This window comes from Schistocerca nitens, chromosome 8, assembly GCF_023898315.1.
Source record: "Schistocerca nitens isolate TAMUIC-IGC-003100 chromosome 8, iqSchNite1.1, whole genome shotgun sequence".
In the NCBI taxonomy this organism is placed as follows: domain Eukaryota; kingdom Metazoa; phylum Arthropoda; class Insecta; order Orthoptera; family Acrididae; genus Schistocerca; species Schistocerca nitens.
Window position 1 is genome coordinate 217,948,325 of NC_064621.1, and position 60,948 is coordinate 218,009,272.

The 60,948-nt window shown below is 40.7% G+C and overlaps 1 protein-coding gene across 1 annotated transcript; it reads right to left on the bottom strand.

The window, feature by feature from the left end:
* Nucleotides 1–24,628: 24,628 nt before the first annotated feature.
* On the bottom strand, nucleotides 24,629–48,978 carry LOC126198622 (splicing factor 3A subunit 2). The gene is made up of 5 exons (XM_049935077.1): nucleotides 48,825–48,978; nucleotides 48,369–48,529; nucleotides 41,924–42,057; nucleotides 30,765–31,022; nucleotides 24,629–25,204 (listed from the first exon to the last, which is right to left on the bottom strand). Exons 2-5 carry the CDS (start codon nucleotides 48,520–48,522, stop codon nucleotides 24,830–24,832), a joined length of 921 nt encoding a protein of 306 aa, XP_049791034.1. The 5' UTR covers nucleotides 48,523–48,529; nucleotides 48,825–48,978; the 3' UTR covers nucleotides 24,629–24,829.
* Between the last annotated feature and the right edge of the window lie 11,970 nt (nucleotides 48,979–60,948).

The following is a 60,948-nucleotide window of genomic DNA, read 5'->3' on the forward strand; positions in this document are numbered from 1 at the left end:
AGAGCAAGAAATTTAGTACATGTAGGTCATTCTGTTCATATTGATGCCTCACTGATTCAGTTAATCTTTCGTCATTTATTATAAAATTATAAATTTCAACACAAGAAATAGTGAAGCAAAACAATTTATAACAAATAACAAAAATAACAGACAACTGATATCAATCATGACGAAATGAAATATGGAGATCTGCACTTGACCGTATATCGGGAAAAAATGAGCTTGGTGATACAGTGATCAACAACGGACAGCCATCAAAACTTTGTTCCGGAGAAATATTGACAGTGCCGTTTCGTCGGCCTTGGGTGCCGTGATGGAGTGAATCTTCTAGCGCATTGTACTCTGTTCATCATAAGCATAAACGCGATGTAAACACTACGCCATTGATTCTTCCGCGTTTGCTTGAATTTCATTGGATTTCGTTTCACGTGGAGCGAAAGCCAAGCTGTGACCAGTACAGTCACGTACGACCATAAGGATACATTGTATGCTGTGTTACACGGACATAGACTGAAAAACAATGAGGGATAACAGCTGTACCGGCGCATTAAACTTGGACAGCACTGGCCAGCCAGCGGTCCAACTAACCCGCAATGATGTTAGCAGTCGCAGTTACGACGTAAAAAGATACGAGCAAAGAAACAGTATAGCTTTGAATGTCATTTATTTTTTAAAGAGAATGAAAATAATATTCGGCAAAACTCCAGCACTGCCTAGGTGACCAGACGGATTGCGTAAAATGCTCTCGTTCCCACCTGACATAGTATTCTAATTACATTCCCACCTGACATAGTATTCTAATTACAAAACAAGAGTGATGAAAATTCCTGACTTCAACACAGGATAATTTTTCTGAATGAGCTATGTGTGATGCAAAAGCATACTGCAGGGATTTGATCGTACTGTTAAATACTGAAGCCACTGGCGGTATTAATTACAGTCAGTCGTCTGGTAATCTCTTAGCTCCATCCTTATCAGAAACCGAGAAATACGTTTCAATTCTGGAACTGTGTCTGCTACGTAACGAGCCGACCAACAACAAAATCCACGAAGCCAACCAGGTGCCGCATTTTCTCCTTTTCTTTTTGATGTGCGGTTCTATATCCCGCCCGCCTTCGACAGTTTTGTAAAAAAGCTGGGTGCGTTAGTTCCAGTACGTCTGGCAACTTTAAAAGTACCGTTATTTCTCGAGCCAGATCCCTTAAATTGGCTCCAGTTCAGGTTTGTTGGGTTCCTATTGTAATGGTACATTGGAAAATGTAAAAATGCAGCACTTGTATGGTGTGCTCGATGGTGCGAAAAAGATTGTTTTTCATATTTCTACGATACATACGCACATCTGTGGTATAAAACGATGGACATAGCCCAAATAGAGTTTTTGGTTCTTTATTTTTGCCTTAAAAATTAAATTATGTTTTCTTGATTTAAGCAATCTTTATGGACAGTCTTTCTTAAAATATCGATAGTTAAGATTATATATTTGAAATGAAAACAGGAATTTCGCGTGCAGTATGTAATTACAAACAAGAAGACGTGCAGTATTCATAAAAGTGATGATAAATTTTGCAATTACGGGATGTAGGTATTTCAAATTGACGACAAAAAGTGACTCGTGGAGACTTGAAGCACCGAACCAGGACCTGCAGTAAATTATCAGTCTATTGCACTGCCGATTTCGCTATCCATTCATTGTCTGCTAATATCAAAACTGTACCTAATACGGACCCTAAAGCTTCAAAGCCGATTGTCTCTGCAAATTTATGAAAAACATTAAGGACTACCTACATCTCGGCACTTTTTAACCGTGTTTCACTACGGCGCAGGAAACAAGCCTCAGCCATTTTCACACTGCGTATTAACAGCGCGACAGAGCACAACTGTGCGGAGGCTGCGACTGTACACGATTTTTGAAATAAAAACTACTTATCTAAAGTGTGATTAAGAAAAACGTTGCTGGCTGCTAACAGATTTGAATATCTTAAAGTTTCATTCAACGTAACTTAGTAATAACATATCTAATACATAAATAGGACCTACGTCCATGAGCTAAAATATATTAGGACCTACTTCCATGAGGTAACACCACCAATGTATGTGTGCTACGGCTTCTGACCAATCATCGCATTTGTGTTTGTTCATATCAGGTTTATTCATATGATGAAGGGAATTATAGATAAGTCACGCATGACGTCATTACGTAGTGTAAACACTGTTTCGTAGCGTTCGCCGCGCGGTTAGAAAAGCCATCTCAGAGATTGCGCGGCTCCTCCCGCCGGAGGTTCGAGTCCTCCCTCGGGCATGTGTGTGTGTGTGTGTGTGTGTGTGTGTGTGTGTGTGTTGTTCTTCGCGTGTTTGTTTAAGTTAGTTTAAGTAGTGTGTAAGTCTGGGACCGATGACCTCAGCAGTTTGGTTCCTTAGAATGCAAACACATTAGAACAAATTTTTCGCTGTTTCGAAGACGTCAGAAGCTGTGTATCGATTTTTGTGATCGTTTGAGACGCGAAACTGCGTTGGCCATTTTTGCAGTCGAATTAAAGGAGCAGTCATTATATCCTCAACTAGTATATTCATTGCAATTTTGGAACCTACTGATGTCTTTATTTTCTTCGAAAATGTGAATCTGCAAACTTTGGGGGAAAAAAGGGAGCTCACAATGAGCTTTAAAATAACAAATTTGGAAACAGCAGAATCAATGTCACAGTGGCTCAGTCAGTTAAACACTGCTACGTGCTGACAGGAGTCCTGTGTTTGAAACTTCCAATAGTTCTTTTTTTTTTTTAAGGGGAAAACTGCCGCCAAGTAGCAGCATGATACGGAGTCCAGGTTAAAATTGAAGTACAGGGTGATTATAATCAAAGCCAAACTTTCAAAACACTGTAGAAATAACACCACTGGTCAGAATGGCGTCAAATTGCAATAGAATATTGTTGGAGAAGGGGAAAAACTTATGGCAGAAGAAAAAAAAGTATGAAAACAGATCAATATATGGCGCTGTATGTGTCAGAATACGTAAATGAAAACACCTGTCATGCGCACGACCCATTGAAGTTGGTATAAACACGCCGGGTAAACGGCTTTTCCTGCTGTCGCATATGCGACGTTCTCCATGACTGTCTCAATGCAGTATCACGCTCTGCTTGTAAAACTGTATTACAAGAATGATGACTGACTGTGCACACGTCGCTCTGCAGAAGTTCTGGACAATGAAGGGTTTGGTCTGATGGCTGCCATGGGCCTGGATAAAATGATTCAGAAATTCAAAAAGATGGGTTGTTTTGGTGTGCAGCATGGTAGAGGGAGAAAATTAATTGATTCAACGTCAGTGGAAGCAGTGGCTACAGCAACGCAGGAGGAGACGAGTGGTGGTGTGTGAACGTGTAGCGCATGGAGAATTGCCTGAACATTGGACATACCCTTGAGCACAGTGCGTAAAATCTTACGAAACATCCTTCTTTGCTACCCATTCAAAATTATCCATGCGCGTGTGCTGCTTCCTGTTGACCTTGCGTGAAAGTGGGCAATGATTGGCCATGGAAGATTTTGTGGACAGACGAAGCCCACTTCCATCTGATAGGCTATGTCAATACACAGAATTGCGGAAATTGGGCGATGGAAAATCCAAAAGCAAATCAGCCAGTACCATTTCATCCTGAAAAGGTGATTGGGTGGTGCGGGTTAATGATATCATTTATCATAGGGCCACATTTTTTCGAAGAGATAGGTGCTTCCGGTCATGTTACCTGTACTGTTACTGGTAAGCACTATGAGTGTCTTTTGTGCAACCACGTCATTCCAGCTCTCCAACAACGTGGATGGGACCATTTTTATGCAAGATGGCGCATCTCCACACACTGAAAATCCAGTTAAGCAGCTGCTGAAGCACCATTTTGGAAATGCTAGAATTATCAACCGACATTTCCCTACAGCCTGGCCGTCCCGATCACTTGATCTTAATCTGTGTGACTTCTGGCTGTGGGGCTATCTGAAAGATGTTGTGTTCAGTGTTCCAACTGCAAACTTTGTTGCATTGAAGGCACGCATTGTGCAACACATTCTGAACGTGACCCCAGAAACATTTGTTGTAGAACATGCTGTTTCTCGATTTCAACTTGTTGCAGAAAATGGTGGACAGCATGTTGAACATGTTGCGCCAGTCACATAGAAATTAATAATCCAATTTGATTTTGATTAATACTTTTTATGCGGTTTTTGGTCTCAGGACAATTAAAAACCGATTTTTCCCTTCCAGTGTGCCATGGTGGATGGGCTTATGTACCTAACTGTATCACACCTGTACACCCATGCACACTGAGTAGTACAGTTTGTTTAACATCAAATGTACACCTTAGGCTTTGTTGTATGATTCATTTGTCATTTTTAGTCGACCACTATTAAATTATGATGCTTACAGCGCCATGTATTGCTACGTTTTGTAGCTATTTATTTTTCTTCTGTCATACATTTTCCCCCTTCTCTGATAACATTTTGTTGCAATTTGTTGTAAATCTGACCAGAGGTGCTATTTCTACAGATGTTTGAAAGTTAAACTTTGATTACAATCACTCTGTATGTAGGGCATTATCTTCAGAAATGGTTCGGTTATTAAAATAAAAGATTGAAATGTCTAACCCCAAAGCATGTCCTCCAAATTGTCAACCAATTACTAATATCGTTCGCTGATAACCGCGCAGTTGAGCGCCCAACAAACCAAACTAACATCGTTGAAGGACTGCATGAGTGTTTTTGAAGTTGTCCCAGTACCGTTAGTTTATTAGTAAGGATTATTGTATCTGATCTCCAAACAAACTTTCGAGAATTTCGGTCTCACCAAGGTGAGCGACCGGTAGCAATCTCACTTTTTTGGCGTGAGACATCTACGGTAACGTTAAATTTAACATACCATTTCGACTCTGTGTACATGTTAGGTGAAGCATTTTTGCTGAAAATAGGTGACCAAAGAGCTTGTTTCTCAAATACCAGTTTCAAGTGACTGTACTGAGCTGACAATATTTGCAATTAATTCTTTATATATGTAAAACGCAATTTTTGTTAATAGTACTCATTTGGCACTTACTTTCAAAACATGCTAAATTTGAAGTAGTAGTTTCATTGCACTTTCCAAATCTTGTTGAATACTTGACTGAACAACTCTGTTTTCGAGTAAAATGGGATGAAGAGATTAAACTACCTGGAAAAATAATCTCTGGCGTACTATGCCCTCTACATCTATGTTTCAAGTGTCAGGGCAGACAACTTTCTTACATACATAGTAATTAGACAAGCACTAAGCTTTTATGATTGTGATTAATGATGTTAACAAAACTTTGCATTTTACTGATATGATATGTGTAACTGGTCACCAACATGAAGGATATACTTTCGTTTTGGAAATTTCAGTCTTTAATTTTAATAATTGGGTCATTTGTGAAGGTAATTCCCCACTTGCGTCAAGATTCAAATGGGCTCTGTACCACCCTACTACTCAGTGGCAATTTTCGCATTAAAAAAAATTAGACCTTTGGTAGTTTTGCACACAGGGCCTCTGTCACTGCTGAACTATGTTGAACTGATGAGCCACTATGACACTGATGCCGGAGCTTCCAAATTTATCACTTGAGATAATGAGGTACTCCAATTCGTCTGCAAAAATGGCTACCACAGTTTAGTATCTCGAACAATAACAAAAGCCGATACGCAGCCGCATTAGTCTTCAATACAGCATGTACACCTCGTAATGAAGTCCCGTGTGATTTTATCAGTGTGTAATCAGATTTACTCAACGTGACTTGACTAAATTCCAGGATTTAAATTCACACATAAAAATTCCACCTGATAGATACAAAAAGAAAGTCTGTCAAATTGAACATTCATTGCCGGGAACTACATTTTTCTTATCACCACTCAGAATACATTCGATTTTAACAGACACTTTAAGTATTCCATTGAAGAAACAGACAGATCCCCCATCACAATTTTCCTGAATGATACTCTTGTTCGATAGCAGAACTGTGATCATTGGTTAACGTAAAATTGTCGTCTTTTTAGTTTATTTCTTGATCTATATCACTGACACCTTCCTCCACAAATCGACTAAAAATTTCATCCAACTTGGAAAAGTTAAAAAAGACACATTCGTGCCAATACATTTTAAGTTATACGGTACCTTGCCGCCGCGGTGGTCTCGCGGTTCTAGGCGCGCAGTCCGGAACCGTGCGACTGCTAAGGTCGCAGGTTCGAATCCTGCCTCGGGCATGGATGTGTGTGATGTCCTTAGGTTAGTTAGGTTTAAGTAGTTCTAAGTTCTAGGGGACTGATGACCACAGCAGTTGAGTCCCATAGTGCTCAGAGCCATTTGAACCATCTTTTTTGTACGGTACCTTACTGACGAAAACTGATGCGTAGTTCGCGAAGCGCGGTCTAGGAGACTCCAACACCTATCAATAACACGTGTCAACAATAAACACAGAAGGCGATAACGCAACCGACAGCAAAACATCGTAGGCTTGGCAATTTACGGAAGGTAGGGGGAGTACAGAAGCATTCCACCACAATTGACCTTAGAGAGAGAGTTCGAAACTTTTCGCGCGATCGGAGAGACCACACCTCGTGAGTTAAGAGTTAACAGTTTAAAATAATTTACACGAAAACAAAACACTGTACAGCTTTAAAAGATAGGACAGCATGATCAATGTGCACTCAACATCAAACAAAAAAACAAGTTTTTGAGACCAGTAAATTTAAAAGACAATAGTAACTTAATATTATGTATTACATGTAATATGCAGCGAATGGTTTCTAATATCATTACTCAATCACTTAATTCAGAAGAATTTCAATGAAAGTTTCTCAACATATACTGCAGGAGGCAGTAGTGTGCCTATTCTGAAGAAGTCAAAGAAAATATTTACTTTTGATGTGCCATTTTGATAAATTTCTTGATGTCTAAGTCCATTTGCAACTACTAAGAACAACGTCTCAAAAAATGGGAAATGCAAAGAGAAGGTGGAATGTGATATTTTTCTTTATTGTTATTTCAATTCCCCACAACAGGGATGGGCTGGCAGTGGGTAAAAATCTGCTCTTCAGACAAATTTACGTAAATTATATGTAAAGATGATTAAAGTATATAAATGGTGACAGTAAAATGATTTCGTAAAAACCACATATGTAGAAGATATTTAAGATTTTTACATAAAAACAAATGACAGTAAACAAGGATTTTGTAAAATACACAAAGATTGAAAATATTGATGGTTTTTAAAACTCATTTGACTAGTTTATGTTACAATTAAAATAGCGGTATAGTCACTGATGAACGTGAATGATGACACAGTGTAATGGTGATGCTACATGATACATTAAAAAATCGTCATGATGAAGGTGCGATGGTGCGGATGACTATGGGGCCCTGTAGAACTGCAGTTAGTGACTAGAACTCAGCAAGTTGGATGAAGGAGGTTGGTGTGATTAGGAATTGAAAGAGGTGTATATTTCAGGATGTATTTCATTGTTGGGGAGTGGAAGATGGTTAAAATTCTGGCAGGGGACGATAGATAAAGCATCAGGTGCATGGAAGGTGGAATATCAATGTACTTTTGCATCAGGCTACCTGGGTTGGTTATTAGTGGGAGCGAGATTGGGTGCTGGGACTGAGTTTTGTGGTTATGTATTGGATCAGAAGGTGCTCTAGTAAGACAAGAAAGTGTGGGAGGTGGATGAATTGGTACACGATGTGAGGTGACGAAGGTAGGCGGATGTGGAAGGCGAGATGGAGTGCATGTTTTTCCTGGATGTCAAGGGACTTATAGAATTCAGGTGAGACAGAGATCCGGGCTACAACAGCATAGGTGAGAATGAGGAAGATGAGGGATTTATAAGTGAGGATAATGATAGAGGGATGTAGAGCTCATGTGCGGTTTGTTAGTAGTTTAATTCCGTTTTGGGCTTTCTGTTGCATGGTAAGTAGATCTGTCAAGAGTTAGTCCCAAATACTTTACTGTGGTAAACAGAGGATGAGTTGGTTGTAGTGGAGAGGTGGAAACCTGGACAATGGGAGTGCCGAGTGGCTCAACGAAAGATGGTGGCTTGGCTTTTCTGTGGATTTATTTGAAGCTTCCACATATTACACCATTCGACTAGCAGATTCAGGTGGCGTTGGAGGGAGGCATGGGACAGGTGAAGGACGTTGTGAGTGGCTAGATAGGCGGTGTGATAAGTGGATTACAGTAGATATATTGGGAGTGATGGTTTTGCATTGTCTGTAGCGTACAAGATGTAAAGAAGGGGCGAAAGGAGGGAGCCTTGACGCATTCCTGCAGTGGAGTGAAAGATGTGGGAGCAGGCGTGATTTATTGTGATATATGTAAGACGGTGATGATGGTAGAATGCTGTAAGGTGGACAGAGTTAACAGGGAGTGTATAGATTTGTAACTACTTGAAGAGCAGTCCAGAATGATACACCCAGTGGATGTTAAGAGAGACAAATATGGCGCACTTCTGTTTATTCTGTTGATAGGAGATTCGGTGGGTAAGGTAAAGAGGCTGGTTGTTGATAGAACAAAAGCCACATCGGGTATTGGGAATGGGTAGCTGAGTTGCAAGGTGCTGAAGGATTCATTGGGTAAGAACGATTTCTAAGATTTTGCTGAAGACATGTGAGGTTGATAGGGGGGTCTGATGAGGTCTGTGAGTGTGGTATAGCAGGTTTTTGACATTTTCACTAATTCATATTCAGTATTGAAAAGGATGGATCCTTGAGGTGGTGGTAGGTAATTGCATCATGACTGGGCACAGTGTTTCGTTTTTTAGCAAGTGTTTGTGTAATGTTGTCAGCTGTTATTGATGTGTTGTCTGCCCCGATGGCTGAATGGTCATCGTGACAGACTGCTGTCTAAGGGGCCCGGGTTCGATTCCTGGCTGGGTCGGGGATTTTCTCCGCTCAGGGACTGGGTGTTGTGTTATCATCATCATTTCATCCCCATCCAGTGCGCAGGTCGCCCAATGTGGCGTATAATGTAATAAGACTTGTACCAAGGCGGCCGGACCTGCCCCGTAAGGGGCCTCCCAGCCAATGACGCCAAATGCTCATTTCCATTTCCATTGATGTGTTAGTCCTGTCTGTGGAGTGCTGTGTAAGAAATGGAAGTTTGATGTGAGAGGTAAGACATACGCATAAGGGACCATCATGTAATCGAAGTTAGGATCTTGTAGGATGGTGAATATGTCTTCCAGGTAGGATGTGAAGAGGCTGGCTTTTATGAGGTTGTCTGGAAGTGATCTGTTGTATGTAGGATTAATTTAGTTCATGTTGTGTAGGTCGATGCCATTTGGCTCATAAGCAACAATGAACATGTCGCTGGAGCTGTCGGTGGTGTGTCCCAGTCATGAGTTTGAAGGAATTGTATATAGCATGATGGGATTCTTGGAGGATGGCAAGAGCACATGGAGGAAGAGGAGGACAATCGTAGTAGAGTTCGAAGTGGGATATGGTGGGAAATAGCATCAGAGAGCCTTACTTTGGATGTCTTCAGGCTTCTGGAGGTTGGAATCATGGCTTTCGATTATGATAATGAATTTGACCACAGTAAGCATTTCAGTCTGCATGGGAATAATCCTGGATATGTCAGGATGGATGCTTAGGAGTGGTGCAGGTTGGGTTTGGTACACAGCATAAGATCTGGAGAAGGGCAGGTAAGTGATCACTCCCAGTTGTATGTACAATTTGTACTGTGGTGTGCATCAAAGGGTTGGGAGAGACACTGGGTGGGTAGTATCTGTGTCAGGATGTGTGGATAGGGATTCGGACATCATGGCCATTGAGAATGTTGATAAACTGACGCCACCACTGTTTTTTTGGCAACTGTGAGGAATGAAGGTTAAGGTCGGCTGTAATTATGTATGTGATAAGTTTGTCTACGTGAGTACAGAGATTGTATGGGATGGGATAGTTATAGCAGATGTAGATAGTGGCAAGAGTTAATGTAAGTTTCAGGAGAAAGGTGGTGAGGATGAGGTGCTCAGTTGGACTATTTAGGGGTGGTTGGGGAGTAGAGGGGATATTTCGGGGATGGGCGATGACTAGCCTGCCATAGGCAATAGGATTGCAATTATCAGTGTGATGTAGTATGTGAGGAGACATGCGTATTTCGTTTTGGAGGGTATGGATAAGATGATGTTTATTGGAGTAGATGCAATGGATATTTTGATATAGGGTGTTATATGTGTGCTGCACCACTTTCAGTAAAACAAGTAGTAGTTTGGGGGGTAGGTTAGACTAGTGTTTTGAGACAATCAAAAATGAAATGGGCTCGATTTCAGAAATTTTTGATGTAGGTATTGAGATGGAAGATGATGCAGGTCATGAGGGTTATTTTTTGTAGGGTGTGCGATCTTTCAAAGGTATGTCTGTTTTGCAGGTTTAATGTTATGAAGCGGACTATATCTGCAGTGGTGGGTGGAGGATAGAGGGACTTTTTTGAGTAGAGTGGTCGATCAACTGTGCACATGGGGGTGGTGAATTCAGGCTTTCCGGGATAGGATTTGGATTTGCTTTTGTGGGAGTAGGTATCGTGAGGTTGGTCTCAGGTGCTGCAGGTAGGAGGGGAGTTTACGTTCGGGCGTTGTTTGTGAAGGTGCTTTTGGTTGCAGAGAGGACAGGTGTGTGAGTTCCTGCAGTGTCCTGTCAGGTGGTTATCATATTGGAGGCATCGCAGACATCTATCGTGCTCGTGTAGTGGCTGGAGTTGCTTCTACAGAATGTTTCCTGGAGTAAATCAAGGCCCCATGTTTGGTAAGTATGTCAGTGGTGTTGGATGTTTCTGAGAATTCTCATACTAAGAAGCGAGGTCCGTTATCACTTTGAATGTGGAGTGCTTTGCGCACATCTGTTCCCCATTGCGAGTTGAGTTCACTTTTGATCTCTTTGTCTGTGTACTCTTAGTTAACCTTTCTGATCACTGCTGTAAATGTGAGAGGTTTGGGGTTGTCTAGGCGGAGGGTGCATAATGGCAGAATGGTATAATTTGGGGAGGAATGAATGGGAATGAGGGTCACTGGTTTTAATGATGATGATGGAATCTCTCCTAGGGGCGAATTGCTGGACCTGCATTGCCGGTATGTAGCATTGAACGTAAGTTAAGAATGTCTTCGGTTTTAGAAATTTGGGTCACACCTGCTGAGCAAAAAGGAAGAGGAATATACTTGGTGTTGCTGTTCTGGGAGGATTTCGACCTGCACGTCATCAGTATCTGGAAGAGTTAGCTGGGTACTTTTAGTTTCACCCTGATGATCACTTGTATTTGGCCTTTTGTTGGTTTTAGAGATAGTTTTTGGTTGGATGTGGAAGGAAGTTTGTGGGATGACTGTGGGTAGGGAATGTTCCCCTGCTGGTATCAGTGTACACATTGCAGCTAGTGTTGTGGCTGCTGGTGATGGTGTGGCAGCTGCTGTGGCTGATGGCATGTTGTGGTTGGCGCTGGGAGAGCTTGCAGTAATGGTAAGGGTGCTGTGTCCCGGGCGGTTGGCGGCACTGTTGGTGGTGCTGGACTGTTGTTAAAATAACCTGCAGGCATTCTACAGATAATTGTTGCCCACATTGTTGTCCAGGTAGCAGGTGGTGGTGTGTAGATTGTAGCTGTATTTGTTGTGGCAGCAGTTCCAGGCGATGTCCTCATTCTGAAGCCTCGGTCACCGTGTAGCGATCCGGAGATGGAGGTAGAGTCCGTCCGTAACAGAAGAATCTGACTTCTCTGTGATGACTTTGTGAACACTGCTGGCAATGGATATCGGTCTGATGTGATAACAGAGTGCTTTTATCTAAGAGATTCAAAGTCTAGAAGAGTAGCTTCTACCAATTTAATCCTCTGAGTGAAGGGACTCCAACTCTTGCTGTGTGTGCGATAGAAATGCAGCTTCCCTTTAAGTAACTACCTTGGAAACATCATGGCAGGTTTCACATGATGTGTCTTGACACTGCTGTAAACCTTATACTTTTCTTACTACAATACCAAATTTCCTTAAATAAGGAAAACCAAAAGGTAAAAACCAGAACAAGATATACAAGAACAAACTATGAAATTATTTGTATACAGGTTTGCAGTATAACTATAATCAAACTGATAAATAATTAAACTTTTTATTTCCTTGAAATACATTAAACTTTCTCTTACTTTTTTTTGACTGTATGCTACTTTTTTATATATCTAATTAGTCAGCAGAATATTTGAAATTGTATTTGATACATAGTTAAACGTCACTTAGTGCAACACTACACCATTTCAGATCCTGAACACATTATTATTGCCAAAACATACTTGAGAACACTTGCAACTATCAGTCTTTACACTAACTTGAATTTTCGGACTGCATTACCCTGATAACTAATAGAAATATATTGAAGCATTAATTACACTATTGTGCCACATGTCACTTTGCAAAATTCTACCAACATCTTCGCTCAAGTCTGCAAAGTTCTTAATCACATGTTCTGCAAGTCACTTTTCATTTCTCTTAGGAGGATCTTTAGATGGTTTGATTAAATAATGAGTTAGATTGGTGAAAATTCTTGGTGTCTCTTAATTTTAGTTGAGCTCTTGGGAATTTATGCTTGTTTCTATTTCTTTGCAATTGCTTACAACCATTCACTGTGTGTGTCTGTATCTGTTGGAAAATGGAACACAATGATGTAGCTTTAATTGCCACTGGAACAATAATTGCGTGAATGTTGTGGGACACAACACTTGTCGGCATCTCAAGAATATCATTGAATTTCCTGTAGATAACAACCTACACTTTACTAACATGTTTACTACATGGCATCACTTTCTTACATTGCATTTAAACTTTGATTCTGTGAGTATAAATCAGTCAGAAAACTCACCTATATAGACTTACCAGTGATTTTTGGAGATCTAGAGAAAAAGTTGAACAAACACAGAAAATCTCACAGTAAAAGAAGATGAAACGTTCACAATATACGAATCTCAAAATACAGAAATACATCAGTTTGGTAGACCATCTTCACAGTGATGCCACTTCTCTTTACTCTGGTTTGTGTAGAGTAGGCTATAGTAGTGAACACACTGAACTAGTTTTCAGGAGGATGGTGGTTGAAATCCATGTCCAGCCATGTAGGTACAGGTTTTCCACAGGTTCCCTAAATTGCTTAAAGCACAGTTAGGATGGTTCCATTGATGATTTCGTCTTCCTCCATTTCCTGTCGGAATTTGAACTCTGTCCATTTTTGATGGAGAAAAATTCTTATCTTTATTTCTTCCTTTTTTGGATGCAGCATCCACTGCACGTGAAATTGTCACTTGTCAGAAATGTAGGTGTAGGTAGCACAGGGACACCTGCACCGGTAGAGGTGATGGGGCTGTTTCTTCAGTGTGATCGACGGACATGAGGATGTTACTCTAGAAGTGGACAAGAGGATATTACTCTAGAAGGTAAAGTCTGGTGGCTCCAGAGATGGTCCCATCGTGATGTGTGACATTGTATGCTTCACACTGCCTTGCAGGACTCCACCAATGCAGACAACGAACCACAGTGATGGCCTTACATTCTTGTACACACTGCAGTTGCCCCGGGAGAAACTTTGTGCATGGTGTGGCAAGCCAATCAGTTTGTGGAAATGAAGAGTGATGTCAAGGATCTGGGCTATCATCCACATAAGTGTACAACCCAGTGGCAGTTTATCCTGTGGTGCAATGGAGAAATCAACCCTCATAGAAATTTTCATGCCTGAGGAAGTTTCAAAGCAAACAAGATTTTCAAACTTAAACTCATACATCTTATTTATTTAAATGAATGGACAAAATATCTACTCACCAAGCAGGGGAGCACACACACAAAAGGGTTTAACTTTTACAAGCTTTCGGAGCCAGTGGCTCCTTCTGGCAGAAGAGTTGAAGGGGAAGGAAGAGGGGCGGAGGAAAGGGACTGGAGAGGTTTAGGGAAAGGGGTGCAGTTCAGAAAAGTCGCTTACCAGATGGGAAGAGCTCAAATTCCTTCTCATCCTGCCCGGTAAGTCTCCCCTGACCCCAGCTTCTGGGTGAATTTTCCAAACTGTACCCCTCTCCTTAAATCTCTCCAGTCTTTTTCCTTCACCCATCTGCCTTTCCTTCAACTCTTCTGCCAGAAGGAGAGGCCACTGGCTCCAAAAGCTTGTAAAAGTTAAACCCTTTTGTGTGTGTGTTCCCCTTCCATCGCTTGGCGAGTAGATTTTTTATCTATTCATTTAGATTATACAGTCAATACTTGATTATTTCCATTGTTATATTAGCATATGTGACCATCATTCCTTCTTATGTAACCCTGTTGTCAGTCTTTGTTGTCATCTGTTTTGTTCAAACTATTGTCTGTTTCCTACCTCTTGTGCTAATAGTCCAATCGTTTATTTATCTGTACCTCCAAGATTAATCAACACTTTGTCCCTACATATTTTCTAGTACCAGTTTTTGTGCGTGTACACAAGCCCATTGTTATTTGCGAATTTGCATATAAGAATTCCACTGTTATTTACGAATTTGCCTATAGTTCACTACACTGCAGGGCCTTCTCCCTATTGTCTTTTGCCAGTTTATTTTCAAATTTGACAGCTGTTTTATTTCCTACCCTCCACTTACCCTACTTATATGCAATTCTTTCATGTTTTTGTGCGTTTGTTTTTCACCATACTGCTCTGATCAACTTTTATTGCCATCTCCTACATTACTTTATTTGCCAAGCAAAGTAGTTTTCATTATCTGTGACTTTCTCTTTCTGTCTCGCCAGTTTTTTAAATTTTGTCTCCTTTCACAACTTTCCCTATCTTTTTTTTATTTTCCAATCATATTTTTGGATGATATAGACAACTCTTCTGGCGAGAAGTTCTTGCCCACTCATTGCCTCTTGTTAACCGTTGGCTGTTGGGTTGTGTGAAAGATCTTTTGACAGTATTCTCCTGTGGTAGTTACTGAAGGCTTCACACATTGCTCTCTTGAGTTCCAAACACATTTGATTCCATATCTCTGTATCTAAAGCCCTATACTTTCTTTTATACCTATTATGTGGTAGTCTCCCTTTCTTTAGAAGTTTCTTTATAGTATCTGAATACCACGAAAGACCTATTCCATTATGAACTGTTCTATTGAGTACATACCCTTTCTCTGTTGCTTGAACACATAGGCTGGTCCACATGCAACAGTTTGCTAGCTAAGATACCTGCACAAACATGCATGCATGCAATAAATCACCATAAATCTCATGTGTCTACATGGCACACTTTCAGTCTACTACTGGACCACTATCTGCAGGTTTTAAAAAACAAATATCAATCATCACTGTAGAAATCACTGGCACTATGCTCCAGCAAACATACTCCACTTCAGGGCATTTATTCAGACCTGAGAAAATTCTCCTGTGGCATGTCTTAACTTAAAAAAAAGTGCAAACAAAGTGTCAGAGGCAGAAGGAATGACCTAAATGGTTTAATACAATGCTCCCTAAAGTGAGGACAGCTTTCACATATTATTGTACTTCACAAGTTACTAAGGGAACACAGTAACTGACAAAATTTGCGAATGGACACGGTGACGTACAAATATCAATTTGTGCTCGTAATTCGTCACACAATATGGCCAAATATTTATTTGAGGAAAACAAATTCATCCCTCGAGTCGCTAACAGCAACATTACGATTCCTGGCAATAGGGTGAAGATTTAGAGGTTCACAATTTCCGGCTGCAATGTCCATCAATGATTGACACAAAGGGTCCACCATACAGCGGGAAGACATATGCCCAAAACGCAAGCCCTGAAAGCACCGCATAGGTTGAGGGACGTATGGCTTTACGTCACATCTGTAGCACATAACCTTGACCTTCTCTGGGAGGGTATCCCCCTCGAAAGCCAGAATGAAGGCACCAGTATAGGTGCGGTTGTCTTTGTGACCCTTTGTACACTTCTAACAAAATTAATGCCACACCACTCTGGATTAGTCTGGAGCTCCTCATGTTTGCAGGATGAGGTCCCTATGAAAAATTACTCCCTGGACCATATTCAAAGCTTGGCGATGAGTGATAGACACTGGGACATTGCCAAGATGATCACAAGCATGAAGAGCTGCAGATTGGGCGGTAGAAGAAGCTTTGATCAACAGGGAGCACGACCGCATCTTCACCAGACTCCACTTCACTAAAACTGTTCTCGATTTTTCTACAAAAAACAATGGCTTTGTGGCAGTGAATGTGTCCCCATCCATCCTAGTACAGACGAGGTAATGGGGAAAGGGTTTCCTCCCAAGATGGTGAGCCTGGCGCTCCTCCCATGGTGTAGCCGGGCAAGGAAAGGTTGCTGGGTCATACGAAACAGAATTCAATGATCCTTCACCATTCAAAGAGTCGGCCATTTGAGAACAGACAGATTTTTGCAGCTTGATACATTTCATGCGCCAAGCATCCGCCTTAATACCACCCATTCCGACCAGGGGCTCTGCCCATTGGTGCCACCCAGCCGTAACAAGGGTCTTCTGGCACGGCGGCCGTTGCCGGGAGTTCCCATGCTCTAAGAAGATAAGCAACCACTCCTTGGCATACATGGGGAGGGAACAGCTCAGGTATCAGTAGTGTGATCCCTGCGTTGTCAGGGGGCTCAGCCACACAGGTACATAACAGCCCCAACACACGGACTGGCTACATGTGCTGGTGACATAACAGCGCAGAAGGGAGCTACAGTGGGGAAAGGAGAGGGGAAGGAAGGGAGAAGAGGAATCCACACTGTAGATGCTAGGAAGGGACTTCTTCCCCATATGGCGCACACTTAAAACAGGAAATTTTGAAGTGGAGGTCAAACTTCAAGTGGGGACCTAAATGCCAAAAAGGATGAAAGAACAGGCAAAAGGAACAAAATTGCAACCAATACAGGAAACCAGGTGGATAGCCAGGTTGACATAAATCAGAACACTGAGAGAGGAAGAGGAGGTGGCAATGGGGAAGGAGCGAGGATAGGGAGGGAGGGCAGGATGAGGAAATGCAGCCAGGGAAGGAAGAATTGGCTGCACTAACTCGGTGCCCCATGTGAGTCACGCGCAAACTAATGAAAGAACTGTGAGCCCCCTGGGAGGATCCTTCACTCCTGGAATCCTCCTAGCCTCAATCTCTGCCTAACCCCTGCACCTACATCCTCTACCCATGCCCTGCATCCCCTCCCAAACCACTTCTTCATGTCATTGTCATCTTGTGCTGCACAAACTCACTGGCTTCAGTGCCTGTGTGTAGCATCTCTATCTTGTACACCTGGGTCATTCCACATGAAGTGTCCTAGGGCTCCCAGCTCAACCATCTTCAATTTTGATCAATTTTGTACAGTATGTACCTGAGGGCCCTACATGAACATATGCAAAGTCTCAGGCTCACCTGTTACTTGGTTGAGGTGCTAGAGCCACTTTTGTGAAGACCACTCTTACCGAGACCGAAAAGTCGCAAAGAAATCTTCAAGTTTGGCATTCCACTATTCCTAATGTAAAAGAGACAGACTCTTGCCTCTGCGTATAGTGGTACAACTTTCTGTGCTCTACACACAAATGATGGCAGTAGAGTTCAGAAAGCAATGCATTGGTATAATCTCAGTTCAAAGTGGGCAACAAATCATGTCGCGAGAAATTTGTCCCATATTTTAACGAGGCATTAGTAGTGCAGAAAGTGTGCTATGGAACTGGTCTTTTGCCAATCTACTGTTTGGGTGTTTAGTACATCACAAATTTGGGCCTGGATTGTGTGTTTAATTCCTGTGCTACCATGCTGTAAATCTGCTAAAAAACATGAATGTATCAAAATATACCTGTGTTCAAAGTCATGTGTCTCAAAATGGACACCTACCACATTATGTTAATTAACACCATTCAACAGAGCACATTTCATTCTATTAGAAAAACTTGTTTTCACTTTGGTGTCTCTTTGGCTAAGGTGCAGAAATTGCACCTGAACTACTGAAATTTTTCGTAATTCGAGAAAAATCCTTGTGTTGGTCCATGGTCGCTATGCAACTACCAATCTCAGTGGCTAGTAGCCCCATCGCCAAGGGGCCACACCTGATAGCCATGCAAGGTCAGCCATGCATGTGTTTCCTTACTGCATGTTCCCAAGCCTGAAAGTGGGTATCTAGCAGATTCCCAAGCTTGAATGTGAGTAACCAACAGGTTCCCAAGCCTTGTTTGAGTCTCTTTGTGGTTCCCAAGCCATAATGCAGAATCCTTCAGTTGTTAAATGCTTTAAATTTGATGTCCAAAACTATTGCTTCAGGAAACTGTCATTTCTCTGATTTCAAGTGTATTTCTGTCCGTGTGAGTCCATTGTTTGAACTGAATTTTACTCTCAGGATCAATATCTGCAAAAGCACTTCCCAAATGTTCCTTTAGAGCTTTTGTTCCTGGACATACTTCATAGCAATCCCTTGTTTCCAAATTACAGACAATTTTGCTCTGTAATATTTTGTAATCTTCTTTTATTGGGCTTTGTGCCAACATTAGTTTCACATTTTCGTGTATTGTGCCATCACATACTGAATGTGAACCAGCTGGGCCTACTGCCACAGACCATTTTGGCCTTAATTCACAAAATTTGGTAAATCAAATTTTCTGGTCCATTTTTTATTGCAGTACACAACAAACATTTCTTTTAAGTTGCTCAGTAATAAGTATTTTTGTTTTTGGACCTTTTCTCCATCAGTCCAAACAGTAATACAGTCCTCTTTTCCTGGACAAATCTGACTAAACTCTTCACCATAAAAATGTTCATTGACTATTGCCTTCACAGCCTCAGAAAGGTTTTTTCCACATTTATCTTTGGGTTTTGCCAATATTCCCTAATAATCTTTTAACTTTGTAGCCTTCCTTACCATTCTTTCTGAAACACTACATTCTTCCATAGTCTTTTTGATAGACCAGCTTTGGGGAACTAAGGTCAAAATTTGAATTTTCTCATTATGATTTGATGTATGTAATTTATCTTTCAATTCTTGGATCAGCTGACTGTAATCTGATCAAGTCAAGCATTGCTTGCTTGTGGATGGTTGCTTCAGTTCACTGGGATCAAGTTCTCCCACTTCTGCAATTTTCTTAATAGCTGAACCTTCAACTTGATGTATTTTGGGCTTTGCATGTCCTTTTATATCCCTTGCACCAATTTGTTGAAATTTTAATGGTGATATTCCAATAGCTGTTAAGCTCGTATTCAAATGGTGAACATCATTAGTCTCATCACCTTCATTTGACTGAGATGTAACTTCAGTTTTCTACAGGAAGGGCACATTTTTTTGGCCTGGTTTAATATCAGACACAGTTATTGTTTTTAGTAGGTCAGCTCTTTCTATGTTTACTGAATGCAAACCTTTTCATGGAGTATGGTTTCTCTTACCAAATGGATTGCAGCATGATCTTTTCAAAAATTCAAATCTTTGTAGGATTAAAGCCTCATGGTGGAAGCATAGTTGAGCATTTTCAGTAGAGTGTAAACCACTGCATCTAGTAAGTAAATCTTGTTCTTCTAAGGAAAGTTCCTTTGCAGCTTTTAGTCCTTTTAAGGCACCGTACGTCGTTAAATGGCATGGGGAACCAGTTTTTCCAAAACTGCACCATTAACTTGATCTTATTTTTCCATTTTAGCAACAACTTGATATGCTTCGGGCACTAAAATCAAATTGTCGAGTCCTAAATAAAGAAAAGAAAAAAAATTAATAAGCATTCAGTTTCACAAAATATATGTATCAGTCTCTAGTGCAGTTAAATTTAGCAATGAACCTGTCACAAATAGGTTTAAAATCACCAAATATACAAAATGAACATTTAAACACTGCTGACATAATCAACAAAATTTCAAATTTAAGGCGCAATTTTTGCACCTTACACAAAGAGACACCAAAATGAAAATATGTTTTTGTAGTAGAATGAAATGTGCTCTGTTGAATGGTGTTAATGAATGTAATGTGGTAGGTGTCCATTTTGAGATACATGACTTTGAACATGGTTATACTTTGATATGGTACATTCATGCTTTTTAGGAAATTCACAGGATGGCAGCACAGTAATTAAACACATAAGCCAAGCCCAAATTTGTGATATACCACCACATTTGCTCAAATCTAAGCTGCACCTGAAAAATGAGACTCGAAATCAAGGAAAATATTTTTCCCCAATCTAAGCCACACCTGAAATTTGAGACTCAAAATTCAAGGGGAGAGATTTTAGTACATTACATTCTGCACAGAAATTACTGACATCTTAGGTTTAAAAATCTAGTCAGTTGCCATGCTTCATTTCTGACTGTATCACTATTCGGCATAAGAATAATACGAATATAAACATGATATGCATATTCTTCCGTGTTTGCTGTTGTCTCACTCTAGTGTTGTAGTTTATTAGGCAGACAGGATTTAAATGAGATAGCAGCAAACACGAAATAATACATGGCACAATGTTTACATTCGTATTATTCTTATGGTGAAAAGAATACTGCATGTGATTCACGATTCGTAAAAGTTTCTATTAGCAACCATCTCTTGTCACAAGTAGGTAAACATTCAGAACGTAGAGTTGACCATATTGACATACATCCCAAACAGTCCTGCCAGTTGGATTTTCGTAGTAGATTTTTAGTGATGACTTCAAATGCAGAGTGTGTTGTCGTTGTCTTCAGTCCGTACACAGGGTTGATACAGCTCTCCACACTTCTCTATCCTGTGCAATGCAGAGTAGCAACATTTATAAAATAAGAATAAAAATAGCTTATAAATTAAACGCTGAAATTTAAAACAAAATTTTATTAGGTTTGTAATACATCTTATACGAAATGTTTAAAATATCAGTCATGATTCTGAATCACTATCACTCGATTCTTTGTTGCTCATTTCTTCATACAGAGCATCGTCCTCCATACCATCTAGTGCATTGGATATCGAACATTATTTAAATGCTTGTTGCACAGTCTGATTTGGAACACACTTCCATGCATCATAAACCCATTGGCACACTTGCGTCTACACGTCCTGTTGGTGTCAGTTGTCTGTCGCTTTTCAAAAGCCAGTCTGTGCACAAGCATTTAAGCATGTCCTTAAATTGTTTATTCAGACAGACGTCAAGTGGCTGCAAAATTGACGTCATCCCACCTGAAATTACTGTCAAGTCTGTTTTGCTTTCCTCTACTTTTCGTTTTACTGCAGGTGTTGTATGGCCTGCATACGCATCTAATACCAACAGACTGTGTAAACCAAGATTGCGCCAGGACGACGATTCCACACACACCTAATACATTCCAGCACCAAGTCCTCCGAAAACCACCCAGTTTCGTTTGCTCGTACAATTACAGTTTTTGGAAACACTTCCGATTTGGGTCAAGTCTTTCGCTTCAAAATTATGAATGGGGGTAATTTATGTCCATCTGCTGTGCAAGCAAGCATGACAGACATCCGCTGTTTTTCACCCCCTGATGTAAGAACACTTCTGTCTTTCTTTCCTTTGGTGCCAACCGTATAATTTGACGGGATGTCAAAATCTACGGGGAGTTTGGTCAGCATTTCCTATCTGACCAAGAAGGTACTGCTTTTCTGTGTGCCGCCTAATTACGAAGCGCTGAAATTCCACAAGTTTTTCTTCATACTTTTTCTTCTGCGGAACTGAAGTTCGCCTCCGAAGTGAAAAAACCCCATGTGCTTCATGAACAGATCAATCCAGCTGCGACTAGCCTTAAAATTTTCAATTTTTTTCTGTCTAGCAATTTCATGTGCCTTAATTTTTAAAATTTTGGCATTCACAGGCAGGAATTTCTGGTGCTGTTCCTTAACAAATTCATTTAAAATCACTTCTAGAGCATGATATTGGCCACACTTTGGCCCACTAAATGCTTTCCTGCCAGTTGAACATTCAGATAATTTGTCTCTCTGCAGTTGCCATTGCCTGACGTTGCTCTCATGAATCCTGTATCACAGACCTGCAGCACGATTACAATTTTGTTCCGCAAAAGAAATAACTCCCCTCTTGAATCTGGCACTATAATGAAAGCTCTTCATTATGGTTCACTAACAGCAACAAGCACTTCACAAAATTCCACGAAGCAATAGATGCCACTACATAAAATCTTAATGAGCTCCAGCGTATCAACTTGTGCAACAATCCTAAAGCCTTGTGCATTGTTGATATTTTTGTGTAAAGAAATTTATTTTTGTTGCTACGAATATTTGAAAGGCTGCTACAGTCGAAGATGAACAATAAGGAATTTTTATTTGCTTCGTTGGATAATGTATGAAAATGCAGTGGTCGAAACTCGAGGCGGAGAAAAAAAACTCATCTTTTCCCCTTTCTTTAAAATTTTTTTTTTACTGACGCAGAGGTTTCGGTGTCAGTATTTATCTTTGTGCCTGCAAAGCATGCCTGTGTAGCACTACATATATTCAATGGCATAACAAAAACTGGAAAAAAAGTGCGGCTTAGATTCGAGTAAATACGGTAAACACTCAGACAGACAATAGTTTGACAAAAGACCAGGTCCTTTAGCACACTTTCTCCACTACTTATGCTTCATTAAAGTATGTGACAAATTTCTCGTGACATTTATTGCCCACTTGGAACTGAGATTATGCCAAATGCATTGCTTTCTGAACTCTACTTCCATCATTTGTGTGTATAGCATAAAAAGTTGTACCACTATATCCAGAATCAAGAGTCTAGTTCTTTTACATTAGGAACAGTGGAAGGCCAAACTTGAAGATTTCTTCGCGACTTTTCGGTTTCAATAAAAATTGTCTTCACGAAAGTGGCTCTAGCACCTCAACCAAGTCACAGGTGAGCCTGAAACTTTGCATAAGTTCGTGTAGGGCCCTCAGGTACATACTGTACAAGTTTGATCAAAATTGATGAAGGCTGAGCTGGATGCATCTTCTTAACTTGGACACTTGACATGGAATGACTCACCTGTTGCCTCTTCCTCTCGCATTCCTATCCTGCACATCTGCTGCCTCTCTCCAAGCCTTAAGTCTCCCCTCCCCAACCATTCCTCCCACCACTTCTTTCCCCTCAACCCACCCCAGCAGAAACAAGCTGTCGAACTTTAGTTGATTGTTCAAGCCATAATGATGGAACACCACAGAGGTGTGTGTGTGTGTGTGTGTGTGTGTGTGTGTGTGTGTGTACATACTCTACATCATTAAAGGATTCATTCAAAACCCAGCACAGTTTTCATTCATTTTTTGGTACCTGTCACTGACTCAATGCTTCTTCTATCAGGTGAGTTGTCTAGCCAGCTTCTAAATTACGAGCGTGTGCTGAAAAGTAAAGCACACACGCTTGTAAAACATGAAAAAAGCAATTAGAAAGATCAGGCAGAAAGATTATTCAAGTATAATTTTTAAGCTTCAAAATGATATATTAATTTTTCAACATAGAAATATGTTTTCTCCCAACATGTATTAAGTTTTTTCATTCCGTCACTGAATAATTCTTCACACTTTTCTCAAATCCAAGACTTGACAGCTGCCTTCATCTCATCGTCTGAGATGTAACGACTACCCTTGTTGAGAACTCTCTTGGACAGAGGGGAAAATAATAAAAATCACAAGATGCATGATTTGGGGAGAGGGGGGTGGGGGGTAGGAGTGTGTGGAATCGGTTCAAACTTCAGGTTTCACAGAGCCTCATCAGTAGCATGTGAGGTGTGTGGATGAGAATTATCATGTTGCAAGATTATTGGTGCCAGGCTATCTCTAGCAAGACAAACTAGACTTCGGAGGTGTTTTAGAGTCTCTATGTATGGAGAACAATTGCCTCTCATACCAGACAATCAGTTACATAAACTCTGTGAGTCTGTCTTTTCTCTTCTTAGTCATAATGACTCCTCCCGTATCACAATACTTGACAGGAGGCCATCTCCTTCGTCACAGTTTTCCAATCAATGTTGTTTGTTCCCGTGTGAGAGACAGCGTGGTACCCATTGTGCACAAATTTTACGATATCCTAATTGTTCAACAATGAAACTGACACAGTCCTTGGATATTCCAATTTGGTTTTCACTACACTTTTGAGTGATTTGATATGTCATTTTGAATCAAATCGTTGACGAGTTTACAATAATTATCATCTGTAGCAGTGACGGACATCCATTGCATGTTTTGTAAACATTTATGGTTTTCCCAGGCCAGCAATACAGAAATTTTACTACCCACCGATTTACAGTAGACCTATCAACAGTATTGTCACCATAAACAGCCTTGAAACAATGATGAACCTCACTAGGAGTCCATTTTTCAGCAGTTAAACATTCAAACAGTTTGCTTTTTAACACACATCTCCATACTTCCGCAATTCAAAATACATTGGATGAACACAATTCATTCAAATTGTGCATATGTACATAGCGAGAAGTTACCGTTCACATGCCACTTGGCACATTTCTCAAGGTCATTTAGGCCACGTTCTACAAAGCAAGTGTGCATTACATTTCAGCCTACTCCCATATTTACATTGCCGTTTAACATAGACATACAAAATTCCACCATATAGATAAGCCTGCAAGTAAAGAATAATAACAATAGTCTATAAAAGTGGAAGAACAATTTTTTTGAAACATATTGGAACTAATGACATACAGTGAATAAGAAATGTCAGTTGTATTAAAAATCTTTATTATTTTGAAAATGTGAAGAATATTAAATCTCAACTTCTGTCACTGAGATACATTCAGTTCTTTTGACTACGTATATACACTGTAAGGCAACAATAAATGTGTGCAAGTTCTGTGTCCTGTTAACAATCAAATTATTCTCAAAGTCTTTTTGAGATGACCAAAACAGGAAGTTTATGTCAAGTTTAAGCAATCTTAGGAGGGGGAGGAGGAATTATAGATACAGATTTAGGGGGAGGTGGAGGCACTGGATTGAAAACAGGAGGAGCAGGGGGCATCCCCGGCGGAGGCACGAGATTTCGAGGTGGCGGCGGCGGCTGAACGACTGGTGGAGGAGGTGGGACTGGAGGTGGCACTAAGTTGGGAGGTGGGTGCACAGCAAGCATCCCCACACCCACTCCAGACACTGGGGGCGGCGGGCCTGGCACAGCAGGCACTGGGACTTTAGCCACCGGCTTTTGCTCATTTTTAAATGCAAACTGCAAAAAGAACTGTTTTGTGTCTTTATTCCAGTGTGTCCAGAATTTTCCCTCTGTCTTTTCCACTTCACGGCTTGGGACCTGTAAAAGACAAGAGAATGTGTGATGATTGTACCAATTATTATATTTCATATCTAAAAACAAAGATGATGTAACTTACCAAACAAAAGTGCTGGCATGTTGATAGACACACACACACACGTACGTGCGGATGGATGTGTGTGTGTGTGTGTGTGTGTGTGTGTGTGTGTGTGTGTGTGCGTGCGAGTGTATACCTGTCCTTTTTCCCCCCTAAGGTAAGTCTTTCCACTCCCGGGATTGGAATGACTCCTTACCCTCTCCCTTAAAACCTACATCCTTTAGTCTTTCCCTCTCCTTCCCTCTTTCCTGATGAAGCAACCATTGGTTACGAAAGCTTGAATTTTGTGTGTATGTTTGTGTTTGTTTGTGTGTCTATCAACATGCCAGAGCTTTCGTTTGGTAAGTTACATCACCTTTGTTTTTAGATATAATTTTCCCACGTGAAATGTTTCCCTCTATTATATTCATATCATTAATTATTATATTTCTTTTTATAAAATACTAGACACAGGCAATTATGTTTATTATAAACAATGTTCTAATACTATTTTTCTTATTTGGTATTTACATTATTTTTATTTCTGTTATGTGAAGAATACTAATGTTAGAATCACTAATTACATACATCTCAGGAACTTTATATAATGCATCAAATTTTAAAATCAAATACGACTGGAATTTAATTAATTTTTAAAATACAGAAAAATAAATAAAAAATGAAGCCACAGCATTCTGTTAATTATAACTATAGGTTTTGTATTAGAATAGAAATATCTGGTTTTGAAAACTTAGATGATGAAAACATCTGCAAGAGGTTAAATAGCAGTAGTGGAAGAAACCAAAGATGTGACTGAGTAACCTGCCCCCCCCCCCCTCCCAGCTGTCATGCACTCAACCATGCACATGATCAGAAACAGAGTGAGTATGAGTCAAATGTTGCGGGTTGCACACTTTACATAGCGAGGTGCCGCTGTTACATCAGTCCTGTAACACCTTCCTTCCTTCCTCCCTTCTGTAGTTCCATGAGTATGACAAGTCTGTCACTTCATACTTGTCCACTCGTTCTCTCTTACTGAAATGTGCAGGAGTGAAGGCTAATTGTGACTAAGTACGGAAGTCGAGTACACTATCTTGCTGTTGTAAAGTAGCAGTGACAAGGCGAAATGACCGACTGTCATGATTAAATGGCACTCAATGAAGCTGCGCTTTGTTAGTGTGTGGAGGGTGTAAGACAAATTTTAAGTGATGCAGCGTATACAATTGCAAATATGTTTATTACAAGAGAAGGGACGTCTAAGTGTACACTTCAGATGAAAAACATACAAATGTTGTCTAATGCAAACGGTGTGGTTGTATTCTTGTTTATTCCATCTCCACCACAGAGCGATGTCACTGTCGTGTTTCTGCAATCAAAAAGCACAACATTTCTGTATCCTTTTGGTCGTGGCAAGTACCTCTAACTTTTTTGAAGACTGTTGTAAATTTATTTTCATAATTAATCCCAATTTAGAGAAGGCACTTCATCCTCATGTCATGATTTTTGTACTGTAACCACAGACTCGATAATGCCTTGCAAGTGTGTAAATGTCAATGTCAACACAATTGTAGACAGTCACTGAATAGACATCATATAATACAATAAACTTAAAGCCCTCACACACACACACACACACACACAAATATACACATCTATATAAATGTGCATTTATTGCTAAACAATCAGTCACTATACTGGTATGTAATAATTATCTAGTCCTGTGGTTGTATCTGTAGCAGCAATGCCACAAGTCTGCAATTATAATCATGTACTTGTTCTCCTCTCTATGTGGGATGTGTGTGATTGTACCCGACAACAAACTCAAGTGATGAGTTTTCGGTTAAACAGACAGCAGCAGTTACTTGTGAGTCAAGTCACTCAGCACACGGAAATGGCAAGTTTGGAGACGATGTTATGCTGCTTGCTGGCACGTTTAAAGCGAGTACACGAAGCTCATTTCTGATCCCTACCTCCACCCCCCCCCCTCCCGGCCATATATATATATATATATATATATATATATATATATATATATATATAAGAGGGAAACATTCCACGTGGGAAAAATATACCTAAAAACTAAGATGATGTGACTTACCGAACGAAAGCGCTGGCAGGTCGATAGACACACAAACAAACACAAACACACACACAAAATTCAAGCTTTCGCAACAAACTGTTGCCTCATCAGGAAAGAGGGAAGGAGAGGGAAAGACGAAAGGATGTGGGTTTTAGGGGAGAGGGTAAGGAGTCATTCCAATCCCGGGAGCGGAAAGACTTACCTTAGGGGGAAAAAAGGACGGGTATACACTCGCGCACACACACACACATATCCATCCACACATATACAGACACAAGCAGACATCTCACAAGCAGACATATTTAAAGACCATTGTCTGAAGAAGAAATAATGACGTTAAAACCTGTGGGAAGCGGATAAAAATTATCAGTGATGTGCGAAAAACGGAAATGGAAATAAAGTGAAAGATATTAGAACTAGCCGAAATGGTTGTTTAAAAGGTGAAAGGAACTGTTTGTGAACTAGAAATGGTGGTTTTATAGCGGCGGTAGTGTTGAAAGCAGCAAAAAAAAAATTTTTTTTTGTTATGGTTTGGAAGTGGGTTACGTATTATTGAGTATATATAGGCGGGATAAAATTGTCTTTAAACATGTCTGCTTGTGAGATGTCTGCTCGTGTCTGTATATGTGTGGATGGATATGTGTGTGTGTGCGCGCGCGCGAGTGTATACCCGTCCATTTTTCCCCCCTAAGGTAAGTCTTTCCGCTCCCGGGATTGGAATGACTCCTTACCCTCTCCCCTAAAACCCACATCCTTTCGTCTTTCCCTCTCCTTCCCTCTTTCCTGATGAGGCAACAGTTTGTTGCGAAAGCTTGAATTTTGTGTGTGTGTTTGTGTGTCTATTGACCTGCCAGCGCTTTCGTTCGGTAAGTCACATCATCTTAGTTTTTAGGTTAATAGAGGGAAACATTCCACTTGGGAAAAATATATCTAAAAACAAAGATGATGTGACTTACCAAACGAAAGCGCTGGCACGTCGATAGACACACAAACAAATACAAGCATACACACAAAATTCAAGCTTTCGCAACAAACTGTTGCCTCATCAGGAAAGAGGGAAGGAGAGGGAAAGACGAAAGGATGTGGGTTTTAAGGGAGAGGGTAAGGAGTCATTCCAATACCGGGAGCGGAAAGACTTACCTTAGGGGGAAAAAAGGACGGGTATACACTCGCACACACACACACATATCCATCCACACATATACAGACACAAGCAGACATATTTAAAGACAAAGAGTTTGGGCAGAGATGTCAGTCGAGGCAGAAGTGTAGAGGCAAAGATGTTGTTGAATGACAGGTGAGGAATGAGTGGCGGCAACTTGAAATTAGCGGAGATTGAGGCCTGGTGGATAACGGGAAGAGAGGATATATTGAAGAGCAAGTTCCCATCTCCGGAGTTCGGATAGGTTGGTGTTAGTGAGAAGTATCCAGATAACCCGGACGGTGTAACACTGCGCCAAGATGTGCTGGCCATGCACCAAGGCATGTTTAGCCACAGGGTGATCCTCATTACCAACAAACACTGTCTGCCTGTGTCCATTCATGCGAATGGACAGTTTGTTGCTGGTCATTCCCACATAGAATGCATCACAGTGTAGGCAGGTCAGTTGGTAGATCACGTGGGTGCTTTCACACGTGGCTCTGCCTTTGATCGTGTACACCTTCCGGGTTACAGGACTGGAGTAGGTGGTGGTGGGAGGGTGCATGGGACAGGTTTTGCATCGGGGGCGGTTACAAGGATAGGAGCCAGAGGGTAGGGAAGGTGGTTTGGGGATTTCATAGGGATGAACTAACAGGTTACGAAGGTTAGGTGGACGGCGGAAAGACACTCTTGGCGGAGTGGGGAGGATTTCATGAAGGATGGATCTCATTTCAGGGCAGGATTTGAGGAAGTCGTATCCCTGCTGGAGAGCCACATTCAGAGTCTGGTCCAGTCCCGGAAAGTATCCTGTCACAAGTGGGGCACTTTTGTGGTTCTTCTGTGGGGGATTCTGGGTTTGAGGGGATGAGGAAGTGGCTCTGGTTATTTGCTTCTGTACCAGGCCGGGAGGGTAGTTGCGGGATGCGAAAGCTGTTGTCAGGTTGTTGGTGTAATGTTTCAGGGATTCCGGACTGGAGCAGATTCGTTTGCCACGAAGACCTAGGCTGTAGGGATGGGACCGTTTGATGTGGAATGGGTGGCAGCTGTCATAATGGAGGTACTGTTGCTTGTTGGTGGGTTTGATGTGGACGGACGTGTGAAGTTGGCCATTGGACAGGTGGAGGTCAACGTCAAGGAAAGTGGCATGGGATTTGGAGGAGGACCAGGTGAATCTGATGGAACCAAAGGAGTTGAGGTTGGAGAGGAAATTCTGGAGTTCTTCTTCACTGTGAGTCCAGATCATGAAGATGTCATCAATAAATCTGTACCAAACTTTGGGTTGGCAGACCTGGGTAACCAAGAAGGCTTCCTCTAAGCGACCCATGAATAGGTTGGCGTACGAGGGGGCCATCCTGGTACCCATGGCTGTTCCCTTTAATTGTTGGTATATATATATATATATATATAAAGAAAGATGATGAGACTTACCAAACAAAAGCGCTGGCAGGTCGATAGACACACAAACAAACACAAATATACACACAAAATTCAAGCTTTCGCAACAAACTGTTGCCTCATCAGGAAAGAGGGAAGGAGAGGGAAAGACGAAAGGATGTGGGTTTTAAGGGAGAGGGTAAGGAGTCATTCCAATCCCGGGAGCGGAAAGACTTACCTTAGGGGGAAAAAAGGACAGGTATACACTCGCACACACACACATATCCATCCACACATACAGACACAAGCAGACAATATAACTAACTGATGTTTTGATGCTCCAGACTACTGTTTCCCCTTAGTGAATTGACAAAAGCAAGAGATACAAAATCTGACATGTATCATCTGACTTGCAGCACCTAATTGCTACTAACATTGGAAGTACACAAAAATCACAACACCTATTGTGGTCTCCTAGGGGGATTGTTGCGGCATCTGGCACTGTATATCTTTTACGCAGTTGTCTATGTCACTGTGACTATTCTACCAATGATAAATGTTGTCTAGATATTTCTTGTTATATGTCGCATTTGGGAAAAAAAAAAGTGTTTGAGATTATTATGCAAAGTATGTTCCTTTTCAAAAATAATCTGTGATTCTCTCTTTTAATAAGAAAACATTAAGGACTGTTTCTTTTGTTTCCTTTGTGAAAGGTTTCCTATTAGAAGACACTACGGTTATTTTATATTTTACAATGAAACATGGCTTTGTGTTGGTATAACTTAATGAAGTTCCATTATCTGACAATGCACTGTGAAATTTTGTCCAACCATGCAGTGTGGAATTCCTTTGTTATCTGCAAACTTAAGCATACACATAGATTATGAAAATTAAATACTAAAGTGCACAAGAATGTAAAATATCATACCTTAAATGCTATTGTTTCATATGGTTCAGCTGCAAATAGAAGATATTGCCACTTTCTGTCTGGAGGTTCAACCTTCTGTTCATATGCAGACATGAAACGATGCCGAGGAAGAACACCTTCTGCAATTTCAGGATAATCTATTTGAAACAGTAAACTCTGCTGCCCTGTTTCGGGATCCCGTTGCTTTGTCACACGGTAACCAGGACGACCAATCTTCACAAACTTCTTGGGTTCAACTCTTGGTTTTTCAGGTGCAGGCTAGAACATTGTGTACAAATACTATTAATTTCTGTTTAACTTTTCCTGCTACCCATATCTTTCTCAAAACCTGAAAAATCAAAGCTAAGCAGAAAAGTAAGAATGGAGAGACAGGTACTATAATTTGGCAACTGAGAACTTCTAAGCACCATATTGCCAAGCTTTGAATAAAACAGAGAATGATCATTATTTTGACATGGTGTTAGTTTAAAGAGAGTGTTTTATTAAGTACTACTTGCTGGTTTCAAGCAAGTGCTCATTTTCGAGTGCACAAATGGATGTTAACATATCATTCTTGTAAATAGATAATAAAATCATGTGACAAGCACAGTTATGTATAGAATGTGATTTTTGTTATACACATTGATTCAGCTGCTCTAGTGCTGGGTTTTATGCAACCTGCACCATCTTCAAATATCATGAACAAGAAATTCTTTCACTCGCTACACCCAAACTGTTAGTCCTACAGAAAAAGTGAACAGGACCTTTTTGAAGGAAATTTAAGGTAGTTTATGCTAGAGGCTATAGTTTTCCAATTTTTTTAAAAAAAATAACTCCGCACACATTTTTCTCAAATACCTCAACAGTGGCCTCCTGCGAAAACACACCCCAGTACAAAATTTAACTACATTAAATTTCCTACAAAAAGGTCATATCCAATTCTTCGATAGGACTAACAGTTTTCACATAGCAGTGAGAGAATATGAAAATCTAGAGCATGTTTTTTGAAGGCATTGGAGGTTGCATAAAACCGATTGGTAAGGGCACCTGACTCGCTCTGTATACAGCAAGTGTTATAAGTTTCAAATAATAGCATGAAACAACATGAGCTTACAACATACACTACTTATTCTATAACTTCAATTTTAAGATCAAACTACATGACAACTTGCAATGCAAAACAAACAAAACCTTTGTAACAGTGTATACATTATCATAAAGAAGGCGAAACCTACCATATACAAAAATGCAACTAGTATTTACATTAGAATATACAGATTTCTGTGTTTTACTGCTGAATAGAATAAATATAATGGAGCTGACACTAATGCAAACTATGAATGGTGTCTCTCAGCTTCATTAGCAGATAAAGGAGGGATAGGAAAGAGGAAGTGGAGCAGAATGACAGTTTAGCAGGACTGTCACTCTTTATCACTAGTTTAAGAAACTGACACAGAAAAGTACATCATCATCTTCTTCATATATTCGTTTCCCCTACTACGCCATTTATTGCCTGTTATGGGCCCCTCCTTTCTTTGCCTGGCGTGACATCTTTCTCGTTCTGATTTCAATTTTAAAACTTGCCAATCACTCTGGATCCATTCTCTGCAGGTGTTTCTTCCATCTTCAGTTTTCTTAGAACTTTTCTTGTACACCACCCACTTGTTTTTTTTCCCCCTTTAATGACCTGTGAGTCAACTGTTTGGGCCCAGGGCCAGGCAGCCACCAACACTTTGGCAGGCAAACATGTTGCTGCATACCTCTGTTCACGTGGACAGACCCTGATGCTACTGTAAGCCATCTTGTCCATGCTGGATAGCCTTTAATCTGCGGTGTGGGCAAACTGCTTGTTGTCCCTGCTGCAGTCAGCATCCCTGTGGGGTAGCTGTCATCATCACTCTACCGACTGCACAACAGTGCCGACAGTCGCACCTCTTCAGCACTGGTTTTCATGTTGATATGTCAGAGAACAACCTGGCGTCCATGCACCATTATATTGTTATCCCGTGCAGAGTGATGTACTACCGGTTTCCTGATAATAAAAACTCTTTTCCGCCATCCACTGTAGTGTCTGTCACTCCTGGCCATTATAATTGGTATCAGACACAGGACTGACAACTACAGTTGCACCTGTATACTGCCTGAAGAGGAATATTACCTGCCAAATAATTGCATTGTATAAAAGTAGAAAAATCAGTAACGCTAGAATCACTTTAGTAGCAAAAAAGATGTAAAACACTCTTTACTATGCTATTTTTCATATCATTCGGCTACATAGATTTAAGGAAACCACGAAAAACCTAAATGGTGATACAAAAAACAACTTTAAATCCCATTTTTCCCATTAATAGGCCAGTTATGTCCCAGTCTACATTGTGCCACAATTAATTTTCAGACTATACGAGAATTTAATTCCTATTTTATTTCTCTTCCTTTTGGAACCTAAAAATTTTTGCCTCCCGCAGAAAGGGAAACAGATGTGTAACACAGTTCCAACACAACTTTCATTCATGAAAGGCAATTTCTGAAGCACTATTTTGACATTTTCAGACAGATAAAAAATGAATACTATACACTTCATAAGTGATTCATGAAACTCAGTTTGAACAAAAATCAAAGATGCTCGCTCATTATTATAAGCTCTGTGACAGAAAGAACTATCACCAGTTAAATCATAAGATATTGGAAAAAATGACATACGACCTTTGGGCATTAAGTGACTGACTAATTATGTTGTTTTATTTGTTATGTTTTTACCCACAGTGACATGATCACTTCACAATGCCACACCGTGGAATACTGAACATTGATTGTTTTGTAAAAATATGAAAAATTAAATAGTGAGAAAAAGTCATTGCTAAAAACTCTAAACAGGTAACTAGAAATAAAAATTGTTGTAGCAGATCATGTTGAGGAGACAGTGCAGATCATTTTTTGACGATGAAATGCCATTCTAGAAACACCCAGCTGCTCAGCGTATGATAAAAGAGCTCAACTGACACTCTTTCTACTCAATGTTATTTCAGTTACAACTGGCTTTTCTGTTACAGTGGCATACTGCCAGAAGTTGGTGTTATGAAGGAATAAGCATCCTTACAGTGGATTGTATTTGCTTCTGTGAGGATTTTCAAATTACCACTCATTACAGAGTACACTCCGTGGTCCTTTTCAGCTGATATGGCATTGGCATCTTAAGCCTCCCTGCAGTGTTATATGGTGTAAATGGGTGTAAAGCTGTATGGCCTGGCTTGCGGCGTACACCTCCTTGGATGTGAAAATAGAAGGGCATTTGTATCATAGGATAACATAAGTATAAAACAGCTAACTTAGCTATCATATCCTTAGTGTGCTTTTAAATGTATCTTGTTATGATATTAGACACAATTCCAGCAATCAAATTAGGAGTATGCAGCCAACAACTATAATGATTAATGTAGGAGTGAGGTGTGTGTGTGTGTGTGTGTGTGTGTGTGTGTGTGTGTGTGTGTGGTGCCTAGTTATCCACCACAGTAATTAGAGAATGATTGGGTACCAGTTCCAGCTCTGGTGACAAGAAGGAATGTTAGAGCAGGCAAGGCAAGTGATATTACTTTCAACGTCCGCCCCGGTAGCTGAGTGGTCAGCGTGACAGACTGTCAATCCTAAGGGCCCGGGTTCGATTCCCGACTGGGTCGGAAATTTTCTCCGCTCAGGGACTGGGTGTTGTGTTGTCCTAATCATCATCATTTCATCGCCATCGACACGCAGGTCGCCGAAGTGGCGTCAAATCGAAAGACCTGCACCAGGCGAACGGTCTACCCGATGGGAGGCCCTAGCCACATGACATTACTTTCAACAAGAGAAGGAAAATGAGGGTTCTGATGACACCAACGAAATGGTAGGAATGTACATAGATAGGCAGAAAGACCCATTATTGTATGATTACACGATTGCAGACCTATCAATGGAAGGAGTAATGTCCATATGCTTATGATGCCATCTAAAGTGGAATAACTACATAAAACTAATTGTAGGTAAGGCAGTTGCCAGACAGAGATTCACTGGAGGAATGCGCAGGAAATTTTGTCCATCTACAATGGAGGTAGCTTACAAAATCTTTCTTTGGTCAATACTTGAATAATTCCCATCAGTCTGGGACCCATACCAGATAAGACTGATAGAGGAAATAGAGAAGATCCAAAGAAGAGCAACACATTTCATTACCCAGATTCATTTAGTAAGCGTGCAAGTGCCACACAGATTCTCAGCCAAATCCAGTGGTACACACTGCAAGAGAGGAGTTCTGCATTAAGGTCTGCTTTACAGTTAAAGTTCTGAGCACGTATATTCCTAGAAGAATATCTTGCAAAAAGATCATGAAAGCAAAATTAAAGAGATATGAGCTCACATGGAGGCTTACCAGCAATCTTTCTACCTGCAAACCATTCACATCTGGAACGAGGAAAGGGGAAAGTGACAGTGGTACACAAGGTACCTTCCACCACACACCCTTAGGTGGCTTTTGAAGTACAGAAGTAGATATATACGGGTAGTCCATTGGAAAAAGAACAAGGTAACACAAAATGTACTGTATAATTACAATGGCTTAACTGACTGGTCACAATCACACTATTTTTTACACTGCTGCTAATGGCTTCAACATATGTGGCAACTTTTTATTGTCTTCTTCACTGGTTTCACAATCATTCATCATGACAGCATCCAGATTATAAGCAAAGCAGTCTAAGGCCCGTGGCAAAAAGAGTTAATTCAGGGCTAGTAACCTTGATAACATCCCTACAGTATTTATGTGTAACCAGCAAAGAAGTAGAAAAAGTGGGTGTCTCCTCCCACTCCACCCCCCACCCTGTCTCCTCCAGCCCATTGGGGTGAGTGCTGACAAGAGCAACTCCACTGCAAGCGTGCTCTGAATGTAGGCATCTCAGCCTGCTGATACCAGGACACATTAGGGAGAAAAAGTGTAATTACAAATTGCATGTAGGTTTAACTTAATTTCATGTAAGCTGATTAAAATCTATATCTTGAAGCCTTATAGTAATACAGTATGCCAAAAAAGAGAGAGAGTGTATTATGAAACTGCAGCATACTTTTCTTTTTCATGTAATTACCATGGTTTGTCATAGCCACTAGACAGCTAACCTTACATATGATAGCAAATAAATAAAAAACTCAGTGACATTTTCATTCACATTCTTGAAGGAATATAAATACATGCATTTACTGAAACAAAGAAAGTCTTCCTTGCAAGCTATTTAACAGTTACGATTTTCCATGGATATAGACTAATTAGTTTTTAGAGAATGTGTGACAATGTCAAAGTTTGGGAGGGTGAAGAGAACTGTCCCTCTGGTTCAGAACTGCAGGGCAGAGCACACCCTCACCCACCGCTTCTTCCATTGCCAACACAGTCTGTCATTATGCTCTCCCATGTTCGGGGCTTAACACAACATTCAGAAAAAGTGGAGAGGGATAATGGTAATTTTTTTTCTTTTTTCTTTTCTTCCCCCCCCCCCCCTGGAACTGATAGTATCTGCACAAATTAAAGGGCAACTGTGACTGGTCAATGAAATTACTGAGATTCAACTGACAATCATTGCCCTGCCAGGCATGGCCATATAGACATAATGTATATGACACCTTTCTTCATCTAGCAAGGGAGCTGTTAACAAAACTCAAACCATGATGTGCTGCTTGTGTGGAAAAATGTTATCAAACCAATCCTGAGAACATATAATTTCATTCTCATTTGACGAATTCCAAACAGGCATTGAGAGTAGTAGTGGTTCAGGGCCTAGGTACCTATAGCCACAGAATGTAGCACAAAGCTAAATGCAGAGGATCTTGTATTAATGTATGCACACCAGTTTTCAAGGCTGCTCCCTCCAGGAGGCGGCAGCACAGCAGAATCAAACAAGCTAATTCTACACTGAAGCTTAATTATTTCCACAAATGCTCACTTGGGCAGAGGACTGGTAAAAAGCCCTACCTAGCAGCACCTCGTCTCCAACTACCTCTACGAGCAGAGCCAGAGGTCATCCTGCCCCCAACAAACACTCTTTCACTCGAACACGACTTGAGGATAAAAGTTATTAACTGACAGGGGGACCTTAAGGACAGCCTTTTGATTTTCTTCACAGGATTTGAAGGCCAGAGCCCAGGTATAAATATCCTAAAATAGAATGACATATTTCTCCAAAAAAATATAAAATAAATTGTCTGTGAACATTAGAATATTTCCGAGTGCTGCTTAGTACAAAACATTTCGAGCTTGTTAACGTAACTGAACATATAGCAACAAATCTCTATAATATTTTTGTGAGGGTGTTATCAGTCATCTCAGCACTGAGCCAACACCAAACGGGCTTCTCGGAACTCCTCTTTTGTGGAGAACCAATCATACCTGTAATAGAGTACTACTATAATGGGGATCACCACTACCAAAGGTATTCTATCATGTCCCTTCCTCTTTAGTATGCTTCTAACATAATGACTTAGTCAAATGCGAGATCATGTTACAAAGAGTTTGGACATCGTGTACCTGAGGTGGGGCGTGGGATCCAGCCTGGTACTCACGTAAACAACATGCTGGCTGCTTGGTACACTGGCGCTCAGTGCGCGCGCGCGCGCGTGTGTGTGTGTGTGTGTGTGTGTGTGTGTGTGTGTGTGTGTGTGTGGGTGGGTGGGGGGACAACAAAGGAATTATGAGACTTAGGTACAATGAAAAGTTGGAATTCTCTTTCTGCTACAATTGAACACACAGGACAACAAGCTGCATATGGAATTATTTAATGTTTATTACATCAGCATTATGACATTTCAATTTCATGTCAATATCATTTAATGATATCTTTTAACAGAAGAAACATTACTCTAAATCTAAATAGGATGGAAACACTTTTGCTTTGTAAATAACGTAACAAGAACACTCGTGAACAAAGTGAAACTAATAGCTACAGGGACTTTCATGACAAGCAATTAATTTTATTTTTTGCAACATGAAAGAATTTAAAAAATACATCCTATATTTGTTCAATAGCAGTGGTAAGAAATAACTCATTGGACACTTCTTAATGTAAAGAAAGAATATGCATACGCAAGAATAGCTAAATGTATCAAACACTCTGATGGGTAAAAACCCCTAATGCTCTGTGGGATTGAATGCTGCCTGGTGGCATCTTGGGCACACAATATAGAAATGAAAGTAAACAAGTGGAGCAGAAATGGAAGGGGAATCATCCCAGTTAGTGTTCAGGGTGCAAATAGGGAAAACCAGGGCATAAGCAACTTTGACAATGGCAGAGCATTACGGCCTGGCACCTGAAAATGAGCACCTCAGAAATAGCAAAGCTGGTTTGCTGTTTGCGTAGTACCGTTGTGATGATCTACGGATAGTAGGTGTCGAACATCCACGCTATGTTATAGGATGTGGAGGTTGGAAGCTCGACACTCTTTGAAGCATGATCTGTGGCAGATCTGACAACAGAGTACTATGCTGGTGTAGGCACAAGTGTGTTGGAGGACATCATTCAGCAAACATTACTGAACATGGGACACTACAATGGATGATAACTGTTACCATGTTGGCCTAACATCAGTAATTACGAATGCAATGAGGATGGGGTCACTGAAATTGTACTGTGAACCCATGGAAACATGTCACATTGTTGGCTGAATCATGTTTCTTGCTACACTAGCTCAAAGGTCATGTACAGATATACCATCTTCCAGGCAAATGGTGTATCACAACATACACCGTGCCATGGACAAAGGCTGCTGAGGTCAGTATCATGCTACAATAGGGCAGTAACCAAAGGCACAATGACAACTGTGGACTATGTGAACACTGCTGACGACCACTTGCACCCCTTTACGCTTGAGGTGCTCCCTGATGGTAATGGATATTCCAGCCAGATAACTGCTTACATCACAAGGCCAGAATCACACTACATTTGTTTGAGGAGCACAATACAGAAATCACATCAATGCCAGATTCACCTGATCTGAATCTGACTGAACACATCTGGAATGCTATCAGGCAACAGCTCCGTTCCCACAAGCCACATGTGCGTAGACATCTAGTCACACATACCTCAGGAAACCTACCAAAAACTTGTTGAACCCATGCAATGCAGAACTGCTGCTATATTTTGTTCTAAAAGTGGACTAATGCACTATTCAGCAAGTGGTCATCATATTGTGGCTCATCAGTGTATGTACAAAGTGTCTACCAATATATTTTTTTTAAGAAACAGCAATTGTGTTTCTAATTGTGTTGTGGCAATTTAACATACGAGCCAGGTACGGACTCAAAACTGGATTTCCTGCTTTTTGCGAGCAGTAGCCTTAACCTTTAGGCTGTCTGAGAATGCCAAAACCTACATTGTCACTGATTTTTCCGCCTACAACTTTTGAACACAACTACCGGTGCTTCTCTCACAAGGGTGACATGGGAGCAGCACCACTCTGAGGGACCAGAACTGGTGGAGTACATGGCTTTTCCTGCCATAAGGGATACATATGAAATGAATTAAATCTCCTGAAATGAAGTGAATGTTTTGTTGACAAAAATATTGTGTCTACTGAGGTCGAAGTAGAGTGTGATTGTTAAGTTATCTGGACACGTTTAACAGGGCTAGGAGAAATAAAGTTAATTGTTGGGTGTTATTACCGGCCACCAGGTCTACCGTGACAGTTCTAGAATCATTCAAAGGGAGTCTACACTCTGTATCATAGAAGTGCCCGGATCATGCTATATTAGTCGGAGGCGACTTCAACCTACCTAGTATATACTGGGATGCTATGGATTCATTACAGGTGGTACAGACATGCCGTACACATCCGAAAACTGTCTTGAGCAGGTAAATCGACAGCCAATGCATAATGGAAATATTTTAGATCTGGTAGCCACGAACAGACCAGACCTCATCGACAATGTCAGTGTTGAGACAGGGATTAGTGATCATGATGTTGTCATTATGACTATGGTTACGAAAGTTAAAAAGTCGGTCAAGAAGGCTAGGAGAGTATTCTTACTAGAAAGAGCGGATAAGCAGTTGTTAGCATCCCACTTAGTAAATGAATCGACTTCATTTACTTCCGGTACGATGGACGGGGAAGAATTATGGGCAAATTTTAAACACATTGTAAATCACGCGTTGGAGAAGTATGTGCCGAAAAAGTGGGTTACGGATGGAAAAGACCCACCGTGGGTTAACAGCGCAATTCGGAGAATGCTCAGGAAGCAAAGACAGTTGCACTCGCGGTACAAGAAAGATCGGGAGAATGAGGACAGGCAAAAATCAGTAGAGATTCGTGCTGCTGTAAAAAGAGCGATGCGCGAAGCTAACAACCACTACCACTGTCATACCTTAGCAAAAGATCTTGCTGAAAACCCAAGGAAATTCTGGTCTTACGTAAAATCGGTAAGCGGATCAAAGGCTTCCATCCAGTCACTCACTGATCAATCTGGCCTGGCAATGGAAGACAGCAAAACGAAAGCTGAAATTTTAAATTTAGTATTTGAGAAATCTTTCACGCAGGAGGATCGTACAAACCTCCCGCCGTTTGAATCTCGTACAGATTCTTGTATGGAGGACATAGTGATAGACAACCCTGGGGTTGTGAAGCAGCTGAATGGGTTGAAAATAAATAAATCGCCAGGTCCTGATGGGATTCCAATTCAGTTTTACAGAGAGTACTCTGCTGCATTGGCTCCTTACTTAGCTTGCATTTATCGCGAATCTCTTGCCCAACGTAAAGTCCCGAGCGACTGGAAAAAAAGCGCAGGTGATGCCTGTATATAAGAAAGGTAGAAGGACGGATCCTCAACATTACAGACCAATGTCATTAACATCGGTTTGTTGCAGGATTCTCGAACATATTCTCAGTTCGAATATAATGAATTTCCTTGAGACAGAGAAGTTGCTGTCCATGCATCAGCACGGCTTTAGAAAGCATCACTTCTGCGAAATGCAACTCGCCCTTTTATCACATATCTTGCGAACCATGGATGAAGGGTACCAGACGGATGCCATATTCCTTGAATTCCGCAAAGCGCTTGACTCGGTGACCCACTGCAGACTCCTAACTAAGGTACGAGGATATGGGATTGGTTCCCAAATATGTGAGTGGCTCGAAGACTTCGTAAGTAATAGAACCCAGTACGTTGTCCTCGATGGAGAGTGTTCATCGGAGGTGAGGGTATCATCTGGAGTGCCCCAGGGAAGTGTGGTAGGTCCGCTGTTGTTTTCTATCTACATAAATGATCTTTTGGATAGGGTGGATAGCAATATGCAGCTGTTTGCTGATGATGCTGTGGTGTACGGGAAGGTGTCGTCGTTGAGTGACTGTAGGAGGATACAAGATGACTTGGACAGGATTTGTGATTGGTGTAAAGAATGGCAGCTAACTCTAAATATAGATAATTGTAAATTAATGCAGATGAATAGGAAAAAGAATCCCGTAATGTTTGAATACTCCATTAGTAGTGTAGCGCTTGACACAGTCACGTCGATTAAATATTTGGGTGTAACATTGCTGAGCGATATGAAGTGGTACAAGCATGTAATGGCAGTTGTGGGGAAGGTGGATAGTCACCTTCGGTTCATTGGTAGAATTTTGGGCAGATGTGGTTTATCTGTAAAGGAGACCACTTATAAAACACTAATACGACCTATTCTTGAGTACTGCTCGAGCGTTTGGGATCCCTATCAGGTCGGATTGAGGGAGGATATAGAAGCAATTCAGAGGCGGGATGCCAGATTTGTTACTGGTAGGTTTGATCATAATGCAAGTGTTAGGAAAATGCTTCAGGAACTCGGGTGGGAGTCTCTGGAGGAAAGGAGATGTTCTTTTCGTGAATCGCTACTGAGGAAATTTAGAGAACAAGCATTTGAAGCTGACTGCAGTACAATTTTACTGCCGCCAACTTATATTCCGCGGAAAGACCACAAAGATAAGAGAGATTAGGGCTCGTACAGAGGCATATAGGCAGTCATTTTTCCCTCATTCTGTTTGGGAGTGGAAAAGGGAGAGAAGATGCTAGTTGTGGTACGAGGTACCCTCCGCCACGCACTGTATGGTGGATTGCGGAGTATGCACGTAGATGTAGAAGTAGTACAGAAAGCTATGACAAACACTTAAACAGAGAACTGTCAGCAATTTGAGCTGCAAGTACAGACCTGTTGTGGTGACTCCTTTGCTTCTTTAGCAGCACGACGAGCCAAATTTGCCTGATGCTTCTTTCCCTGTGTGTGTGCCAAATAGCTCCCTTCATTGTTATGCAGTGTGAGGCAAAGTTTACACTCATATGACCCTGGAAGAAAATAAAAGAAAAATAATTATTATGGTTGCCTCAGAAATTGTTAATTTTATCACAGACGATGGGTTAGTTATTGCGGACAATGCGATGAAGGCAGGAATCAGCTGTGGCCTCGTCCAAAAACGAATTGCGGCACCAATGTTCCAGAAAGTCAATGAGCAGTGGGCCCTTGCTTTCAAAGAAAAATGTCATTGTGACTTTCCTGGAGCTGGCATGAACAGCTTTGGATTTTTGTGGTAGGGATGAATCCATGCGTTTCCAATGTTGGCCCTGATGATTGCTCTCCAGCTCAAAATGATGACATCGTATTTCTTCTCGCATGACAATATGAGACAGGTAACAATAGTCTTCATTGTGACATCATACCAGGTGTTGCAGTGATGGCAACATTCAGTTCAACTTCTGCTCATTCATCACACTGTGGGGAACCCACTGTGCACAGATTTTTTGGACTCTGTCATGATGGCGTGAGCAGTACCAGAGAGCACTTTTTCACTTCCCACAGAACACCAGTGTTATGCGGAACACAGTTTGGGAAACACTAATGTAGAGGAATTTTTCCCAGACACCTAGAATCCCAGGACCTTCACTTGGTTCAAATATATCATGACATTGACAGAGTGGGGGCACACCTTCCACTCTCCTCCAAAACCTCAACACTGTCTCCCCCATTCCCTTTACCTGATTCTCAGCCCAGCAATCCACTTTCCTCAATGTCAACCGCCACCTCAAGGATGGCTACGTTAGTAACCCCATCCACATCTATCTTACCAACCACTAACAGTACCTCCTCTTAGACCACTGTCACCCTTTCCACACCAAGAAGTCCCACAAAAATACGCAGATGGTCTCAGTGAAGCCTTCACAGGCAGAAATTACCCTCCTAACTTTTCCAGAAACTGATCTCCCATGTCTTGCCTCCCGAGTCACTCACTAGTCTTATACAGCCACTGTCTGACCACACATTTTCTTCTAACTTATTTTAAATTTTATTATGACTACTGTGTTATTAGTTATGATTTAAAATAGAAGTAACCACTGAATAAAACAAGTTTTCCTCACTTTTAAAAATGTTATTAAAATAAACACGGTGTTTCTCAAAATATTCTGTGAGAGGAAAAGTTTGGAAACCCCTACTACAGATGGCCAGTGAACAGGTCGACGTAGGATGGTGCCATGCAGGTGCCCAATGCTTACAATGGATTTGTTTCTGGGCGATACTTTCGATGGAGAAGTATCTTGTCATTTATGTGCTGGGAAAGGAAATGTTCAATAGCACCAATGCCCTGGCCACTGTGGACGTTAGTGGAGAGAGAGTTGGTATAAACACTGAAATGAAATTTGTCAGGTGGTAAGGGAATAGGAAGAATGGAGAGTCAGTAGAGGAAAAGGTTAGTGTACTTTACTTAGAAAAGAAGGTTACAGGTAACAGGCTGAAAGTGTTGGTCCACAGCATCGAAGATTCTCTCTGTGGATGAACAGTAACCAACCACAATGGAGTGTCCTGGGCGGGTTGGGTTTATTTACTTTAGGTAGAGCCTCTCCACCAGATAACCCCTGCAGTTCATAACCACTGTGGTGGAGCCTTCTTCATCAGGTAGGATTATAAGGTCAGGATCAATTTTGAGGTGGTGGATTGCAGTTCTTTCTGTGGATGTGAGGTTGGTTTCCATTGTGCATTTGGTGAACGATGGTGAAGCAAGACTCAAGGTCAGGAAATTCTGGAAAGTTGACAATGGACAACTTGAGGACAATAGGGATGGCTCATGGTTAGAAAAAAAGGGTAAACTGAGTAATACAAGTCACAATATTGGTTATAGATCAGTTTTAATTGGTAGGATTACTGGCAAAAAGTGTTTTCATTTAGGGATCACAAAGAGGAGAGAAGGTCTCTAATAAGACCAGCATGACTGAATTTGGGAGTGAGGCAAAAGACAGGGCCTTTGGGAAAGTCTGATACTTCTGTGAAACTGCAGCTTTTAGAGAACAGGTTCATGATTGTATTGTAGGCATATTTGTTCTCTGTGTTCTATAGAGTGTCAGGAGGGAGTTTCTGCGGGTATAAGAAAAGTAGCATGACTACACCAGAAGTTTGGCAGATATGAGGAGGTGCAGAGAAGGTTTGATGGAGGCTCTTGTTGCTTGGGTCAACCGTTGTAGTCTAGTGCAGGAACATGAGATGAGTAGACTTAACGGCTTTCTTGATTGTTTGTTTTGTTTGAGGGTGCAAAAACAGCTAGGGTCATACGTGCCCATGTCAAAACTGTAGAAGAGGAGACAGAGAGAGGTGTCAAAAACAACTACACATTAATCCCTATCGACGGAAGGGACGTGGAGAAAGGTCTAGAAATACGCCACAGCGAAACGGAGATCCTGAACTAAAAATTAAATGGCATTTGCCATATTGCTATGACGGATAAAAAGTAAAACAGTAAAACATGGTCGACAGCCCGCATGTCATTTGCTAAAATAACCGGTAATTCAGACAGCTAACACAAACGAGAACGTAAGTGGTTAAAAAAAGGGCACTCCATCAAGAAATGGTGGACCGTCAAAGGCCGAGCGCAAAGAATACAAAGTAGTGGGGGAGCACCACTTAACAAATGGCGATGGCTAAAAAGACAGTGCTCGATACGCAATCTAGCTAAAATGATGTCATGGCGAGAGGGCCAAGAGGAAGTTCTCCAAGCCACTGAGAGAGACTTAATGACCAGGAACTTGTTCCCATGAAGGGAGGACTAGTGGTGATGCCAGTGATACCATCTGCTGACAGATGACAACACAAAGATCATCGAAGGGAATGTAAGAACCAGCAGGCAGAGACGCGAGGACTGCAACCTTGGCAACGGCTTTGTTTCCTGTTGGACTGATGTGACCAGGAACCCACATAAATATCACAGTTCTCCATCAAGAGTGAGGAAGTGAGAGCTTTCCTGGACCCGTTGTACTAAGGGGTGGATGATGGTGTACAGCACACAGAGGCTTTGAAGGGCAGAGAGAGTTGGAATAGATGACACAATAGAAAAGCCTATGTTGCCGGATGTACCGCATGGCCTGAAACAGGGCGAAGAGCTCTGCTGTAAACACTGAGCAGTGTTCTGGAAGCTGATACCAAAACATGTTGGAGCCAATGACGAAGGCACACCTGACACCACAATCAGTCCGAGAGCCACCAGTGTACACAAAGGTACTATTGCGAAGTTCCGTGTGAAGGTCGTGAAACTGAAGGTGATAGAGTGGGGCTAGAGTAGTTTCCTTAGGAAGCGAATGAAGGCCAAGGCGAACACGAGCTGCCGCATGAAGCCAAGATGGCTTTCCACCGGGAAAGTTGCAGGTAGCGTGAAGTTAAGCAAGAGCCGAAAGCGAACTCAGGAGGTTACAGAGAAGAGGGACGCACCCCATACTGCCGATCGAAGGAGTCATTGAAGAAGGAGGCATAGGATGGGTGGCCACACATGGCAGACAAATGGCAATATCTGCTGAGGAGAAAATCACAGCGACAGGACAGTGGTAGTTCAGCAGCTTCTGCATTCAGACTCTCAATTGGGCTAGTGGAAAAGGCGCCAGTGGCCAAATGGATGCCATGATCGTGGATAGTATTGAGATGGCATAAGAGGTACAGACGTGCAGATGCATAAACAAAACACCCATAGTCTAGTTCCAAACGGACAAGGGACCGATAGGAACGGAGTAAGGTGGTTCGCTCTGCTCCGCACAAAACACCACTGAGGATATGTAGGACACTGAGGGACCGCATACAGCGGGCTGCCGGGTAACACACAGGGAAGGACCAAGAAAGTTTCCTATTTAGCATGAGCCCCAGGAATTTCGTAGTTTCAATGAACGGAAGGGCAACACGCCCAAGATGTAAAGACGGTGGATACAACCAACTGTGCCGCCAGAAATTCATACAAATGGTTTTGTCAGTGGAAAAATGAAAGCAATTGTGGATGCTCCATGATTAAAGATGAGCGAGACATCACTGAAGACGCCACTCAATGGGACAGGTCCGTGGAGGACTGCAATTGATGGCAAGATTGTCAACGAAAAGGGAGCTAGAGATGCCCGGCGGGAGACAGGCCATTATAGGGTTAATGGCAATAGCAAAGAGGACTACGCTCATTTTTGATGAAACCCTGAGGCACATAGTTTTCCTGGATAAAGGTGTCCGACAAGGCAGAAACCACATGTACTTCGAAAACTCTGTCTTTTAAAAATTCCTGAAGGAAACGGGGCGGCGGTCACAGAAGCCCCATGTCTAGAGAGTACATAGGATACCACAGTCCTCCAGCAGGTGTCACAGGCTTTCTTCAAATCCACATTTGTTGTGTACTTTAGAAATAACTTGAGCACCAACAGCATCAGCTACTACATTGTAAGTGACACACACACACACACTTTTTTAGTGAAGTTAATAGAAGATCTAGCATCAGCTGGGGGCGGATGGGGGGGAGGGGGGGGGGGGGGGGGGGAACATGCACATTTCCTACTTGGTGATGGGTCAGCAGCACAATACAAAAACCTGAAAAATTTCCTGAATCTTTGCCACCATCAAAATTACTCTGGAATCTTAGCTGAATGGATGATTATTATTATTATTTTGTGCTATACGCCAAGGAAAATCCCCATGTGATGGAGTTGGAGGAACAGTAAGGCATCTGGCAACAAGAGCAAGCCTTCAAAGACCAACTCAGGAGCAGATTTTGACACCAACATCACTGCAATCCAATTCATGTTTCTTTGGAAAGAAGAAACAGAAGCATTAAAAACTGAGCAGGGATAAAGGTTCCTAAATGGCTGCACAGAACCAGTATCAAGAAGTCTGAATCATCACTATGTGTGATTAAATAAAAAATAAGCTAGCATTAAGGAGTATCCAGTAATATAAATTGCTTTGTGGCAGATCTTGACCACAGTCGAAGACCAGTTTCTTATAGAAATATGGCAGCGTTACAACTAAGCCAATACATTGACTCTATTTAAAATGGAAAATGGTGGATTGGTAATGTCTCTGAAGTTTCAAATGATGAAAATAATGTATTAGTCAGGTTCACGCATTCCATTGGAACTGCACATTCATTCTACTGGCCAGCCAGGCACGATATTTGTTGGATTCCAAACCAACACAATATTTCTGCCACTCCAGCTCCATCAGCAACAAGACTGGGCTGACAATACAGCTTGCCAGAATCAGCTGTAATTACTATTATCAACACATTTCAGTAACTGAACCAATGCAAACTGAAACACTATGGTTTGTGCGCCGTAAACAGTAAGACTGCAGTAGTTGCAAAGCCATCATGGACCAACGCAAGTTTGTGCGAATGTATATGTTTTGAACCTAATAAAAACAAGTTTGTTTGTTCTTAATCACAATATTTCAAGAACAAAAATTTTTTTCTGATCAAACAATGTGAACTTTTTTTTAAATGGTGCCAAGAAAAACGATTTGAGCAACCCCTTTTGAGATATGGCCTCTTGAAAGTGAGCCAAATTTCACTAATAAAATTTTTAAGTAGATCTTTAACTTTGATAACTCCATTATTATTTGAGCAATCAAGGTGCCACCTGCAAAGTTTCTGACATGCTTCAGATGACTAAACAATCTGCTTTAGTAAGTTATTCTTTCACTAGATACAAGCTGATAAAGTATAGTACAAATTTGTTTTGACAGGATTTATGAGCCACCGTGATATGATAAATTTACCACAGCTTGGGGTTTTGTTCTACAACTAAACTACTGAACTGAAAAAGTTCAAGAGGATCACTAAGTATCAGCATGACAGGTCCCTTAGATCATGAGCTATGATAAAATGAAGTTGAGGAGTTATTCACTTAAGTCACAATGTCAAACAATTAGGTTCCAGAAAAAGATCATTAGTGGCCCAACCACACAGCTTATTGACTGTAATTTCTTAAGAGCCCATGAAAGTCTTGTATGTACATTCTGTAAAAATTTCATCCAAAATTAAGATGGTTGGGTTAGTTAGGAGCTTAACTAAATGTAGGCTACATGACATGAGATGACCTCACTGCAGTCTTTTTGCATCATTTAAATTACGAGCACAAGACATTAAAATTTCTCAACTGTGTATGTGTAAATGTTCCTTGGTCTGTTAGAAAACTTACATAGCAAATGTGAACAATGGGGCCATCTCTAAGAGTAGATCAATTGACATGGAGTGTAGACTTTCTTACGTTATTACACAAAGCCCACACATCAATATACACAAAAAGATGACCTTTAAAATTAATTAAGAAGACACGATATTTAAATCAGAAATGATACAAGAACTTCTACTAACCAAGATGATTTTTCATAAAATAAGGATCCTTATTGAGATCAATAGTCTCAAGGGCCAATTGACGAAGCCTTTCACGACGGTCACGATTACTTTCTGACCATGATGCTTGACCACCTCCTCCAGTCTTCCCACCGGGTCGGTTCTGGAAATCCATCTTCTACCTATCAATATTAAAACAAAAATTGGTTATATCACATAATGACCACGACAGGAAAACTGTCAAGATAAGGCTTTCGAGGGGGGATGTTTCAAAGCAACAAAGTACATCTATGAATATTACACGTATAATTTATCTTAATAGTATGAGCGAAACAAGCTTCCAAGTTATTAAGAAAGGGTTTGACATTATTAAACACGGATATAAAAAAAGAAGTCTGTAAAATTTATGTATGTAATAATAGCTACTTAAAGGTAATTGCTAATTTAAAACTGTTGCAAAAAGTTAGAAGGACTAACAGTTTAATTCGAACTTCTGTAAAGTAAACACAAAGCATCAACAAGCAACCATCTTCAACACACAATCAAAAACAACAAAACTGAATTGCGGACAGTTGACACACATCTTAACAAAGACACTACAACCAACTGTTGCCAAAGTATGTCTTTGAAACGAGCGAAGCCACCAAGGAAATATTATAACCTCCTTGGAAGCTACAAAACCTCAAGTAAAGACGTGCGTTTATTTACACAACTCATGATATGTTCTGGTGTGTGCGATGGTACTTATTTATTTAGAACCCATAAATCCAACACAGCGAGACATTCACATGGATTTAGGACGCGTCACATTATTACAAATTATACAAAACGAACACACAAAAAAAACCATAGCGAGAGGAGATATAGTACAAAATACACATTAATAAGTAGAGACAAAATTACACTTAAAAAAGTTAAAATAAAGGTAGATCTTGATAATCATGGTAAAATGACGGCGTGTATATTATTACAAAGTTTTGTATTACAAAGTGTTGTTCATGTGACATAAAGTGGAAAAAGGTATTAGAGGGTGTTCATTAACGCATTAATGGAACCACACAACTTGTTTTTTGAAATTAAACTTTGATACAATCTTGCGCGACTGTGGTCAACTATGTAATGGTATTCAAGCAGCAACGGAAATGTGCAGTACGGGAATCGAACTAAATGTGTTACATGAGCTTTGCTGTGATATAAATGCAGCTAGAAAATACGTAGAATTTCTGAGGAACTTAAAGCAGGTATTGAGGGATGCTCATGAAAACAAAAACTATGAAATAGAAAGTGTGTAGAGCAGGCTACCGAACAATTTATAGACGGTGGAAAGGCAAACAAGTAAAACTTTAATGATATTGATTGCCATCTAACAGAAGCTGCCGATATACGAAAATGTAGCAATAACATAGCCCCAAAAGGCAATAATGGCAGAAATATGTATCCTATGAAATCCAAGTTAGTTGTTTCTTCAGACAGTCATGGTTACAATCTCGCAAAAATATTGCAAAACGAACATAATCTTAGAGCTACCAGTTATGTAATACCTGGGGCCCCTATGCAAGAAGTGTGATAACGCTACACAAGAAACTCGGTTTTTGGTCATAATTGGCGGTGCAAACTATGTCTACTGCAATGAACTAAAAAGTGCCGTCCGCGACTTAAGGAAAGCCCTGGACTCAGTGAACAACGGAAGTGTACTGGTGACTGGAATAGCGCGCAGATATGACCTAACACAAACGTCATGTGTAAACCAGGAAATTATTAAGGCCAACAGGTAATTTCGTAAAATATGTGAAGCGTGCAGAAACACAAACTTCCTAGATGTGCAATTCCTTGAAAGAAAATACTTCACCAGGCATGGTATGCATAAAAATGTTCATGGAAAAAACAGTGCCGATAAATAACAACACCGTGCCTATTATTGTACCAACTCATAACGGAGAAGCTACCTCATCACAGGTGAACAAACACAACCAACTGCAGTAACACTAAACACAGCAGTACACAAAATAATCGGAGCAGAAATGCGAAAAACGGCACCACCGTCAACCGCATCATCACAGACAACACTAACAACAGTAATCCAGCAATAGTAGGAGCAGCAGCAGACATGAAAACAACCATACATACAGCAGCAAGTAGAAGGAAAAGACTACGTCCTTCCCATCTGAAGGACTTTTTAACTGAAGGTATGATGAAAATGCAGCCACCAAGATAAGTAACATTAAATGTCGAACAGTACTCCACCAAAATATTCAATGTGTAAAATGAAAGCGCAACAGCTGGAACACGAGTTACAATTCTTAGACAGCTCACCTCAGTTATCTGCATCACAGAGCACTGGTGCAAAGAAATCGAAATCATATATGTTAATTTACTCTCGAATGTCCAAGCATGTTCTTGCTGCAGAAACACAATGAAAGGAGGAAAATCATGTATTTGTGCTAACAATGGCAACAATGGCACTGGATTTAAATCAGAAATGAGATCATCTTGTTAAGTGGAGACAAAGACTTTGAACTGTCAGCAATAGAGATAGCTGCTATAGATATGCCCAAGAAACTAAAGTTAGTTCTATGTTATGTGTATACCGTACTCCCAGTGGTAATTTAGATATTCTTTTCAAAATAATTTAGATATTCTTTAAAAACTTATAGAAAGCCAAAAATAGCATTGAATCTGAAACAAAATATCCTTTTGTGTGGAGACTGTAACATAAATATAGCTAAAACAGATGACACCAGTTACACATTTCTGAATATCCTACGTCAGCTGTGCAACAAGAATAACCACACATTCATCATCTATCAGTGTTCATGTATCTACAGATGTACTTGTTAAAAATCTGGGACTGTCAGACCATCTACGTCAGATTATATAAGTAAAAGCTTGTGTGGAAAAAGAATCCAAACTGCTTGTATATAGAAGAGACTGCTGTCCATCAGCTTTGCAAGTATTTTCCTTACAGTTAACACATGGAAGTTGGGAAGGAGTTTATACAGAAACTGAAGTGAATAGGAAATTCTCCAATATCATGTCTGAGATTAAACTAAAATTTGAAAAAAAAAGACACATTCCCCAAAGCATTAATTCCCATTGGAATACCAACCAAAAGTAAATGGATTACTAAAGGAAATAGAAATTCCGCTCAAACTTGTAAATACATAAACTCCATTAAAAAGGACAATAGTATCCAAATTTTTGCACTACTACAAGAACTACAATAGGATCTACAAGAATACTGCAACAAATCAGACAAAGGTAGGTTGATAAATTTAGCCAACTATAACAGTAAAACTACATGGGATGTAGAAAACAAGAAACAGGAACTGTGAAGCAGATGTGTACAAACCTGCAAATCAAGAGCAGGAAAAACTTGGAAAGCAACTTGAAAGAATTAGCAAATTTGTGAAGACCTACCTCAGCAGCGTTGCAACAAAGTCACAGAAAAATTTTCCAAGAAGTGTTAATCATCCAAAACAGAAGCATATAGCTAACTCAATGGTATTGCTTCTAACTACTGAGGAGGAAGTGTGGGATGTTTTAACGCAATTAAAGAACAAAACCTCAGCAGGTTTAGATGAAATCCCAGTGTGAGTGTGCTAAAAAATGCATAAATGGTATCAAAGCTCCACTAACAGAAATCATAAATGAATCCTTCAAAACTGGTTGCTTCCCTGACCATCTGAAGCATGAAAAAATTTCACAAGAAAGGTTACGTAGAAAACATTGAAAACTATAGACCAATAGCCCTACTGTCACCCTCTTCCATAGTGATAGAGACAATAATGAAAAACAGGATTATCAGCTATCTAAGCAAAACAATCTCCTCTGCAATGACCTGTATGGTTTCAAGCCTGGCAGAGGCACAACATCCGTAATAGCACTATTCACAAAAACAGTACAATCAGTAGAGAACAGATGTAACTGGCCTTTTCCTAGACCTAGACCTGTCTAAGGCATCTGATACAGTTGACGCCAGAAACTGTTGCATAAGTTAGAGGCACTACAAGTAAGGGGAGTGGTTAACAAATGATTTCGTTCATATCTAGAAAACAGAGTACACACAGTAGAGATCACATATGTCTCCAGTCATGAAAGTACATTGAGAAACATATATCATATCCACAATATGTCAATACTGGCAGCCCTCAAGGAAGTCTACTGGGCCCAGTATTGTATCTAGTGTATGCAGGGTGGTCCGTTAGGCCAAATATCTCACGAAACAAGTGTCAAACGAAAAAACTACAAAGAACGAAACTTGTCTAGTTTCAAGGGGGAAACCTGATGGCGCTATGGATGACCCGTTAGATGGCGCTGCTATAGGTCAAAAGGATATCAGCTGCGTTTTTTTTAATAGGAACCCTCATTTTTTATTACATATTCGTGTAGTACATAAAGAAATATGAATGTTTTAGTTGGACCACTGTTTTCGCTTTGTCATAGATGGCGCTGTAATAGTCACAAACGTATGGCTCACAATTTTAGACGAACAGTTGGTAACAGGTAGGTTTTTCAAATTAAAATGCAGAACGTTAGTTTGAACATTTTATTCCGGTTGTTCCAATGTGATACATGTACCTTTGTGAACTTATCATTTCTGAGAAAGCTTGCTGTTACAGCATGATTATCTGTAAATACCACATTAATGCAATAAATGCTCAAAATGATGTCTGTCAACCTCAATGGATTTGGCAGTACATGTAACGACATTCCTCTCAACAGCCAGTAGTTCGCCTTTGGTAATGTTCGCACATGCATTGACAATGCACTGACGCATGTCAGTGGATCACGATAGCAAATATCCTTCAACTTTCCCCACAGAAAGAAATCCGGGGACATCAGATCCGGTAAACATGCAGGCCGTGGTATGGTGCTTCGATGACCAATCCACCTGTCATGAAATATGCTAATCAATACCGCTTCAGCTACATGCGAGCTATGTGCTGGATATCATTCATGTTTGGAGTACATCGCCATTCTGTCATGCAGTGAAACATCTTGTAGTAACATCAGTAGAATATTACGCAGGAAATCTGTATACATTGTACCATTTAGATTGCCATCGATAAAATGGGGGCCAAATATCCTTCCTCCCATAATGCCACACCATACATTAAACCATCAAGGTAGCTGATGTGCCACTTGTCACAGCCATTGTAGATTTTCCGATCCCAGTAATGCATATTATGGCTTTTTACGATACCGATGTTGGTGAATGAAGCTTCGTCGCTAAATAAAACGCATGCAAAAAATCAGTCATCATCCCGTACTTTCTCTTGTGCCCAGTGGCAGAACTGTACACGATGTCAAAGTCGTTGCCATGCAATTCCTGGTGCATAGAAATATGGTACGGGTGCAATTGATGTTTATGTGGCATTTGATGTTTTTGGGATTCCCGATTCTCGCGCAATTGGTCTGCTAGTGATGTGCAGATTAGCTGCGACAGCAGCTAAAACACCTATTTGGGCATCATCATTTGTTGCAGGTCGTGGCTGACGTTTCACATGTGGCTGAACACATCCTGTTTCCTTAAATAACGTGACTATCCGTCGAACGGTCCAGACACTTGGATCATGTCATCCAGGATAGCGAGCATCGTACATAGCACACACCCGTTGGGCATTTTGATCACAATAGCCACAAATCAACACGATATCGACCTTTTCCGCAATTGGCAAATTGTCCATTTTAACATGGGTAATGTATCACGAAGCAAATACCGTCCGCACTGGCGGAATGTTATGCGATACCACGTAGTTATACGTTTGTGACTATTACAGCGCCATCTATCACAAAGCGAAAACAGTGATCCAACTAAAACATTCATATTTCTTTACATACTACACGAATATGTAATAAAAATGGCGGTTCCTATTTAAAAAAAACGCAGTTGATATGCGTTTGACCTATGGCAGCGCCATCTAGCAAACCAACCGTAGCGCCCTCTGGTTTCCCCCTTCAAGCTAGACGAGTTTTGTTCTTTGTAGTTTTTTCGTTTGGTACTTATTTCGTGAGATATTTGGCCTGGTCACTATCAATGGACCACCCTGTATAAATGATTTCCCACAACATATCAGTCAGGGAGAGAAGATATTGTTTGCTGATGACAGTAACATATTAATCACCAAGAAGGCACAAGCAAAATTGCTGGAAAACTCTACTGATGTTCTGAGGGATATTTACAAATGGTTACAGGAAAACAAAGTAACCCTTAACATAAAGAAAACAAATACAATATGCTTTAGAATGAATAGGAAACATAGTCCCTTAGATTTAAAATTAGATAACTTCTTTACAGATGCTTGTTCATTCAGTAATCAGTTATGGTATAATTTTCTGGGGAAACAGTGATCAGAATTTACAAACAGTATTTAAAATGCAAAAGTGAGCAGTAAGAATTATAACTAAAAGCAGTAATTGGGGCCACTGCAGAGAGCTTTCCAAAATGTTAGAAATTCTGTTCCTTGTGAATTTATGTTCCAAACCATTATGTATATCAAGAAAATTATAGTACAAATAGCAGTTTTCATAACTATAGAAAAAGAGCAAGCCACTGTCTTCACCTAGACAGGAAAAATAAACATAAAATTCAAAATAGTTTCTTGTATTATCTGTATAATAAACTGCTGCAGAAAATAAAAGAAACAGATAACATGTACCGCTTTCAGCAAAATCTTAAATTGTATTAGCAGGAACTCTATTTTTACACAATAACTGAATTCCTTTTTTGTCTCACAATGTTTAACTATATGTAATGTTTTGATAGGAGCAAAAATGATTGTAAATAACTTATGTATCACAGTTTTTAACTTCATGTAAAGGAAAACTGTATGAATATGTGAATGTACACAAACTGACAACATCCATACATTTTAAAATGTCTACATATAGCTAAATAAATAAAAGACATAGTAATGTTAACAATGAATCCATCTATCATAATGCATAAGAGCATATCAGAGTTAATTAAAAGAAAAAATCAATTAGAGTTAACTTCAACCAAATAAAAGGAATTATCTTAGACAGTATTTGAGCTGCTGTTTGATTTTGGGAAGCACGTGGACAAGTGATTTCAGTGATGGGGGGAGAGCACTTAACACCATGCAGCTCATGTAATGGCCTCATTTTTGTACAATACCAAGTTTTTTTAATTCTTAATGGAGGTCCGTCTTCCACCTGGTATTGTGGGTATGTAACGAATCATTGGTTTTGTATAGTTACTCATTGTTACCAATGAAACATAACAGGGAGTAGATATATTGACATGCAGTTGTCAGTATTCCTAGTTTTCTAAACAGGTTTCTACAAGAATGTGTAGGTTGGATTTCGCTCATTATCCTAATAACTCTCTTCTCGACAATGAATAGTTTTTTGGAAAATGGTTGATTACCGTAGAAAACTGTGCCATGCAACAACAGTGTATGAAAGTAACTAAAATAAGCAGTTTTTGTGGTGTCTCTGCCACAGATAGTGGAAATAATATGAGTAGCGATCGTTGCTGAGCTGAGTTTTTTGAGAAGTTGTAAAATATGTTCAGACTATTTTAGATTGCTGTCAATGTGTACACCCAGGAATTTGGACGACTCAACTTGTACTAACTCACTACCATTGCGAGGTGCCGGGGCTAGCAGTGTATTTATCACTAAGTTCTACTAGAATCCACATATGTAAATCATGCTCTAAGCCCCCCTATTCTAACTCCGACTTTTGCTGTTGCACAAGGATAAAAGAAATACGCGAACTGACTCTAATCAACCCTGCTAGTGGAGTAGAAGAGAGTTTGGCACCTGCAATAATTTAATTTGATAAATAAGTTAAATAAACCAAGGTTTCATTAGCATAGTGAGGAATGATAGGGTTGCTCTATCGATTAACAGAATGAAAGTTCTGTCCAAAATAACAATATGATTTATTAAGATTAAACACAGAATAGTAAAAGAGATACAGGAAATATTTATAAAACATCAAATTGGCTAAAATTGGAGATTCATACAAACACTATAACGGTGAAGTTGTCCCTAACTTAGATCGTGAGGTTTAAGACGTAGTGGTATGTGGAGCCAATTCCTTTCCACTCAAATCTCAAGAGAGACACACAGCTAACCCACCAGTAATTGCTGCTACTCGAAACAGAACTAAGTTAGAAAAGGATGAACAGGCGCGCTCTGCTGAGCTCTGATTGTCACCTAGGAAAATCCCTATCTGCCGGTGCTGCGGACGTACATTACCAAACGGTCTTCTTATCTCCCAGAACACGATCTGGCGTACCGCGGGCGAGGGCTGGTTGCTTCGACGTCCTCGACCGAAAGGCGACTGCCGACTCTTCACAAGAGCACCCGTACAGGCCGAACACAGAACATTTCCGCCCCCACGACAGTGGCCGAGGTTAAACGTTCCAATCAGCAACTCGAAAACCGGCGGAAATTCCACTCCATTGCCGGAGCACTACCATTCCACCAATGGAGATTCTTGGCGCCAATTTCTGTGCTGATTTTGCTACGTCACGGCGCTATGCCCTGAGCAAACCAATCACCGTTACTATTTTGCAGAAAGTGCGGGAATTTTCCCGCCACAACTGCCAGGGTACACAAGTCATTCCCACGCCTCGCTGGTAGCCCGCCAGAAAGTGTTTTCGCTAAGTTTCTCCGAAGTAACGGAACCTCTAGCCCAGCCGCTACTTCACACCCCAGCGGGCGTGTCTCTTGACAATGTCGGCGTCTGCAAAGCATTCACTCGACTGCCTCACACACGTCGGCTTAACCCGCCTGTCACCGGACCACCCGGGTGACGAGAGACGCTGCGTGGGAAGTCCGCGTGTGAAGGAATAGCAGCCCTCCACCGCATGCAAATAGAGAGGAGAGTCGTAAGATAGAAATATGAGAGGGGGCTCATGCCACCTCTCACCATTTCATTTAATACTTAATTGATCCTCCACATTTTTACTTACTTAGAAATTAATAAAGTAGGTCTTGTTATTATTTACTACAATACTAGGAGAAAGGATGGTCTTCACTATTCAAGATTAAATCTGACTTTGGCACTGAAAGGGGTGAATTATACTGGCACTAAAGTCTTTGGTCACTTACCAAATAGTATCAAAGGTCTGACAGATAACCAACAAGTATTTAAGAAGAAATTAAAAGAATTTCTGAATGACAACTCCTTCTACTCCATAGAGGAATTTTTAGATATAAATTAAGAAAAAAAAGAAAAAACAAAACAAAAATATTAAAAAATAAAGAAAAACAAAAAACACAAAAAATAAAGTTGTTATATTAACTTAAGTATGTTGTTAAATTAACCTAATTATGTCATGTATTGGAAAATTCATGATCCATGATCCATGGAACTAGTATTAATCTAATCTAATCTAATCTAATCTTAACGATAACCCACTATTTTCAAACCAATTCAGCACTTTGTTAAAGACAATATTACCCAATTCCTCAAGATTGTGGTTGAGAGTTTTGTTGATGAGGATGGAGGTGTCATCAGCGAAAACAGTAAAATGAGTTTTAAAGTTAGAACCAAGAGAAGGTCACTGATAAAGAGGCGGAAGACATGGGGGTCAAGTATAGAGGCCTGAGGAACACCACAGCAAATATAGCCCCAACTAGATAACACAGAGTGCCCCTGAGTGTTGTTCAATATGATATTCTGCACCCTTCCAGTTAGGTAGGATTTAATCCATGAACCAACTGATCCACTTACTCCACAATATTCAGGGATTTTTAGAGGATTTCATAGTTAACATTATGAAAGGTATTGGAAAAGTCACAGAAGATACCAACAGGAGATAATTTATTATTAAAAGACTCTAAGATTTGATTTCGAATAACGAAGTATAGGAGGAAGTATGCTTCTACAATCCATTCGTTACCACTACTGCTGTATTTGTATTGATAACAAATGATGCTGGAACCACAGTTTAACATAACAGTTGCGGCACTCACTGCTGCAAAAGTTGTTACCGTTTGACAGCTCGAGCGATATTAGCGCTCCAAGCGGCGAGGAAGGAGAACTTGAGATGTGTCGTAATCGTAGTGTTTGTTTTGCATCTCTTTCCTACGTGATTTATGAAGTATTTGAATTTTTTTGCCTCCAAGAGTTTGTGTAATATCAGAAGACATAGATGTTTCTAAAAATGAATCTAAAATAAGTGGCAAGTTATAATACATTCGTGAAGAAACACTTGTGACATTGGATAGAACTGCAGCTTACCACTTTGATATCAATGATATAAAAACAGACAGATTCTCACATAAGAACCACAGACTCTACAACCCAAAGGGATCGGCACCCCGTTTGTCATTCCATAGGACTACTGTCTATTGGTCATTGTCGCCAATTGCCACAAGTAAGACCTTCATGTTTATATTATTCTAAGTGGGAGAAATACTGTGAGTCTAAACCCCAAGTCCTCAAAGCCAAAAACACTGTCAGAAGTGCTGTCATACGTTAAATTTGCAATTAGAGACTTCTCGTTCAATGACATATGCACTAGTTTATCAGTACCTTGTGCTTTAGAAGGTGGAACACATTGTCACTTATCCCACATTTCATTTGTATGCCTTCCACATACCTCTCTAAGATACACACTGATGAAAACATAAAACATTCTGACAAAACCTGTATGCCTGAGTGCTGCAATATAATAAATTTAGAGCAAACAACTTAGTTTTGTCTTTCCATCTTGGTTTAACAAGAAATCAAGGCATCTTTTTTAAAATATTGGGATCCTATAGTCTTCAAAATTTGTTTGTCCTTCTTCACTCGATCCTACAATGAAAAATGCACCACATTGTAGAGCGTCTAAAGGAATTTATTTATTTATCATCAATACAGGGTGAGTCACCTAACGTTACCGCTGGATGTATTTCGTAAACCACATCAAATACTGACGAACCGATTCCACAGACCGAACGTGAGGAGAGGGGCTAGTGTAATTGTTTAATACAAACCATACAAAAATGCACGGAAGTATGTTTTTTAACACAAACCTACGTTTTTTAAATGGAACCACGTTAGTTTTGTTAGCACATCTGAACATATAAACAAATACGTAATCAGTGCCGTTTGTTGCATTGTAAAATGTTAATTACATCCGGAGATATTGTAACCTAAAGTTGACGCTAGAAACCCCCGACGTTCAGTTGCATGTTGTAACAAACACGGGCCACGGTCGGCGAGCAGCATCTGCAGGGACATGTTTACGATGACGACCGTGTTTACGAGTGTGGTTGTAGTGCACTGTTGTGGTTTGGTCTAGCTGTCGCAGTGTCCGCATGTAGCGCTTGCTGCTATTGTTATTCTGCGTTCGTCTCCGCACGCAGACCAACTGTAGTACACCGTGTTACCAGACGTCTGTGATAGTGTCGTGTTGTAGGAACTGTGACCATGGTGTATTCGAACTCTGAAAAGGCGGAGATGCTATTCATCTATGGCGAGTGTCGACGAAATGCAGCTGAAGCCTGCAGGGTGTATGCAGAACGGTACCCCGACAGATAGCATCCAACGTGCCACACATTGTAAAACATCTACCGCCAACTGTATGCAAGAGGTATGGTCGTAGCACGCAAACGGGTTTGTAACAGGCCCGTCACAGGAGAAGCGGGTGCAGTTGGTGTGTTAGCTGCTGTTGCCATGAACCCACACCTGAGTACACAGGACATTGCGAGAGCCAGTGGACTGAGTCAAAGTAGTGTCATGCGCATACTGCATCGTCACCGCTTTCACCCGTTCCATGTGTCGCTACATCAGCAATTACATGGTGATGACTTTAATCATCGAGTGCAATTCTGTCAATGGGCTTTAACAGAGAATGCATTGCAGTTCTACCCATTTACCGATGAAGCGGTTTTCACAAACCATGGGGCAGTGAATCTACGGAACATGCATTACTAATCCGTGGACAATCCTCGCTGGCTCAGACAGGTAGAGCGACAGCGACCGTGGACTGTAAATGTATGGTGCGGAATCATTGGCGACCATCTCATTGGTCCTCACTTCATTGCAGGGGCCCAAACAGCTGCAACATACATTGCGTTTCTACAGAATGATCTGCCAACGTTGCTCGAAAATGTCCCACTGGAAACGCGTCGACGTATGTGGAATCAGCATGATGGTGCACCTGCACATTCCGCAATTAACACTAGGCTGACCCTTGACAGGATGTTCGACGGGCGTTTTATAGGACGTGGAGGACGCATAAATTGGCCAGCCCGTTCTCCTGATCTTACACCTCTGGACTTCTTTCTGTGGGGTACGTTAAAGGAGAATGTGTACTGTGATGTGCCTACAACCCCAGAGGATATGAAACAACGTATTGTGGCAGCCTGCGGCGACATTACACCAGATGTACTGTGGCGTGTACGACATTCATTACGCCAGAGATTGCAATTGTGTGCAGCAAATGATGGCCACCACATTGACCATCTATTGGCCTGACATGTCGGGACACAGTCTATTCCACTCCGTAATTGAAAACGGAAACCATGTGTGTACGTGTACCTCACCCCTCATGATAATGTACATATGCGTCAGTGAAAAAAGACCAATAAAAAGGTGTTAGCATGTGGACGTAATGTGCTGTTCCAATCTC

Excerpts from the sequence above, each read along its gene's own strand:
- LOC126198622 (XM_049935077.1), bottom strand. The coding sequence starts at position 48,522 with ATGGATTTCCAGAACCGACCCGGTGGGAAGACTGGAGGAGGTGGTCAA. Across the intron at positions 31,023-41,923 it reads CAAAGGAGTCACCACAACAG|CCTGCACCTGAAAAACCAAG; the intron begins GTCTGTACTTGC and ends ACAATGTTCTAG. Across the intron at positions 25,205-30,764 it reads ATGAAACAATAGCATTTAAG|GTCCCAAGCCGTGAAGTGGA; the intron begins GTATGATATTTT and ends TGTCTTTTACAG.